At 46.3% G+C, this 70,119-nt stretch overlaps 5 protein-coding genes across 10 annotated transcripts; 1 reads left to right on the top strand and 4 right to left on the bottom strand.

Annotated features, from left to right (window-relative positions):
* Window positions 1-22,948: 22,948 nt before the first annotated feature.
* On the bottom strand, window positions 22,949-24,538 carry LOC100276619 (uncharacterized). Of its 3 annotated transcripts, none has more exons than NM_001150365.2 (6): window positions 24,329-24,498; window positions 24,194-24,238; window positions 23,827-23,974; window positions 23,633-23,688; window positions 23,451-23,522; window positions 22,949-23,342 (listed from the first exon to the last, which is right to left on the bottom strand). In NM_001150365.2, exons 1-6 carry the CDS (start codon window positions 24,422-24,424, stop codon window positions 23,214-23,216), a joined length of 546 nt encoding a protein of 181 aa, NP_001143837.2. In that variant the 5' UTR covers window positions 24,425-24,498; the 3' UTR covers window positions 22,949-23,213. The 3 variants fall into 3 exon arrangements, with proteins under 3 accessions (NP_001143837.2, XP_035823772.1, XP_008681641.1); XM_035967879.1 differs by having other exon boundaries at window positions 22,966-23,342; window positions 23,763-23,974; window positions 24,329-24,538; XM_008683419.3 differs by having other exon boundaries at window positions 22,966-23,342; window positions 23,451-23,688; window positions 23,827-24,238; window positions 24,329-24,462.
* A 423-nt stretch (window positions 24,539-24,961) lies between these two features.
* LOC103627719 (casparian strip membrane protein 3) lies at window positions 24,962-26,198 on the top strand. The gene is made up of 3 exons (XM_008648029.4): window positions 24,962-25,281; window positions 25,422-25,545; window positions 25,710-26,198. The coding sequence occupies exons 1-3, from the start codon at window positions 25,016-25,018 to the stop codon at window positions 25,926-25,928; spliced, it is 609 nt and encodes a 202-aa protein (XP_008646251.1). The 5' UTR covers window positions 24,962-25,015; the 3' UTR covers window positions 25,929-26,198.
* A 15,200-nt stretch (window positions 26,199-41,398) lies between these two features.
* LOC100192846 (uncharacterized) lies at window positions 41,399-43,849 on the bottom strand. Of its 4 annotated transcripts, none has more exons than XM_020553041.3 (5): window positions 43,305-43,828; window positions 42,993-43,180; window positions 42,579-42,662; window positions 41,988-42,155; window positions 41,399-41,829 (listed from the first exon to the last, which is right to left on the bottom strand). In XM_020553041.3, exons 1-5 carry the CDS (start codon window positions 43,426-43,428, stop codon window positions 41,797-41,799), a joined length of 597 nt encoding a protein of 198 aa, XP_020408630.1. In that variant the 5' UTR covers window positions 43,429-43,828; the 3' UTR covers window positions 41,399-41,796. The 4 variants fall into 4 exon arrangements, with proteins under 4 accessions (XP_020408630.1, XP_020408629.1, XP_020408628.1 ...); NM_001157286.2 differs by having other exon boundaries at window positions 41,416-41,806; window positions 43,305-43,633; XM_020553040.3 differs by having other exon boundaries at window positions 42,993-43,849.
* A 1,757-nt stretch (window positions 43,850-45,606) lies between these two features.
* LOC100277433 (uncharacterized) lies at window positions 45,607-46,663 on the bottom strand. Its single transcript, NM_001150994.1, is given in 2 exon segments — window positions 45,607-46,032; window positions 46,109-46,663. Coding segments are annotated over 2 exon segments (612 nt in total). The 5' UTR covers window positions 46,580-46,663; the 3' UTR covers window positions 45,607-45,891.
* A 299-nt stretch (window positions 46,664-46,962) lies between these two features.
* LOC103627717 (probable serine/threonine-protein kinase SIS8) lies at window positions 46,963-65,624 on the bottom strand. Its single transcript, XM_008648027.4, has 14 exons — window positions 64,668-65,624; window positions 59,601-60,035; window positions 59,201-59,304; window positions 56,312-57,687; window positions 56,019-56,059; window positions 55,278-55,346; window positions 54,709-54,809; window positions 53,439-53,517; window positions 53,233-53,331; window positions 53,078-53,146; window positions 48,000-48,049; window positions 47,740-47,916; window positions 47,481-47,618; window positions 46,963-47,383 (listed from the first exon to the last, which is right to left on the bottom strand). Exons 1-13 carry the CDS (start codon window positions 65,361-65,363, stop codon window positions 47,507-47,509), a joined length of 3,408 nt encoding a protein of 1,135 aa, XP_008646249.2. The 5' UTR covers window positions 65,364-65,624; the 3' UTR covers window positions 46,963-47,383; window positions 47,481-47,506.
* Between the last annotated feature and the right edge of the window lie 4,495 nt (window positions 65,625-70,119).

The following is a 70,119-nucleotide window of genomic DNA, read 5'->3' as shown; positions in this document are numbered from 1 at the left end:
TGCAGTATCAACTGATGAATCACACCTTCCCGACATTCCAGCACCTGATTGACAGAGCAATCATGACGGAGAGAAAGCGCAAGGAGATGGAAGATCGTAAGCGCAAGATCAGTGGACCCCAGCCTGGAAGCAGCAGCCGCCCTCGTTTCTCAGGCAATCAACCCCAGCAGTTCAGGCAGAACCAGCGTCCACCTCAGCAGTATCAGCAGTTCCAAAGGCAGTACCCTCAGAACCAGTACCAGAACCGTCAGAGCAACCAGTCAGGAGGTCAGTTTCCGAGGCAGAATCAGCAGGCACCTCGCCTTCCTGCCCCAGCAAATCAGCAGAACAGTCAGGCAGCACCAGCTCAGGTTGGAAACAGAGCATGTTTCCACTGTGGAGAGCAAGGCCACTGGGTGATGCAATGTCCGAAGAAGGCAGCCCAGCAGCAGTCAGGCCCCAATGCCCCAGCAAAGCAGAATGTGCCTCAGCCTGGAGCAGGCAATCGCTCTCAGCCGCGCTATAATCATGGAAGATTGAACCACTTGGAAGCTGAAGCAGTTCAGGAGACCCCCGGCATGATAGTAGGTATGTTCCCAGTCGACTCCCATATTGCAGAAGTGTTATTTGATACTGGAGCAACACATTCTTTCATTACTGCATCATGGGTAGAAGCACATAATCTTCCAATTACTACCATGTCAACCCCCATTCAAATCGATTCAGCCGGTGGTAGAATTCGAACCGATAGCATTTGTTTGAATATAAGTGTGAAAATAAGGGGGATAGCGTTTCCCGCCAACCTTATAGTAATGGGTACTCAGGGAATAGATGTCATCCTAGGGATGAATTGGCTAGATAAGTATCAGGCAGTTATCAGTTGTGATAAAAGGACAATCAAGTTGGTGTCCCCACTAGGAGAGGAAGTGGTGACCGAGTTAGTCCCGCCTGAGCCAAAGAAAGGAAGTTGTTATCAGACAGCTGTTGAAAGCAGTAAAGCAGATCCAATTGAGAGTATCAAGGTTGTGTCTGAGTTCCCGGATGTGTTTCCAAAGGACTTACCGGGTATGCCACCAGAGCGGAAAGTTGAGTTTGCCATAGAGCTTCTTCCTGGAACCGCCCCTATCTTTAAGAGAGCTTACAGAATATCTGGACCAGAGTTGGATGAACTTAAGAAGCAGATTGATGAGCTGTCAGAGAAAGGTTACATCCGGCCAAGCACCTCGCCTTGGGCCGCCCCTGTCCTATTTGTGGAGAAGAAAGATGGCACTAAGAGGATGTGCATCGATTATCGAGCTTTGAATGAGGTCACGATCAAGAACAAGTATCCTTTGCCCAGAATTGAAGATCTGTTCGACCAGTTGAGAGGAGCCAGCGTGTTCTCCAAGATTGATCTGAGGTCAGGTTATCATCAGCTCAGAATCCGACCTTCGGACATTCCGAAGACGGCCTTCATTTCCAAGTATGGTTTGTATGAGTTCACAGTGATGTCTTTTGGTTTGACCAATGCGCCAGCGTTCTTCATGAACTTGATGAATAGTGTATTCATGGATTATCTTGATAAGTTTGTGGTGGTATTCATTGATGACATTCTGATTTATTCTCAAAGCGAAGAAGAGCACGCAGAACATTTGAAGATGGTATTGCAGAGATTGCGAGAGCACCAGTTGTATGCAAAGTTGAGCAAGTGTGAGTTCTGGATCAGTGAAGTCCTGTTCTTGGGTCACATAATCAACAAAGAAGGATTGGCTGTGGACCCGAAGAAAGTGACAGACATTTTGAACTGGAAAGCGCCAACAGATGCTAGAGGAATCAAGAGCTTCATTGGAATGGCCGGATATTATCGGCGATTCATTGAAGGGTTTTCGAAGATTGCGAAACCAATGACAGCGTTGCTAGGCAACAAAGTTGAGTTCAAGTGGACTCAGAAATGCCAAGAGGCCTTGGAAGCGCTGAAAGAGAAGTTGACTACAACGCCTGTCCTAGTCTTGCCTGATGTGCACAAGCCCTTCTCGGTGTATTGTGATGCTTGTTACACGGGTTTGGGATGTGTGTTGATGCAAGAGGGAAGAGTTGTGGCTTACTCGTCCCGACAGCTGAAGGTTCATGAGAAGAATTACCCAATCCATGATCTAGAGTTGGCAGCAGTGGTTCACGCACTGAAGACATGGAGGCACTATCTGTATGGACAGAAATGCGATGTTTACACAGATCACAAGAGTCTGAAGTACATATTCACTCAGTCAGAGTTGAACATGAGGCAACGAAGATGGTTAGAGTTGATTAAAGACTATGAGTTGGAGATCCATTACCATCCAGGCAAAGCAAACGTAGTGGCAGATGCTTTGAGCAGAAAGAGTCAAGTCAATCTGATGGTCGCTCGACCGATGCCTTATGAGTTGGCCAAGGAGTTTGACAGGTTGAGTCTCGGATTTCTGAATAATTCGCGAGGAGTCACAGTCGAGTTGGAACCTACCTTGGAGCGCGAAATCAAAGAAGCGCAGAAGAATGATGAGAAAATCAGTGAGATCCGGCGACTGATTCTAGATGGCAAAGGCAAAGATTTTCGAGAAGATGCAGAAGGCGTGATATGGTTCAAAGACCGCTTGTGTGTTCCCAATGTCCAGTCCATTCGAGAGTTGATTCTTAAGGAAGCTCATGAGACAGCTTATTCGATTCACCCTGGCAGTGAGAAGATGTATCAGGATCTGAAGAAGAAATTCTGGTGGTACGGAATGAAGAGGGAAATCGCAGAGTGTCACACCCGGTTTTTAGAAGGCAAACCGAATGCGAACCATGTACGTGCCAGGATCAGTTATTCACGTACACAGCCGTTACATAATATGGACATCATCACACAGTGCTCAAAATAGTATTAAAAGGGGAAATAATAGTCGATTACATCATACGTCTGAGACGTCCATATAGTTCTTACAATAAATCAAAGTGCGGAAAAGAAACGTAGATAACGCGGCCTTCACAGGCAGCCGACTGGGGGTTGCCGCTAACCCACACCTAGAACTCGTCGTAATCTTGGAACTCCTGGAAGTCTCCTTCCACAGCTTCATCTTCGCCTGAGCAGTGGTTGCAATGCTGACAACCTGGGGGGGGGGTTTGGTGTGTAGAGCAAGGGTGAGTACACATCAACATACTCAGCAAGTATCCTGTTTGGCTGTAGTGGACTAGCTTTATGTGGGGATAAGTCAAGCAGTTGCTTTTAGTTGGTCAGGTTATTACTTACTAGTAGAAAGCCAAGTTTTAGCATTAACCCAAGTTATTAACCCGATGTACCCTTTCCAAACGGAAAGAATACCACTTACCAGCACCATAATCATAACCAGAACCATCAATCTCATAACCACCTGTACCAAAATATCTCTGATCAAGTACCACTAATCACTGGAGCTCCCTTGGCCGCTCATAACCGCGAGCACGGCTGATATATCAGTTTCATAACACTCTGCAGAGGTTGTGCACTTTACCCACAAGCCGTGATTCCCTCTCTGGCCCGGGCTTGCAAGACCCTTATTCACTCCCGAGGTGAATGGCCAGGGATTCACTACGAAGCCTTTACAAAGATTCCCCGGGGCTGTAGCCACCCGTTAGGTTTCCTAAATGCACCGCACTCCTCCCCAAGGGGCGAACCCAAACTTGGCAGAGCGAGCCGCATACACCGAGCCCCATTGACGGCACGACGGCTAAGTGAACTACACCCCGGATCCTCTAATTATTCAGCTAAGGGCACCCCATTCCACCCTCATGGTTGCACTGTTTTCCCGGGCGGTCATCCATAGAACAGGTCCTTACGGAGAGGCACTCGAGAAACCGCTCGAGTCCCCTTGAAAACCACAAGTATAATCATAAAGAAGAACGGGAAAACAGCGTATCATAGATAATCACATCATGTTCATTGATTAGAGTTGAGCAATAGCATCAGACTAAGTAGTAATAATCCGACCCAAATAGGTAAACAAGGACATGGATAACAAAAGCTAGTCAATCCTTAGGTATAAATGTGTAAAGCGGGAGGTGAATTAAAGAATGAATAGGACATAGATAGGTCAAAGGACACTTGCCTCCACCAACCGACTGCTGCTCAGGGGCTTCTCCTGCGAATTCCTCGGGCTCTTCGACCGGATCGTTCTCTATGCGAGCGCAAACATACATACATACATCCACATATTTAATACAAAAGAACAGTACACCATACAAGATAACAAATAAAGCGAATATGCATCAAGTATGACATTCGATAACGCATTTGTTATGGTTAGAAAGAAACGGGAAAGGTCTCGCAGGGGGGGGTTAAATCTTATGCACTAATGACACAATTGGTTTTTAACAAAATAATTCTGTTATACATATTTATATATACTAATGGAAACCTAATCACTTTTAGTTGATCAACATTGCACAGGGTAAACAATTAACTACGTGAATCAATAACATAACGGAATTTTAAATTAAACTTCCTATTTTCCATAGCATGAACAGTGATTAGCCTACTTAAAATACAGTAATTATGATCACAGAAAGTAAATAAAATAAAATAAAAAAAATAAAAAAAACAGAAGGGGGGGGGGGGCGGTTGAACCGGCCCTAGGGCGGTTGAACCGGCCCTAGGCGGGGCGCGCAGGGGGCGGCCGAGCTGGCGAGGGCGGGGCGGCCGAACCGGCGGAGCGCAGGGGCGGCCGAACCGGCGGGGCAGGGGGCGGCGCAGGGGGCGGCCGAGCCGGCCGTGGGGCGGCCGAACCGGCGGGGCAGGGGGGGCGGGGCGGCCGAGCCGGCCACGGCGGCTGGGCTGGGCGGCGGGCGGCCGGACCGGGCGGGCAGGGAGGCGGCCGAACCGGCCATGGGGAAAGGGGAGAGGGGATGGGGGAGGGAGGAGAGGGGGAGGGGGAGCTCACCGGGGAGGGGCGCGACGGCGAGGGGCGGCCGGCGGCAGGGGCGGCCGAGGGCGGCGGTTGGGCAGGGGGCGGCGGCGGCTTAGGGCAGGGGTAGGGGCGGCGGCTTAGGGAGAGGGAGAGAAAATGAGAGAAAATGAGAGGGAGGGAGAAAGAATTGGGGGAAAAAGGGGAGGTGGGGGGGGCGGTTGGGCCTATTGGGCCCAAGGGGGGGGGCGCACAGGGGCCTGGGCCGGCCGGGGTCGGCCCACGGCGCGGGAGAGAGAGGAAAAGAGGAGAGAAAAAGAGAGGGAGGAAGAAAAAGAAAGAAAAGATCTTCTCCACATTTTCAAAATCCGATCTTTCTACATGAATGCATTTGCACTTTCAAAGCAATCAAAAGAAATGCAAGGTTCGGCATGGTGCATCGAGCAACATAAAGCATTTAGGGTTTTTTATACGTACGGGAATTCCAAACCGAATCCCGCTAAACTTTGGAAAAGGTCAAGGTTTAGCGAGGGGAAAAAGAAAAGGAAAAGGTAACGCCCGAATTTTGGCGAGTAAAGAAAAGAAAAAATTCAACTGCAAAAATTCGGGGCGTTACAAACCTATCCCCCTTAAAAGAATCTCGCCCTCGAGATTCAGGGCTGGCTAGCAAAGAGCTCCGGGTACTTGGCCATCAGATCATCTTCACGCTCCCAGGTTGCTTCTTCCTCAGAGTGGTGATTCCATCTGACTTTGCACATTCTGACGGTCTTCCTTCGGGTGACTCTATCTGCAACCTCAAGGATCTGAGCTGGCTTCTCAACGTAGGTCAAGTCCTCCTGGACCTCAAGACCTTCCACTGGCAACTGCTCTTCTGGCACACGCAAACACTTCTTCAATTGAGACACATGAAAGACATTATGCACAGCAGACAAATTCTCTGGCAAACTGAGCTGATAAGCTACTTCTCCTCGTCTTGCAAGAATCTGGTACGGACCAATGTAGCGGGGTGCCAGCTTGCCTTTGACTCCGAATCTTCTGACTCCTCTGATCGGTGACACTTTCAGATAGACAAAGTCTCCGACTTCGAAACTCAGCTCTCTTCTTCTTGTGTCTGCATAGCTTCGCTGCCTTGATTGCGCTATCTTCAGATTCTCTCGGACCATCTTGATGTTCTCTTCGGCTTCAAGCAAAATGTCTGGCCCAAACACTTGCTTCTCTCCAGGCTGATCCCATTGCAACGGAGTTCTACAACTCCTTCCATAGAGCGCCTGAAATGGTGACATCTTCAAACTGGCCTGATAACTGTTGTTATAGGAAAACTCTGCATAAGGCAATCGCTTGTCCCATCCGGACTGATCTTGCAACGCACAGGCTCTCAACATATCTTCAAGAATTTGATTGGTTCTTTCAGTCTGACCATCTGTCTGCGGGTGATAAGCTGAACTGAAATTCAGATGCGTGCCCAAGGCTTCATGCAACTGCTGCCAGAAATGAGAGGTGAACTGCGTTCCTCTGTCTGACACTATCTTCTTTGGCACACCATGAAGACAAACGATCCGAGACATATACAATTCTGCCAACACTGCACTGTTGTAGTTGGTCTTGACAGGTATGAAGTGGGCTGACTTGGTCAAACGGTCCACCAATACCCAAATAGAATCGTAGCCGGCTCGAGTGCGAGGCAATCCGACTATGAAATCCATACCAATTTCATCCCATTTCCACTGAGGGATCTGCAACGGTTGCAACAATCCAGCTGGTCTCTGGTGTTCTGCCTTAATTCTTCGACAACTATCGCACATAGCCACATGCTCTGCGATTTCCCTTTTCATTCCGTACCACCAGAATTTCTTCTTCAGATCCTGATACATCTTCTCACTGCCAGGGTGAATCGAATAGGCTGTCTCATGAGCTTCCTTGAGAATCAACTCCCGAATGGACTGGACATTGGGAACACACAAGCGATCTTTGAACCATACCACACCTTCTGCATCTTCTCGAAAATCTTTGCCTTTGCCTTCTAGAATCAATCGCCGAATCTCACTGATCTTTTCATCATTCTTCTGCGCTTCTTTGATTTCGCGCTCCAAGGTAGGTTCCAATTCAACTGTGACTCCTCGAGAATTGTTCAGAAATCCGAGACTCAACCTGTCAAACTCCTTGGCCAACTCATAAGGCATCGGACGAGCAACCATTAGATTGACTTGACTCTTTCTGCTCAGAGCATCTGCCACTACGTTTGCTTTGCCTGGATGGTAATGAATCTCCAACTCATAGTCTTTGATCAACTCTAACCATCTTCGTTGCCTCATGTTCAACTCTGACTGAGTGAATATGTACTTCAGACTCTTGTGGTCTGTGTAAACATCGCATTTCTGTCCATACAGATAGTGCCTCCATGTCTTCAGTGCGTGAACCACTGCTGCCAACTCTAGATCATGGATTGGGTAGTTCTTCTCATGAACCTTCAGCTGTCGGGACGAGTAAGCCACAACTCTTCCCTCTTGCATCAACACACATCCCAAACCTGTGTAACAAGCATCACAATACACCGAGAAGGGCTTGTGCACATCAGGCAAGACTAGGACAGGCGCTGTTGTCAACTTCTCTTTCAGCGCTTCAAAGGCCTCTTGGCATTTCTGGGTCCACTTGAACTCAACCTTGTTGCCTAGCAACGCTGTCATTGGCTTCGCAATCTTCGAAAACCCTTCAATGAATCGCCGATAATATCCGGCCATTCCAATGAAGCTCTTGATTCCTCTAGCATCTGTTGGCGCTTTCCAGTTTAGAATGTCTGCCACTTTCTTCGGATCCACAGCCAATCCTTCTTTGTTGATTATGTGACCCAAGAACAGGACTTCACTGATCCAGAACTCACACTTGCTCAACTTTGCATACAACTGGTGCTCTCGCAATCTCTGCAATACCATCCTCAAATGGTCTGCATGCTCTTCTTCGCTTTGAGAATAGACCAGAATATCATCAATGAATACCACCACGAACTTATCAAGATAATCCATGAATACACTGTTCATCAAGTTCATGAAGAATGCTGGCGCATTGGTCAAACCAAAAGACATCACTGTGAACTCATATAAACCATACTTGGTAACGAATGCCGTCTTCGGAATGTCCGAAGGTCGGATCCTGAGCTGATGATAACCTGACCTCAGATCAATCTTGGAGAACACACTGGCTCCTCTCAACTGGTCGAACAGATCTTCTATTCTGGGCAAAGGATACTTGTTCTTGATCGTGACTTCATTCAAAGCTCGATAATCAATACACATCCTCTTGGTACCATCTTTCTTCTCCACAAACAAGACAGGGGCGGCCCAAGGCGAGGTGCTTGGCCGGATGTAACCTTTCTCTGACAGCTCATCAATTTGCTTCTTAAGTTCATCCAACTCTGGTCCAGATATTCTGTAAGCTCTCTTGAAGATAGGGGCGGTTCCAGGAAGAAGCTCTATAGCAAATTCAACTTTCCGCTCTGGTGGCATACCCGGTAAATCCTTTGGAAACACATCTGGGAATTCAGACACAACCTTGATACTCTCAATTGGATCTGCTTCACTGCTATCGACAGCCATCTGATAACAACTTCCTTTCTTCGGCTCAGGCGGGACTAACTCGGTCACCACTTCCTCTCCTAGTGGGGACACTAACTTGATTGTCCTTTTATCACAACTGATAACTGCCTGATACTTATCTAGCCAATTCATCCCTAGGATGACATCTATTCCCTGAGTACCCATTACTATAAGGTTGGCGGGAAACGCTATCCCCCTTATTTCCACACTTACATTCAAACAAATGCTATCAGCTCGAATTCTACCACCGGCTGAGTCAATTTGAATGGGGGTTAACATGGTAGTAGTTGGAAGATTATGTGCTTCTACCCATGATGCAGTAATGAAAGAATGTGTTGCTCCAGTATCAAATAACACTTCTGCAATATGGGAATCGACTGGGAACATACCTACTGTCATGCCGGGGGTCTCCTGAACTGCTTCAGCTTCCAAGTGATTCAATCTTCCATGATTATAGCGCGGCTGAGGGCGATTGCCTGCTCCAGGCTGAGGCACATTCTGTTTCGCTGGGGCATTGGGGCCTGACTGCTGCTGGGCTGCCTTCTTCGGACATTGCATCACCCAATGGCCTTGCTCTCCACAGTGGAAACATGCCCTGTTTCCAACCTGAGCTGGTGCTGCCTGACTGTTCTGCTGATTTGCTGGGGCAGGAAGACGAGGTGCTTGCTGATTCTGCTTCTGAAACTGACCTCCTGACTGATTGCTCTGACGGTTCTGGTACTGATGCTGAGGATACTGCCTTTGGAACTGCTGATACTGCTGACGCTGCTGATGCTGCTGAGGTGGACGCTGGTTCTGCCTGAACTGCTGAGGTTGATTGCCTGAGAAACGGGGACGGCTGCTGCTTCCAGGCTGGGGTCCACTGATCTTGCGCTTACGATCTTCCATCTCCTTGCGCTTTCTCTCTGTCATGATTGCTCTGTCAATCAGGTGCTGGAATGTCGGGAAGGTGTGGTTCATCAGCTGATACTGCAGAGGGTCAACCAAGCCTCTCAGGAAACGGTACTGTCGCTTGGCGTCGGTGTTGACATCTTCAGGAGCGTAGCGAGACAATTGCAGAAACCTGTCTCGATACTCACTGACAGACGATGACCCTTGCTTGAGGGCCAGGAACTCCTCCTTCTTCACTGTCATCAGACCTGCAGGCACATGGTACTGACGAAAGCTACCTCTGAATTCTTCCCAGGTGATGGTGTCGGGGTTGGCATGGGTGGCGAGGTAAGACTCCCACCATGACTGGGCTGCTCCTCTCAACAGACGGGGACCATACAAGACTTTCTCCCGGTCATCGCACTGAGCGGTATGCAACTCCCGCTCCACAGTGCGCAGCCAATCTTCAGCATCCATGGGGTCAGAAGAATGAGCGAACGTTGGTGGATGACCTCTCATGAATTCAGCACGCTTATCTCTAGGCATCTGAGGCATCTGAGGCTGGGGTGGTGCTTGCTGCTGCTGCTGCTGCTGCTGCTGAATGGCGGCCAAAGTCTGACCGATAGCTTGAACTGCCTGAGTCTGCATCAGAAACATCTGCTCGATCGACATCGGGGGCGGGGGCGGCAGGTGCTGCTGCTGGGGCACCTCATCCTGCGGAGCGGCTCGCTCCTGCTGAGCACGCCTTCCTCCTCTACGCCTGTTCTCTGACATCTGCAGAACGCAACCACACATCAGAACTGATCTGGCAAAGCTTGCAGCATAAGAAAAGAGTATAGAATTCTCCAACAGCACTGAACAGATGAGCATCTTCACTGATCTCCCACACAGCTTCTCAGATAAAGAGGAAAGGAGAATAATGGGTTTCCCAACTATATAACTAACTTTATTGACATAGTATGTAAGCCAAAATGCAGGGGATACCCACACTCTGGTGACAATCATTACAAAGATCCAAACCAAACATAGTTCATCATGACAAACATAAATGCACAGGATATAGCAAACTACCCTGTCTAACTAAAACTAACTAAGACCGAGACTAACGCTAAGACTGAAGCTTCTATGTATATATTTATTTCGTATTAATTACAAGATCCAACTCTAACGATCTATGGTTCTAGATTTATCTTGGTCTTGCAGGCGGGATTGCCATAAGACTGGTGTCCACGCTGAGGTGAGCGGTACGGGTGCTGAGTCCCAACGGGAGCGGGGGAACCACCGTCCAGATAACGACGTTCCGCGCGCTCAGCCCGCAGCAGGGCGATCTCAGCACGAGCCCTACTCAGCTCATCTAGTGCATGGTCCAGCTCCGTGTTTAGCACGGCGGCTAGGTTGACTGTGCTGCTCAACCTAGGATTGCCCTCACCGACAGGTGAGACAATCACGCCTCCTGTGCTGCCAGATGAACGGCGGGGGTAATACTTCAGGTCAAGACCGTCAGCTGCCCCACCGAAAACCGAGCAGTAGTGCGAAAGCGCACGCCGTGCAGCATCTTGCATGGCTGCCTCAGCTGAGTCCCGCTCAGAGATAGAATAGTGCTCTGAACAGGCCTCTGCACCCTGGAGACTGTCCTCCGGGCAGCGCACCAAGCAAGTTGCCTCCCAGCGGTCCGGGTAGACCCCGCGACTATGCTGGTAGACCACACAGCGATACTCGACGGACCAAGTATGCCGGTCAAATGCCCGACGTAGCAGGGTGTCGAGCGCATCGTGGAAGTGACACCCGCGAGCAGCGTCGCGAGTGATGGGTCGAGCAACCCATCCTTCCGGCTCAGGGTTAGCAGAGAAGCCGGTGTCGTGGCTCGAGCTGTCGTCGCCATCTCCGTCGTCTGGGTCTCCTCCAGCAGCTACTCCAGAAGCTGGGGCGCCCAGTGGTGGTGCAGGGGGCGGCTCCAGAGGAAGCACAGGGGAGCAGCTCCTCACAGACTCTATCTCCTGGTGGAGCGAGAGGGAAGAGCTCCGCTGCTCCTGTCGTCGACGCTCCTGCTCCTCACGCAGGCGGTGGTGTAGTCTCTCCAAGTGGCTGGACTGTCCGGCCACGGGACGGCGAAGCGGACGCTCAGCAAGGCGGGAGGGTAAGAAGGGGATGACTGACTTTCGTGCAGTGTGTCTAAGTCGAGCCATCTACAAAAGACATCGCAAGCAAAAGGGTGAGAACAGAATTAATATGACCAGCAAGTAATGAATCATAAGTAGATGAAGGATTAGAATAAAACATGATTTTCAGCAAGGTATAATATATAGTAGAACATAGGTTTGGTCAGTAGGACCAACTTTTGAAGGGATATCAAAGTCAAGGAAGAGACAGAGGTCTATAATCCTTAGAACGACCATTCTACTCTAGGTTAGCGGTCCTACAGTCAGCACGGCTTTGATACCACTTATGTCACACCCGGTTTTTAGAAGGCAAACCGAATGCGAACCATGTACGTGCCAGGATCAGTTATTCACGTACACAGCCGTTACATAATATGGACATCATCACACAGTGCTCAAAATAGTATTAAAAGGGGAAATAATAGTCGATTACATCATACGTCTGAGACGTCCATATAGTTCTTACAATAAATCAAAGTGCGGAAAAGAAACGTAGATAACGCGGCCTTCACAGGCAGCCGACTCGGGGTTGCCGCTAACCCACACCTAGAACTCGTCGTAATCTTGGAACTCCTGGAAGTCTCCTTCCACAGCTTCATCTTCGCCTGAGCAGTGGTTGCAATGCTGACAACCTGGGGGGGGGTTTGGTGTGTAGAGCAAGGGTGAGTACACATCAACATACTCAGCAAGTATCCTGTTTGGCTGTAGTGGACTAGCTTTATGTGGGGATAAGTCAAGCAGTTGCTTTTAGTTGGTCAGGTTATTACTTACTAGTAGAAAGCCAAGTTTTAGCATTAACCCAAGTTATTAACCCGATGTACCCTTTCCAAACGGAAAGAATACCACTTACCAGCACCATAATCATAACCAGAACCATCAATCTCATAACCACCTGTACCAAAATATCTCTGATCAAGTACCACTAATCACTGGAGCTCCCTTGGCCGCTCATAACCGCGAGCACGGCTGATATATCAGTTTCATAACACTCTGCAGAGGTTGTGCACTTTACCCACAAGCCGTGATTCCCTCTCTGGCCCGGGCTTGCAAGACCCTTATTCACTCCCGAGGTGAATGGCCAGGGATTCACTACGAAGCCTTTACAAAGATTCCCCGGGGCTGTAGCCACCCGTTAGGTTTCCTAAATGCACCGCACTCCTCCCCAAGGGGCGAACCCAAACTTGGCAGAGCGAGCCGCATACACCGAGCCCCATTGACGGCACGACGGCTAAGTGAACTACACCCCGGATCCTCTAATTATTCAGCTAAGGGCACCCCATTCCACCCTCATGGTTGCACTGTTTTCCCGGGCGGTCATCCATAGAACAGGTCCTTACGGAGAGGCACTCGAGAAACCGCTCGAGTCCCCTTGAAAACCACAAGTATAATCATAAAGAAGAACGGGAAAACAGCGTATCATAGATAATCACATCATGTTCATTGATTAGAGTTGAGCAATAGCATCAGACTAAGTAGTAATAATCCGACCCAAATAGGTAAACAAGGACATGGATAACAAAAGCTAGTCAATCCTTAGGTATAAATGTGTAAAGCGGGAGGTGAATTAAAGAATGAATAGGACATAGATAGGTCAAAGGACACTTGCCTCCACCAACCGACTGCTGCTCAGGGGCTTCTCCTGCGAATTCCTCGGGCTCTTCGACCGGATCGTTCTCTATGCGAGCGCAAACATACATACATACATCCACATATTTAATACAAAAGAACAGTACACCATACAAGATAACAAATAAAGCGAATATGCATCAAGTATGACATTCGATAACGCATTTGTTATGGTTAGAAAGAAACGGGAAAGGTCTCGCAGGGGGGGTTAAATCTTATGCACTAATGACACAATTGGTTTTTAACAAAATAATTCTGTTATACATATTTATATATACTAATGGAAACCTAATCACTTTTAGTTGATCAACATTGCACAGGGTAAACAATTAACTACGTGAATCAATAACATAACGGAATTTTAAATTAAACTTCCTATTTTCCATAGCATGAACAGTGATTAGCCTACTTAAAATACAGTAATTATGATCACAGAAAGTAAATAAAATAAAATAAAAAAAATAAAAAAAACAGAAGGGGGGGGGGGGCGGTTGAACCGGCCCTAGGGCGGTTGAACCGGCCCTAGGCGGGGCGCGCAGGGGGCGGCCGAGCTGGCGAGGGCGGGGCGGCCGAACCGGCGGAGCGCAGGGGCGGCCGAACCGGCGGGGCAGGGGGCGGCGCAGGGGGCGGCCGAGCCGGCCGTGGGGCGGCCGAACCGGCGGGGCAGGGGGGGGCGGGGCGGCCGAGCCGGCCACGGCGGCTGGGCTGGGCGGCGGGCGGCCGGACCGGGCGGGCAGGGAGGCGGCCGAACCGGCCATGGGGAAAGGGGAGAGGGGATGGGGGAGGGAGGAGAGGGGGAGGGGGAGCTCACCGGGGAGGGGCGCGACGGCGAGGGGCGGCCGGCGGCAGGGGCGGCCGAGGGCGGCGGTTGGGCAGGGGGCGGCGGCGGCTTAGGGCAGGGGTAGGGGCGGCGGCTTAGGGAGAGGGAGAGAAAATGAGAGAAAATGAGAGGGAGGGAGAAAGAATTGGGGGAAAAAGGGGAGGTGGGGGGGCGGTTGGGCCTATTGGGCCCAAGGGGGGGGGGGCGCACAGGGGCCTGGGCCGGCCGGGGTCGGCCCACGGCGCGGGAGAGAGAGGAAAAGAGGAGAGAAAAAGAGAGGGAGGAAGAAAAAGAAAGAAAAGATCTTCTCCACATTTTCAAAATCCGATCTTTCTACATGAATGCATTTGCACTTTCAAAGCAATCAAAAGAAATGCAAGGTTCGGCATGGTGCATCGAGCAACATAAAGCATTTAGGGTTTTTTATACGTACGGGAATTCCAAACCGAATCCCGCTAAACTTTGGAAAAGGTCAAGGTTTAGCGAGGGGAAAAAGAAAAGGAAAAGGTAACGCCCGAATTTTGGCGAGTAAAGAAAAGAAAAAATTCAACTGCAAAAATTCGGGGCGTTACACAGAGCATGTGGCTAAGTGCGATAGTTGCCGAAGAATTAAGGAAGAACACCAGAGACCTGCTGGATTGTTGCAACCGTTGCAGATCCCTCAGTGGAAATGGGATGAAATTGGTATGGATTTCATAGTCGGATTGCCTCGCACTCGAGCCGGCTACGATTCTATTTGGGTAGTAGTGGACCGTCTGACCAAATCAGCCCACTTCATACCTGTCAAGACCAACTATAGCAGTGCCGTATTGGCAGAGTTGTATATGTCTCGGATCGTTTGTCTCCATGGTGTGCCAAAGAAGATAGTGTCAGACAGAGGAACGCAGTTCACCTCTCATTTCTGGCAGCAGTTGCATGAAGCTTTGGGCACGCATCTGAATTTCAGTTCAGCTTATCACCCGCAGACGGATGGCCAGACCGAAAGGACCAACCAAATTCTTGAAGACATGTTGAGAGCCTGTGCGTTGCAAGATCAGTCCGGATGGGACAAGAGATTGCCTTATGCAGAGTTTTCCTATAACAACAGTTACCAGGCCAGTTTGAAGATGTCACCATTTCAGGCGCTCTATGGAAGGAGTTGTAGAACTCCGCTGCAATGGGATCAGCCTGGAGAGAAGCAAGTGTTTGGGCCGGACATTTTGCTTGAAGCCGAAGAGAACATCAAGATGGTCCGAGAGAATCTGAAGATATCGCAATCGAGGCAGCGAAGCTATGCAGACACAAGAAGAAGAGAGCTGAGTTTCGAAGTCGGAGACTTTGTCTATCTGAAAGTGTCACCGATCAGAGGAGTCAGAAGATTCGGAGTGAAAGGCAAGCTAGCACCCCGCTACATTGGTCCGTATCAGATTCTTGCAAGACGAGGAGAAGTGGCCTATCAGCTCAGTTTGCCCGAGAATTTGTCTGCTGTGCATAATGTCTTTCATGTGTCTCAGTTGAAGAAGTGCTTGCGTGTGCCAGAAGAGCAGTTGCCAGTGGAAGGTCTGGAAGTCCAGGAGGACTTGACCTATGTTGAGAAGCCAGCTCAGATCCTTGAGATTGCAGACAGAGTCACCCGAAGGAAGACCATCAGAATGTGCAAAGTCAGATGGAATCACCACTCTGAGGAAGAAGCAACCTGGGAGCGTGAAGATGATCTAGTGGCTAAATACCCAGAGCTCTTTGCTAGCCAGCCCTGAATCTCGAGGGCGAGATTCTTTTAAGGGGGATAGGTTTGTAACGCCCCGAATTTTGCAGTTGAATTTTTTCTTTTCTTTACTCGCCAAATTCTGGCGTTACCTTTCCTTTTCTTTTTTCCCCTTGCTAAAACCTTGACCTTTTCCAAAGTTCTAGCGGGATTCGGTTTGGATTTCCCGTGTAAGAAAAACCCTAAATACTTTATGTTGTTTGATGCACCATGCCGAACCTTGCATTTCTTTTGATTGCTTTGAAAGTGCAAATGCATTCATGTAGAAAGATCGGATTTCGAAAATGAGGAGAAGATCTTTTCTTTCTTTTTTTTTCTCTCTCTTTCTCTCTCCTCTTTTTCTCTCTCCCGCGCCTTGGGCCGACCCCGGCCGGCCCAGCCCCCCTGGCGCCCCCCTTGGGCCCAATTGGCCCATGCCGCCCCCCCCCATCTCCCTTTTTCCCAAAACCCTCTCCCTCTCCCTCTCATTTTCTCTCATTTTCTCTCATTCTCTCCCTAAGCCGCCGCCGCCCCCTGCCCAACCGCCGCCCTCGGCCGCCCCTGCCGCCGGCCGCCCCTCGCCGTCGCTCCCCTCGCCGGTGAGCCCCCCCTCTCCTCTCTCTCCCTCCCTCCCCTCTCCCCTCCCTCTCCCCTCCCCGTCCGGCCATGGCGCGCCCGCCTGGCCCCTGGCCCCCGGCCGGCCTTGGCCGCGCCCCCGGCCACCCCAACCCCCCCCCCCCCCCGCCTGGCCGCGCCCAGCCGGCCGCTGGCCGCCCTCGGCCGCCCGCCTGGCCGCCCTGGCCGCGCGCTCGCCTGGCCGCTTGGCCGGCTCGGCCGCCTGGCCAGCCCGACCCCCCCCCGCGCGCGCTCGCCTGGCCGCCGGTTCAACCGGGCCGGCTCAGCCGCCCCGGCCGCCCAGCTCGCCGCCCGCGCCCGCGCCCGCGCCCGGTTCAACCGCCCCTAGGGCCGGTTCAACCGCCCCCCCCTCTGTTTTTTTTATTTTTTTTATTTTATTTTATTTACTTTCTGTGATCCTAGTTACTTTATTTTAGGTAGGTTAATCATTGTTCATGTTATTGAAATAGGAAGTTTAATTTAAAATTCCGTTATACTAATTGATTCATGTAGTTAATTGTTTATCTCGCGCAATGTTGATCAACTTAAAGTGATTAGGTTTCCATTAGTGTATATGTAACAGAATTCTTTTGTTAAGAACCAATTGTAATTGATCGTTAGTGCATAAGATTTAACCCCCTGCGAGACCCTTTCCCGTTTCTTTCTAACCATAACAAATGCGATATCGAATGTCATACTTGATGCATACTCACTTTATTTTGTTCCCTTGTATGGTGTACTGTTCTTTTGTATTAAATGTGGATGGATGTATGTATGTATGCAATCGCATAGAGAACGATCCGGTCGAAGAGCCCGAGGAATTCGCAGGAGAAGCCCCTGAGCAGCAGTCGGTTGGTGGAGGCAAGTGTCCCTTGACCTATCTATGTCCTATTCATTATTTAATTTACCTCCCGCTTTACACATTTATGCCTAAGGATTGACTAGCTTTTGTTATCCATGTCCTTGTTTACCTATCTGGGTTGGATTATTACTGTTTAGCTTATGCTATTGCTCAACCTTTAATCAATGAACATGATGAGATTATCTATGATACGCTGTTTTCCCCTCTCTTATGATGATGTGATACTTGTGGTCTTCAAGGGGGCTCGAGCGGTTTCTCGAGTGCCTCTCCGTAAGGACCTGTTCTATGGATGACCGCCCGGGAAAACAGTGCAACCATGAGGGTGGAATGGGGTGCCCTTAGCTGAATAATTAGAGGATCCGGGGTGTAGTTCACTTAGCCGTCGTGCCGTCAATGGGGCTCGGTGTATGCGGCTCGCTCTGCCAAGTTTGGGTTCGCCCCTTGGGGAGGAGTGCGGTGCATTTAGGAAACCTAACGGGTGGCTACAGCCCCGGGGAATCTTTGTAAAGGCTTCGTAGTGAATCCCTGGCCATTCACCTCGGGAGTGAATAAGGGTCTTGCAAGCCCGGGCCAGAGAGGGAATCACGGCTTGTGGGTAAAGTGCACAACCTCTGCAGAGTGTTATGAAACTGATATATCAGCCGTGCTCACGGTTATGAGCGGCCAAGGGAGCTCCAGTGATTAGTGGTACTTGATCAGAGATACTTTGGTACAGGTGGTTATGAGATTGTTGATTCTGGTTATGACTATGATGCTGGTAAGTGGTACTCTTTCCGTTTGGAAAGGAGTACGTTTGGGTTAATAACTTGGGTAATGCTAAAACTTGGCTTTCTCTACTAGTAAGTAATAATCTGACCAACTAAAAGCAACTGCTTGACTTATCCCCACATAAAGCTAGTCCACTACAGCCAAACGGGATACTTGCTGAGTATGTTGATGTGTACTCACCCTTGCTCTACACACCAAACCCCCCCAGGTTGTCAGCATTGCAACCACTGCTCAGGCGAAGATGAAGCTGTGGAAGGAGACTTCCAGGAGTTCCAAGACTACGACGAGTTCTAGGTGTGGGTTAGCGGCAACCCCCAGTCGGCTGCCTGTGAAGGCCGCGGTTATCTACGTTTCTTTTCCGCACTTTGATTTATTGTAAGACCTATATGGACGTCTCAGACGTATGATGTAATCGACTATTTCCCTTATTAATACTATTTTGAGCACTGTGTGATGATGTCCATATTATGTAACTGCTGTGTACGTGAATAACTGATCCTGGCACGTACATGGTTCGCATTCGGTTTGCCTTTTAAAACCGGGTGTGACAGATCATAATAGAGGTTGAGGTGATTAAGAGGATTGGTCAAGCCAAAGTGAATAAGATATGAGGAATCGTGAATTGGCTTGACCATATTACTATCAGTCCATATATGCTTATATGAGAATCAAACTAGAGCTTGATTGATCTTAATAGTTATATCTAGAAGACATTCAAGAAAGGTTCACAATATTGAAGAAATGATTCTCTCAATGGATGCTCAATATGATGTGACTCAAGAATGGCTTGATAGGGTGAAGATAGCAAGGAAAGGGCTTCGAGGAACTAAGCGAAGGTGAAGGCCAAGCGACGGCTTGAAGACCGAGGTACCATGGCTAAGGTGAAGAAGAGAGTACTTGCACTAAGTCGATGAACTAATCAACTATGAAGAGTTACAACATGTTGATGCATCAGTAAGGTGACTTGAAGCCATGATTTGAACTCATATATGGTGAAATGGTACAAGTCACAGAGTTTGCTTTGTGTTTGCTTCAAAAGGTGAGACAAGGATGTTTGTGACCCTTATGAAGCAACACCATGGAGAAATCACACATGAGTCACCAATTACTCAAGGAGTTTACTTAATTATATTTTATTTGACTTGAGTATATGAATCGTCGTACTATCAAGGGGGATCCATAAAGAAGGTTGGTGCTGGTACTAAAGCTCAAAATCCTTGATCTAAAACTTCCATTTTACCCTGGTTTCACTTTGGTTTTCTCAAAACCTGTGCAACAGTTCAAAAACCGGTTCAACCGGACCTAAAACCGGTTCAACCGGTTTCTGCACTGTTCCCCTCTGTCACTGCCAGTCTGCCAGTCAGTCCTGTCAGAAAAAGTCATGTGCAGATTTTTGGAAAACCGGTTGAACCGAATTTTGAATCCGGTTGAACCGAATTTGAGTCCGGTCCAGTCTCCGGCTGAGTCCGCCAGTGAACCGAAAACCGACTGGTGGAATCCGGTTCAACCGGATTTGAAACCGGTTCAACCGAATTTCAGTCAGATTTCCCCAACGGCCACCAGCTTTTGGGAGCACCTTTATATACACCTCCCACACTCTTCTCCACAGTAGAGCACGACTTGGACTCCATTTCTAACCTGAGAAACACCTTCCACTCTCTCTCACACACCTCTTGCATCTCCCATTTCAAATCTTTGGAGAGAAATCTTTGAGTGAGATTGAAGAGCTGCGATTTTGATGCTTCATCTCTAAATCCCTCTTGCTCTTCTTGATTCGAGCTTTGGTACTACATCGAGTTCTTTGTGGATTCATTACTCTTGGAGTTTCTAGCTCCTAGACGACTAGGTGTCTCTTGTGAGTCTCCAAATCTTGTGGAAGACCACAAGAAAGTTTGTATTACCCGCTCGTTTGAGCAAAGATTATTGTGTGGGCTTGGCCTTTGTGGTCGGCAAAGGGAGGATTAGGGTTGAAAGAGACCCGGCTCTTTGTGGGCGCCTCAACGAGGAAGTAGGGCACCTTGGTGGTGTGACCGAACCTCGGGATAAATCTTGTGTCTCTTGTGTTCTTGCTCACTGTGTTTGTTTGTGTTCTTCGTTCTCTCACCATTCCGTGAAAGATTGTTTATATCTTTTTGGTGTGTGGATTTTGAGAAGTGCCCTTCTCAGATCTACTACTTTGAACCCTGTGGATCATTTAGAACATCTCATTTCCAAAGTTAACTGGGTGAATTTCAAGATCAATTCTATTTTACCTAGTTTGCTTTTAGTTTTTGTTGAAAAAGTTTTAACTTGCCTATTCACCCCCCCTCTAGGCAACTTTCAGTAGTAGTACAAGCACAAGCCATCTGTCCACAACAGAAATTTAGGTGATTCCCGTCGGCCAAGTACCACAGGAATTAAGTTATTACCGACGGAAATTATTTATTCCCATCGGTATACTGCTAATTCCCATTAGCATGAGAATGGTGAGGTCAAGCATGAGAATGGTGATGCAATAAAAATATTTTCATGTTGTAGATATCAATGTATTTTTAATAAAGCTAGACCAAATTGGAGAAGTTTGAATTCGGAATAGTTAAATTAGAACAGAATACAATATTTTGGAATGAGGGAGTATAAGTTAAAAACTTTCACACACTAAATTTAGGTTTGGTATCGGTACATTCATTTTTGTCACGAATCACAAAACAACACCATCAAAAGCTAGAATAAAGCTCATTTTCTGTCTTAGCATTTTCATGAGAGCTTGTATACATATTGTTATGTTCTCCATTTATAAAAACAACAACATTCTAACTCTATTGGAAAGTTTGTCGATGTTGAACTAATGTGTAAATTAAGATAGAGTTTAGTAACTTCAGATGAAGCAACGAAACAATAACAACTTAAGTCGATTCTTAGCAACAAGATGACATGCAACCATCACTCAATGGTGGCTCAAAATTTATGGCCTTAATTGTGAAGGCATACATGGTACATCGGGGACACCGCCACTGGCCTCGGTCCTAGTACCTTGTATTAGAAACTCGAGTAGGGCCTCAAAATATGTTATATAAGAAAAATGGATCCTATGGACCATTAAGTTTGAATTTTGATGTTTGATGAATAACATGATCGTTTGGACTAATGTTATTTGCTAGTATATAGGGTATAATTGAAATGAATATAAGGTGGACCTGGACTCAGGTAAAGTGATGGTCTGAATGATCAACATCTCAAGCAAGACATTACAATCCATGGTTAGAACATATAAGACATTCTAAGAAGTGTAAGACACAGATAAGTAGAAGCCCAGATATAAATATACAAATGAAATTGAAGCCACTTAAGTAGAGACAAAAAGATGGATGAATTATAATTATCTCATAATTTTAGATATTCTCAAATTGACATGACTTTGGATTGAAGTTACATGTCTTTTCATTAGCTTCCAAAAAGTCCAAGATCATCAAAGTTAGAGTTCTAAGTGAAAAGTTATACCCAAAATATAAAAGTGCACGATGCTGAAAAAAGACCACACAACATGTCCGATGTGACGCCTAGTACTATTATCCAATGCACCTATCTGATACACATATGACATAACAGTGACTCTGATTCAACCACCGAATATGTCCGATGTCCTTATCTAAAACCGAGGTCTAGTATTCACAAAAAGCAACAGAATGGTCAAATTTCAATGGCCGTATTATTTGAAGTCCATGTGATATCTCGTGCTACCACCAAACATGTCTAGTGCACACGCGGAAGAGTACAACTTTTGGCAACTGTTAGTTTTGGACTTAGTAACTATGAATACCACCCCAACTGGCTATTGAAGTGTGTATGAGCTTAGGAACATACCAAAGGGAGTTGTTGCTCCATTCTAGGGCTCTCCAATTGCATAATGATTAGTGATACACTTGGTGATTAGTGTTGGTGCTTTATAAAGTACTGTAAGTGCAATCAACCTCTTAAGGATTTTGGTGATCAAATGATAAAACAAATAAAGATTGTAATAAGTTTGCTCAAAGTGTGTACTCAGTTATGCTAAATAAGGATTATAGGAGATCATGGCAAATAAAAAAGCATGTGGATAAAAAAAATCTAGGTCAGTGTACTATTCCGGTGTGTCATCTAGGTCCATGCATAACTAACACGGCGTTCCACCCCCAGTCCAATGGGTAATGTGGCCTTGAATAGTACATGGACCTAGATGACACATCCGAAATAGTTAATGGATTTCCTGTGACCTTGAATAGTACATGTACCTAGATGACACACTAATGTGAATTCTTGTGACTTCGATAGTACATGGATCTAGATGGCACACTCGAAATAGTTCATGGACTGTTGATGCACTGCACTTTACTCATATGTGGATCATATGTTATACTCTGTATTAAATTTATATTTTATAGTTATCAAATATGAGTGTGTACCGATGGCACACTCGAAATAGTCCATGGACTGTTGATGCACTGCATTTTACTCATATGTGGACCATACGTTATACTCTACTCTGTATTAAATTTATATTTTATGGTTATTATGAGTGTACCGACACCCGGACATTGGACTAGTACGCTTGAAATGGGTGAGAAATAGAAACTCCAATGTGAGGATTTCTGTTGAAAATTCAGGGCCTTTTGAATCAATGTGGGGCTATAATTAGATGCTCAAAGCACTAAGGCAGCAGTAGGCTGGCTTATTAACCGTTAGCCGGTAGGGGTCCATTCGTCTGACTGCTGGGCACTCGTCAGCGTTGTCCATGTCCTTGGAGATCGAGGATCGGAGCCAGCGGCAGTGCGCAACGCATCAGCTTCCTTGCCTCTCGCTGCATCACCTGCAGCGCGCGGCGAGGCCATACGCCCTTTTCTTCCACGGCCGCCGCTTGTTTCGGCGCACCGCCCTCGGCTGCTTGCGTTTGCGTACGAGTAGCTGCCGGCGAGGCCTGCAGGCTGCAGACGCCTGACAGTGCATATGTAATGTACGCCTCTGAACTATCTGTGCCGAGCGGCGATCGATGCTGTTCAATTACAGTTCTAGTTTGCCATGTACTATACGCAGAGTAGCTTGCCATGTATCCTGTAGAGCCTGTCCTGATTCTGTAAATAACTTTCTTTTATTAATAACATGCAGTATGGGCGGGGGTGCACTGCACTCCCCTCCTGTTTCCCTTGAAAAGAAAACTATACGTATCCTGCTATTGCACTGCAGTAGCGCAGTTGATCAATCGTTTTGGGTTTTGGCCATATACAGACTTGAGCATGGCAGTAAAGAGAAGTCTGAACTTATTTGCTAACGAAGCTCAGATAGAGAGCTGATGAGTAGCCCATTCGCCCGCGTGATCACTTTGTGAGCTGCTCCTCCTTGCTCGCTTCCTCCAGCTCCCTGAGGCCCCCAACCCTCTGCTCAATCTCCTCGAGCAGCTCCTCCCGCAGCAGCTCCTCCCTCGCAGACGCCTCCAGGTCCTCTTGCTGCCAGTGGGCATTACACGAGATGTCAGCGAAGTTGTCTGTGGCCAAGCTACCTGCTTTGGAATGGAGGCACAGACGCTGCGCAAAGGTGCGTGCGTGCTTGCTTACCCTGTCGTAGTACCAGTGCACGGTCCCGTCGCCACCCTGGCTCCTGTACGTCTCGCTGTCGTAGAAGGGATCCTGTTTCGATTTGACCCATGCACGCAAGCAAGCTGTGCCATGAACACTCCAGCAAAACAGTGCAATTACATGGTGCGTGTGTGTGTTATAGTAGTACTGCAAACGCTTGCCTTCATGGACGCGAAGAAGCAGACTCCCCAGACGGTGAACATGGCGTAGAAGGTATCTGCGCGCGATCGATGGAGAGGGAAACGGTCAGCGGTTGCGGTTTCAATTCAGATCAAAGGGCGGAGCACGCACGCGCGCTCATGTGCTGCTGAGACGACGCGACGGTGGCAGTGGCAGTGGCGCGCGGGAGACTCACAGACGCTCTTGAGGGCTGCGTCGCTGAGATGCCAGATGGACTTGGTCACGACGTAGTCCCGCGACATGTCCACGTGCTCCACCATCGTCACCATCAGCGGCACCACGTCCAGCGACGGGAAGGCGCCCACCTTCGCTGAACCGGATCTCTGCAACGCCCACACAAGAACCACAGGTCTGAACTCTGTCCATTCATGTCATGGTCTCATGCATACTATCTATAGGAGCAACGCTAATGTAACACAACTCGATCGGTTAGAACCATAGGCAGTTGCAGCAACGAACACTGTACTCTGTTCATCCATATGGTTTTACATAAACATTTCTTCATTTTTCTCGTTTCAGGATTAAGAGGTGTGATCATGTACCTTAGAACGGCCGGACCTGAGCCCGTGGTCATGGAACTTGCCCAGCTGCACACAAACATCAAGCGTAGATATGAAATCTGAACCAACTGGAAACAGTCCGAACATATATGAGACTTGAAAGAGAACGAACGATACGTGTATTGTCGCAGGGCAGCGGTCGGCTCTCCTCACGGAGTGCAGGGCGGCGGCGGCGGCGAGCTGAGAGTGCGACTTGAGCAGCGGCGAGGCCATGGTCGTCCAGCTGCTCCTCCGATGGCTTTGGTTTGGAGTGAGACTGGGCGGACGGGCATGTTTGGCTCGCTGATAAGGCGGGAGTTTCTTCAGTGGATAAGATGGGTAATGTGTGGCCATGTATTTTCTCCATCTTGGGCAGACGTAAGACACAAAAAGCTTTGGGTTTCTAGCCCAACAGAAAGCTAGCTAATTAGAAGCCCACTGTACCCCTTGAGGCTGAGCCCAAGTGACTATTTGGCCCATGTCGCCATGCCTATTTCAGAAGGCAATCGGAAACTGGAAACGTAGCACGGAGCTGGGACGAGTTGAAGCAGAGGCACGGAGCGTGCCGTCGCAGACGCTGCCGTCCACTGACATAAAGCAAGCTGATGTCGTCAGCTCTGATCTGATGGAGCAAGTGAGAGTTGATGCCAACCAAACTGCATTCCCCGGCCGGCAACACGTACGCGCGCATCACGTGCTCACATCAGAACCACCTAATCCACATGCACACTCCACTGAGCTCTTGTATATATACAATGCAAACACGGGCGAGCAACGTTGTCCTGTCCAACATCCAGAGCAGTAAACCTCATCGAGGCGGCCACGATGGAGGACAGCAAAGCCCCGGTGTCGGAGCACGGCGGGGAGACCTCCAAGGCCGCGGTGCTCGTGGGGGTGGCCGCCGGCAGCGGGGGACGCAGGGGCAGGGCGGCTACCCGCGTTCTGGCCGTGGTCGACCTCATCCTCCGCTCCGTCGCGGTGGTCGCCACCGTCGGCAGCGCCATCGCCATGGGCACCACCAACCAGACGCTGCCCTTCTTCACGCAGTTCCTCCGGTTCAAGGCGCAGTACAGCGATCTCCCGACCCTTACGTACGCGCATCGGCCGACCCTTTCAACCGGCCCACCAACCTAGTAGCTAGTTGATGGTTCTGTTCTGCTTGCTTGCTCACACAGGTGCTCTGAGCCGCGCGCGTTGTTATATTACGTGCATACGTTGTTTCACTTGTCAGGTTCTTCGTGGTGGTGAACTCGATCGTCGCCGCGTACCTGGTGCTGTCCATACCCCTGTCCATCGTGCACATCATGGCGAGCAGCGCGAAGTACAGTAGGCTGGTCTTGGTTTTCTTTGATGCGGTAAGGAGACATGCTACGGCCGGCTCCTCTCTCTCTGCATAACACACGATCAGACCATGCATTCGATCTGTAGCAGGTGTGCATGCATGGTCGATCAGCGCAGCCGATGCAAGTGATTACCATCTGAAGAAAATTTGGCGCTCTCTCTCTCTCTCTTGGCAAAGGCAATGCTGCTGGCGCTGGTGACGGCGGCGGCGTCGGCGGCCGCGGCGATCGTGTACCTGGCGCACAAGGGCAACGCCAGGGCCAACTGGCTCGCCATCTGCCAGCAGTTCGACTCCTTCTGCGAGCGCATCTCCGGCTCCCTCATCGGCTCATTCGCGGCCATGGCTCTGCTCCTTTTGCTCATACTCCTCTCCGCCGCCGCATTGGCGCGGCGTTAGATGGCCACACCTGAGTGGCCAGGCGTACCCTGCTCTGGTCGCGTGCAAGGCGTTGCATTGCATGTGCGTGCGTACTGGTCACCGTAACATGACGTGCTCGTGCAAAGGTGGCTTACAAATAAGGCACTAGTGTCGTGTCTTTGTGCAAAGGTTGCGGTACATCGTGAAAAGACTCACATCTTGTAGTCTTTTTTTTTTGTTTTTCAGTTTGGACCTTATTCTTAAGTTATTATTCATTAATCAAATAATACTAACTTATAGATGACTAAATAGACGGTCCGGTCAGAAACAGCCTGACACGGCCCGGCTAGATAATGAGACATGTTGGACTAGCGTGCGTGCCGTATCTATAGACTAGGCATAGCATGTTAACCATGTGCCCGTTAGCATGCCAAGCCAATGTGAATAAAATGCGAAATAGACAAAAACCAATGTGAATAAAATGCGAAATAGACAAAAATATGAGTGAAGCAAGATTCAAACGGTGGTCGCCTAAGTAAATAGTCAGCTACAATCAGTGCAACTCAAGTTTATTTGTATTATATTAGTATATAGCTCGTGCCAACGCTACGATCTCGTGAAGGAGATGATATGCGAGTGAGAGGGAGGGGTGTCAGGGACGTGGGAGAGAAGGGAGGGAGAGGCTGGGGACGACATAGTCATAGGGGAGAGAGAGGGATGAAGGATGAAAAATTATTCAAATAACATTATTCAAATAATATTATTCATTGGATTTGAGTAAGGGGGAGAGGGTTAACCAACAATCTGAATTGTTGGTTTTGATGATGTGTTCAAAATGGATGCAATTTGTTTGGTGGATTTAGTAGAGGTTATGTGTGTGAAATTAATTTGGTTAAGTGAGTTTTGCAAAGTTTACGACCGATGGACCGATGAATTATATCGGTATAGATAAAGGGTTGATATTATAAATATATAAACTAATGATTTAAAAATAAAAAATATGATCGTGTTGGCCCAGCACTAGTCAAGGAGGTGCCCCGGGCATGGCATCACTCTCATACCGGACCAGCATAGACCCATAATAATCGTGACAAGCCACCATGACTCTCATACCGGACCAGTGGCACCATGCTAGAAGGTCAACTGTTGACATGCGTGGTGCACGCGTGGGGCTAACAAATTTCTGAAGGCTAGAAGGTCAACTGTTGACATGCGTGGTGCACGCGTGGGGCTAACAAATTTCTGAAGGCACCGGCGTGTAGAGGTGTCCGGACGGGCCGAGCTTGCCGGGTGTCACAAAACCCGGCACGGATTTGGCCCCGGCACGAACACGACACATAGTGAATCGGGCCCGTGTCGGTCCGGTCTGGTCGTCGGGCCGTGTCTGGGTCGAAGACGTGGCATGACGGGCTAGACCCAACACGATCCGGTTTTATTTTTTTCTATAAATACATATATTATACTTAAATATCTATATACTATATTAAATCACCAGTTTCAATGATCGCCCCGTGTTATTTTTTTTACAAATAACCCCTCACATATATTTCAAATAACCCGCTGCACGTCCGTCCGTCCGCACAACTAACCTCCGCGTCCCAAAATACACCTCCTCGTATCAATGCGGTATGGACCGCGGTCATCATGACTCCCGCTGATTACTCGTGCGTTACTAAGACGGAGGATCTTGGTGTACTGTCAGCATTTACTATTCACATAATGTATTTCTATCATTATGCTCCTAGGCCCGCATGTCGGGGCTCAGCATCCTTGTATGTGCCTCCCTTAAACTATAAAAGGGAAGGCACACAGCGTTACAGGGGACAGGTTTACACAGACTCAATCACACTCTCAATACTACTTACACACAGTGGAGGTAGGATATTACGCTCTCACGGCCTGAACCACTATAATCCCTCGTGTCCTCGTGTGTTCATCCACCTTCCAACAGACAGGCAAACCGCTTAGGCCCCCTCCTCATCTTAGGATTAGGGCGGGTGCGTTCCGCCACCCGGCCTGTGGATTTCTCCCACCGACACTCCCCAACCTATTACCCCCGCCCACGATCGCAGCCGCGAGCCGACCGATGCTATCCGACGTGGGTACGCGGTGAATCGGTCTTGCTCATGGCCTTTCTTCGTGCGTGCTGCCAAGTAGGACACAGTGGTGCCTTCCGCACTTAGGTTATCTTGGCGATGATGAGTCCAAGTCTGAGATATTGGTCAAACAAGGCCCGTGGCGCGGCAGTAGTCGACACATGCTATGGAGTTGGAGGTGGTGTTGTGTCGCCTCGGCTGGTCGAGGGTTGGGAAGGCACTCGCATTCTCTCGCCCTTCTCGGATCGACGCCTGGTGCGGGTGCCTCTCGGTTTGGAGCTGCTCCAACTGGGCTTCTTTCTTCGCTTGCGTGCTTGATCCCTATTGGGGGTCTTCTTCTCCACCGAAGGTCCTCAAGACAAAGACACCATCGACAAAGTGATCCTGAAGACTTTCTTATTTTTGTCGAAGGTCCTCAAGACGAAGATCTCCTCTGAAAGCAACGATGGCAAGTGTCGAAGCTGTCTTCGACTTAGACCAAACAGAGGAAGAAAAGACTAGCTTGTCCCTATTGATTTATGTTATGATTATGAACAAGTATTAAAGGTTATAAATGTACTTTTACCTGGGCTACGTCTCGTGCCTATAAATAGGTGAACAGTGTCCCCGTACTGTTCACGTGGTTTTGTAATCACTCTCGCATCAGCACATTCGAGCAAGCCGAAGGTATCAATGTAATATAGACTTTGTTAATATTCATGTGTATATTATGAAATATAAATGTGAATGACTTAATGAATTATATTCTTCATCTTTATGACTTATTTGCCCATGAAATAATTAAGGCATGTCCTTTCACGACCTTTGTTCGATGACCATTAAATCTGAGAGGAGGCAATGCTTCGGAGGATGAAAGTCCTTAATACTTAACAATTGTGTTGCCTTGTTCTTGATTCATAGCATTTGAGAACAAGTGACCAACAACAATCCCTATATGTATCTAGCGGTATACTACCTATGTCGCCTCCAGATGTCCAGGTCTTCGTCGTGTTTTTCTCCTGCAACGGATAGGTATGTCTGCCTCTTCCCTTCCCTTCCTGCTCTACGAAACCTTGAAAGTGGGGAGGCGAGGGATGGAGGTCACTAATTTGTTGTCTATGGTACCCGTTTGATGGCTTGACATCGCCTATCTACATGACCTTTTCCTTACCACGGTGTCGACTCGGTATGCTTCTGAGAGCACCTAGAGGGGGGGGGTGAATAGGTGATCCTGTGAAACTTCAAAAACTTATATCCACAAAAACTTGTTAAGTGTTAGCACAATAATCGCCAAGTGGCTAGAGATGAGTCTCAACAAAACACAATACCACAAAAGGTCAACACAGAGAAGACATAGTGGTTTATCCCGTGGTTCGGCCAAGTACAAAACTTGCCTACTCCACGTTGTGGCGTCCCAACGGACGAGAGTTGCACTCAACTCCTCTCAAGTGATCCAATGATCAACTTGAATACCACAGTGTTATGCTTTTCCTTTCAATATCCCGTTTGCGAGGAATCCCCACAACTTGGAGTCTCTCGCCCTTACACTTGAGATTCACAAAGAAATACAGAGTAAGGGAAGGAAGCAACACACACAAATCCACAACAGATATGCGCACACACACGGCCAAGACTCGAGCTCAAAAGACTATCTCAAAGTTCTCAATAGAACGGAGCTCGAATCACTGAGAATGACAAACGAATGCGCAAAGACTGAGTGTGGATGATCAAGAATGCTCTAAGGTTTCTTGGTGTGCTCCTCCATGCGCCTAGGGGCCCCTTTTATAGCCCCAAGGCAGCTAGGAGCCGTTGAGAACAAATCTGGAAGGTCATCCTTGCCTTCTGTCGTCGGGCGCACCGGACAGTCCGGTGCACACCGGACACTGTCCGGTGCCCGATTTCCTTCCTTAATTAGCGAAGCCGGCCGTTGCAGATGCGGGAGCCGTTGGCGCACCGGACATGTCCGATGCACACCGGACAGTCCGGTGCCCCCTTCTAGCCGTTGGCTCGGCCACGTGTCCCACGCAGATCGCGCGGCCGACCGTTGGCCCGGCCGACCGTTGGCTCACCGGACAGTCCGGTGCACACCGGACAGTCCGGTGAATTATAGCCGTACGCCGTCGGCGAATTCCCGAGAGCGGCCACTTCGCTCGAGGCAGCCTGGCGCACCGGACACTGTCCGGTGCACCACCGGACACTGTCCGGTGCACCAGACCGAACAGCCTTTTGGCTGTACACAGCCAACTTTTCTCTGACTTGATTTCTCCTGTTTCAAGCACTTAGACACAATACATTAGTCTTCAAAACAATGTACTAAGGCTTAGAAACATACCTTTACTCTTGATTTTCACTTTGTCCATCCATGGGTATAGATTCACATTTAAGCACTTGTGTTGGCACTCAATCACCAAAATACTTAGAAATGGCCCAAAGGCACATTTCCCTTTCAATCTCCCCCTTTTTGGTGATTTATGCCAACACAACATAAAGCAACTAGAACAAGTGCAATATCACTTCAAATAAAACTCAAATTTATTTTGATTCAATTTTTGGCATATATGGATCATCCTTTGCCACCACTTGGTTTGTTTTTGCAAATCAAACTCAAAATTCTATCTCTAAGTCAAATCCACTTGTAGAGACATAAAGAGAGGTTTTCCAAAGAAAATTGATTCAAGATTCCAAAAACTCCCCCTTTTTCCCATAATCAACACTTCTCCCCACAAGAGGCCAACTTTTGACAAAAGAGACAATGCAAGAGTTTTGACAAACCAAGAGCTCTACTATTTTCAAAATTTCTCAAGTGGTAGCTGATCCATCTATTGCTTTGGCCTTTATTTTCTCCCCCTTTGGCATCAAGCACCAAAACGGGATCAATCTTGGCCCTTTAACCCCATTGCCTCACCAAAATCTTCAAATAAGAACACAAAGGCAATAAGAGTATAAAGATGAACTTGGAAAAGTTACTCTCTTCATCGGAGTGCGGTGGAAGTCTTGCATGGTCCAAGTCCACCTTTTTCCTTTCAACTCACCTTGGAGACTAAAACAACCAAACTCAAGTACATGGTTAGTCTCAAAGGGTCAAGTTGTAGCACAGCTCCCCCTAAATATGTGCATCACTTGCAAACAGGACTTGTGAGGTCCAGGGAGTGTTTGTACAACTTGAGCACCACATTAAGCAACAAAATGCAGAATGAATATGATCAAAGGCATAAACACATGTATGCTACAATTCAATCCAAGTTCCGCGAATCTAAGACATTTAGCTCACTACGCAACCTGCAAAAGGTCTTCTCATCTAGAGGCTTGGTAAAGATATCGGCTAGCTGGTTCTCGGTGCTAACATGAAACACTTCGATATCTCCCTTTTGCTGGTGGTCTCTCAAAAAGTAATGCCGGATGTCTATGTGCTTTGTGCGGCTGTGTTCAACAGGATTTTCCACCATGCGGATAGCACTCTCATTGTCACATAGGAGTGGGACTTTGCTCAGATTGTAGCCAAAGTCCCTGAGGGTTTGCCTCATCCAAAGTAGTTGCGCGCAACACTGTCCTGCGGCAACATACTCGGCCTCAGCGGTGGATAGGGCAACGGAAGTTTGTTTCTTAGAGTTCCATGACACCAGGGACCTTCCTAAGAATTGGCACGTCCCCGATGTACTCTTCCTATCGACCTTGCATCCAGCATAGTCGGTGTCTGAGTATCCAACCAAGTCAAAGGTAGACCCCTTTGGATACCAGAGCCCGAAGCAAGGCGTAGCCACCAAATATCTAAGAATTCGCTTCACCGCCACTAAGTGACACTCCTTAGGATCGGATTGAAATCTAGCACACATGCATACACTAAGCATGATATTCGGTCTACTAGCACATAAATAAAGTAACGACCCTATCATTGACCGGTATGCTTTTTGATCAACGGACTTACCTCCTTTGTTGAGGTCGGTGTGTCCGTCGGTTCCCATCGGAGTCTTTGCAGGCTTGGCATCCTTCATTCCAAACCGCTTTAGCAGATCTTGCGTGTACTTTGTTTGGGAGATGAAGGTGCCGTCCTTGAGTTGCTTCACTTGGAACCCAAGGAAATAGTTCAACTCGCCCATCATTGACATCTCGAATTTCTGCGTCATCGCCCTGCTAAACTCTTCACAAGACTTTTGGTTAGTAGAACCAAATATTATGTCATCGACATAAATCTGGCACACAAACAAATCACCATCACATGTCTTAGTACAAAGAGTTGGATCAGCTTTCCAAACCTTGAAAGAATTAACAATTAGAAAGTCTCTAAGGCATTCATACCATGCTCTTGGGGCTTGCTTAAGTCCATAGAGCGCCTTAGAGAGCTTACACACGTGGTCGGGGTACCGTTCATCCTCGAAGCCAGGGGGTTGCTCCACATACACCTCCTCCTTGATCGGTCCGTTGAGGAAAGCGCTCTTCACATCCATTTGGAACAACCTGAAGGAATGGTGAGCGGCATATGCTAGCAAGATACGAATTGATTCTAGCCTAGCCACAGGAGCAAAAGTCTCCTCAAAGTCCAAACCTGCGACTTGGGCATAACCTTTTGCCACAAGTCTAGCCTTGTTCCTTGTCACCACCCCATGCTCGTCTTGTTTGTTGCGGAACACCCATTTGGTTCCCACAACATTTTGCTTGGGACGAGGCACCAGCGTCCAAACTTCATTTCTCTTGAAATTGTTGAGCTCCTCCTGCATGGCCAACACCCAGTCCGGATCTAGCAAGGCCTCCTCTACCCTGAAAGGCTCAATAGAAGAGACAAAGGAGTAATGCTCACAAAAATTAACTAATCGAGATCGAGTAGTTACTCCCTTGCTAATTGAAAGGGAAATAGGCTTTAAACCTTTTCCCAAATGATTTTGGTGATTGAATGTCCAACACAAACAATTGGATTAATTAGTTTGCTCTAGATTATATGTTCTACAGGTGCCAAAGATTCAACATAAAACCAATAAAAAGAACAAGACAAGAGTCAAAATAAAGGAGCAAAGGGGCAACCGAAGGCACCCCTGGTCTGGCGCACCGGACTGTCCGGTGTGCCACCGGACAGTGAACAGTACCTGTCCGGTGCACCAGGAAACGCAGACTCAAACTCACCACTTTCGGGAAAGTCCAGGGCCGGCGCACTATAATTCACCGGACTGTCCGGTGTACACCGGACAGTGTCCGGTGCTCCAACGGAACGCGGCCTCAGGAACTCGGCAGCCTCGGGATTTCACGAAGACTGCTCCGCTAAAATTCACCGGACTGTCCGGTGTACACCGGACTGTCCGGTGTGCCAGCGGAGCAACGGTCATCTTCGCGCCAACGGTCGACTCTGACGGTAAACAGTGCAGAACAGTACACGCGGCAGAAGTCAGAGCAGAGGATCAGAGAGGCACCGGACTGTCCGGTGTGCACCGGACTGTCCGGTGCCACATGAGGACAAAGCCTCCAACGGTCGACCAGCTCCAATCTCAACGGCTAGGATGACGTGGCTGGTGCACCGGACATGTCCGGTGTGCACCGGACTGTCCGGTGCGCCCATCGCCAGCAGACTTCATCAACGGCTAGTTTTTGGATGGTGGCTATAAATACCACCCCAACAGGCCACTTCAAGGGGTGGGAGTCCAAGCAACATTCCAAGTCATCTAGTTGACATACTCAAGCCCTCCCAACCACATATATTCATTGATCCATCCTATACACAAGATTTAGTCCACTACAACCAACACAAGTGCCACAAAAGAGAGAGCAAGCAATTGAGAGCTACTCAATTGAGTTTAGCCCTAGCGCCTTGTGAGATTCATTGAGAGATAGTGTGTGCTACATGTTTGTGTTCATTTGCGCGTGGAGTTTTTGACTTCCATTCGAACTTCCTCCAAAGTGTTGGAGGCTTGTAAAAGCTAGCAAGAGACACCAAAGATTGTGGTGGTCCTTGTGGGATCGAGAGTGATCCTTGAGAAGAAGAAGAGCTCGCCGATCCTTGTGTGATCGGGAGCGAGGGAAAGGGTTGAAAAAGACCCGTCCTTAAGTGGACTCCTCAACGGGGACTAGGCCTTCGAGGGCCGAACCTCGGTAAAACAAATCACCCGTGTTCATTGTGCTTTTGCTTGTGATTTGTTCGCTTTCCCTTACTCTAAGTTCTCTTGCACTATTCTTTGCTCATATCATTTGGTGTTGCTTCAAGTTAAAATCTCATTTAAGTGAAGCAACACTCCACAAGAAAAGAACTTGAGTTAGTGCTCTTTTTCATCTAAGCTTTCTTGCTTTGTTATCATAGAGTTATTAGTTGTATTGATTTATCACTTCCGCATTATTTGAAAGCTATACTCTTTACTAGCAAGAACTTAGTTTTTATACTTCATAATCGTTCATCTTGTTCTAACCACTAATCAAAGGATCTAGTTGGGGGATAAAGTTTTAATTTTCAGGTTTCGCCTATCCACCCCCCCCTCTAGGCGACTTTCACTAATGTCACCCAGAATTTGGTCGACGGGATGATCCCTTTGAATCATCGCTCGAACTTGGGTTGGAGGTGCCGGTTGTGCTTCTTCCTCCATCACATGATCATCTTGTGCTCCCCCTTGATCACACTCCTCCTCTTGATGAACCTGTTCATCGTTTTGAGTTGGGGGATGCACCATTATTGAGGAAGAGGGTTGATCTCGTTCATCTTGTTCCTGTGGCCGCACTTCTCCAATCGCCATGGTTCGTATAGCGGCCGTCGGACCATCTTCTTCATCTACATCATCACAATCAACAACTTGCTCTCTTGGAGAGCCATTAGTCTCATCAAATACAACGTCGCTAGAGACTTCAACCAAACCCGACAATTTGTTGAAGACTCTATACGCCTTTGTGTTTGAGTCATATCCTAACAAAAACCCTTCTACAGCTTTGGGAGCAAATTTAGAATTTCTACCCTTCTTCACTAGAATGTAGCACCTGCTCCCAAATACACGAAAGTAAGATACATTGGGTTTGTTACCGGTTAGTAGCTCATACGAAGTCTTCTTGAGGAGGCGATGAAGGTAGACCCTGTTGATGGCGTGGCAAGCCGTGTTCACGGCTTCCGACCAAAAGCACTCGGGGGTCTTGAATTCTCCAAGCATAGTCCTCGCCATATCTATGAGCGTCCTGTTCTTCCTCTCTACCACACCATTTTGCTGAGGTGTGTATGGAGCGGAGAACTCGTGCTTGATCCCTTCCTCCTCAAGGAACTCCTCCACTTGAAGGTTCTTGAACTCGGACCCGTTGTCGCTTCTTATCTTCTTCACCTTGAGCTCAAACTCATTTTGAGCTCTCCTGAGGAAGCGCTTGAGGGTACCTTGGGTTTCAGACTTATCCTGCAGAAAGAACACCCAAGTGAAGCGGGAAAAGTCATCAACAATAACTAAACCATACTTACTTCCTCCTATGCTCAGATAGGCGACGGGTCCGAAGAGGTCCATATGTAGCAGCTCCAGAGGTCTTGAAGTGGTCATCACATTCTTGCTGTGATGCGCTCCTCCCACTTGTTTACCTGCCTGACAAGCTGCACAAGGTCTATCTTTTTCGAATTGAACGTTAGTCAAACCTATCACGTGTTCTCCCTTTAGAAGCTTGTGAAGGTTCTTCATCCCTACATGTGCTAAGCAGCGATGCCACAGCCAGCCCATGCTAGTCTTAGCTATTAAGCATGCATCTAGACCGGCCTCTTCTTTTGCAAAATCAACTAAATAAAGTTTGTCGTCTAATACACCCTTAAAAGCTAGTGAACCATCACTTCTTCTAAAGACAGACACATCTACATTTGTAAATAGACAGTTATATCCCATATTGCATAATTGACTAACCGATAGCAAATTATATCCAAGAGACTCTACTAAAAACACATTAGAGATAGAGTGCTCATTAGAAATTGCAATTTTACCTAACCCTTTTACCTTGCCTTGATTCCCATCACCGAATATGATTGAATCTTGGGAATCCTTATTCTTGACGTAGGAGGTGAACATCTTCTTCTCCCCCGTCATATGGTTTGTGCATCCGCTGTCGATAATCCAGCTTGAACCCCCGGATGCATAAACCTGCAAGACAAATTTAGGCTTGGGTCTTAGATACCCAACTCATGTTGGGTCCTACAAGGTTAGTGCAAATATCCTTAGGGACCCAAATGCAAGTTTTGTCTCCCTTGCATTTTGCCCCTAACTTCCTAGCAACTATTTTCCTATCCTTTCTACAAATAGCAAAGGAAGCATTTAAAGCACAATAAATTGTAGAAGGTTCATTCACTACTTTCCTAGGAGCATGAATAATATTCTTTTTAGGCACATGATGAATAGCATTTCTCCTAGACATATTTCTACCATGCATATAGGAAGAACTAGAAGCAAACATGGCATGAGAGTCAAAATCATCATAAGCATTATAATTCCTATAAGCATTTCTAGTTTGTCTCCTATCATGATACATAAAAGCATGGTTCCTTTTAGTACTACTTGCCATAGGGGCCTTCCCTTTCTCCTTGGCGGAGATGGGAGCCTTATGGCTTGTTAAGTTCTTGGCTTCCCTCTTGAAGCCAAGTCCATCCTTAATTGAGGGGTGTCTACCAATCGTGTAGGCATCCCTTGCAAATTTTAGCTTATCAAAATCATTCTTGCTAGTCTTAAGTTGAGCATTAAGACTAGCCAATTCATCATTAAGCTTGGAAATTGAAACTAGGTGTTCACTACACGCATCAACGTCAAAATCTTTACACCTAGTACAAATTACAACATGTTCTACACAAGAATTAGATTTATTTGTCACTTCTAATTTAGCATTTAAATCATTGTTGACACCTTCTAAAGTAGAAATGGTTTTATGACAAGTAGATAATTCACCAGAGAGCATTTCATTCCTTTTAATTTCTAGAGCAAGAGAATTTTGTGCACTAACAAATTTACCATGCTCCTCATATAAAAGATCTTCTTGTTTTTCTAGTAATCTATTCTTGTCATTCAAAGCATCAATCAACTCATTAATCTTATCTATCTTAGATCTATCTAAGCCCTTGAATAAGCATGAATAGTCTATGTCATCATCATCACTAGACTCATTATCACTAGAAGAAGCATAAGTGGAGTCTCGAGTACTCACCTTCTTCTCCCTTGCCATAAGGCATGTGTGACGCTCGTTGGGGAAGAGGGATGACTTGTTGAAGGCGGTGGCGGCGAGTCCTTCATTGTCGGAGTCGGAAGAGGAGCAGTCCGAGTCCCACTCCTTGCCTAGATGCGCCTCGCCCTTTGCCTTCTTATAGTTCTTCTTCTTCTCCCTCTTGTTCCCTTGATCCTGATCACTATCATTGTCGGGACAGTTAGCAATAAAATGACCAAGCTTACCACATTTGAAGCATGAGCGCTTCCCCTTTGTCTTGGTCTTGCTTGGTTGTCCCCTTGCGGCCTTTTAGTGCCGTCTTGAATCTCTTGATGATGAGAGCCATCTCTTCATCATTAAGTCCGACCGCCTCAATTTGTACCACCTTGCTAGGTAGCATTTCCTTGCTTCTTGTTGCCTTGAGAGCAAGAGGTTGAGGCTCATTGATTGGACCGTTTAGAGCGTCGTCGACGTATCTCGCCTCCTTGATCATCATCCGCCCGCTTACGAATTTTCCGAGTACCTCCTCGGGCGTCATCATCGTGTACCTGGGATTCTCACGAATATTGTTTACGAGATGAGGATCAAGAACGGTAAAGGACCTTAGCATTAGGCGGACGACGTCGTGGTCCGTCCATCGCGTGCTTCCGTAGCTCCTTATTTTGTTGATAAGGGTCTTGAGCCGGTTGTAAGTTTGGGTTGGCTCCTCTCCCCTTATCATTGCAAATCGTCCAAGCTCGCCCTCCACCAACTCCATTTTAGTGAGCATGGTGATGTCGTTCCCCTCGTGAGAGATCTTGAGGGTGTCCCATATCTGCTTGGCGTTGTCCAAGCCGCTCACCTTATTGTACTCTTCCCTGCACAAAGATGCTAATAGAACAGTAGTAGCTTGTGCATTTTTATGGATTTGTTCATTTATAAGCATAGGGCTATCTGAGCTATCAAATTTCATTCCATTCTCTACAATCTCCCATATGCTTGGATGGAGAGAGAATAAGTGACTACGCATTTTGTGACTCCAAAATCCGTAGTCTTCCCCATCGAAGTGTGGAGGTTTGCCAAGAGGAATGGAAAGCAAATGCGAATTCGAACTATGTGGAATACGAGAATAATCAAATGAAAAGTTCGAATTGACCGTCTTCCTGTAGTCGTTGTCGTCGTCCTTTTGGGAAGAAGTAGACTCATCGCTATCGTCGTAGTAGACGATCTCCTTGATGCGCCTTGTCTTCTTCTTCTTCTCATCTTTACGCTTGTGGCCCAAGCCCGAGTCAGTAGGCTTGTCATCCTTCGGCTCGTTGACGAAGGACTCCTTCTCCTTGTCGTTGATCACGATTCCCTTCCCCTTAGGATCCATCTCTTCGGGCGATTAGTCCCTTCTTGAAGAGAACGACTCCAATACCAATTGAGAGCACCTAGAGGGGGGGGGTGAATAGGTGATCCTGTGAAACTTCAAAAACTTATAGCCACAAAAACTTGTTAAGTGTTAGCACAATAATCGCCAAGTGGCTAGAGATGAGTCTCAACAAAACACAATACCACAAAAGATCAACACAGAGAAGACACAGTGGTTTATCCCGTGGTTCGGCCAAGTACAAAACTTGCCTACTCCACGTTGTGGCGTCCCAACGGACGAGAGTTGCACTCAACTCCTCTCAAGTGATCCAATGATCAACTTGAATACCACAGTGTTATGCTTTTCCTTTCAATATCCCGTTTGCGAGGAATCCCCACAACTTGGAGTCTCTCGCCCTTACACTTGAGATTCACAAAGAAATACGGAGTAAGGGAGGGAAGCAACACACACAAATCCACAGCAAATATGCGCACACACACGGCCAAGACTCGAGCTCAAAAGACTATCTCAAAGTTCTCAATAGAACGGAGCTCGAATCACTGAGAATGACAAACGAATGCGCAAAGACTGAGTGTGGATGATCAAGAATGCTCTAAGGTTTCTTGGTGTGCTCCTCCATGCGCCTAGGGGCCCCTTTTATAGCCCCAAGGCAGCTAGGAGCCGTTGAGAACAAATCTGGAAGGCCATCCTTGCCTTCTGTCGTCGGGCGCACCGGACAGTCCGGTGCACACCGGACACTGTCCGGTGCCCGATTTCCTTCCTTAATTAGCGAAGCCGACCGTTGCAGATGCGGGAGCCGTTGGCGCACCGGACATGTCCGGTGCACACCGGACAGTCCGGTGCCCCCTTCTAGCCGTTGGCTCGGCCACGTGTCCCACGCAGATCGCGCGGCCGACCGTTGGCCCGGCCGACCGTTGGCTCACCGGACAGTCCGGTGCACACCGGACAGTCCGGTGAATTATAGCCGTACACCGTCGGCGAATTCCCGAGAGCGGCCACTTCGCTCGAGGCAGCCTGGCGCACCGGACACTGTCTGGTGCACCACCGGACACTGTCCGGTGCACCACCGGACAGTCCGGTGCTCCAGACCGAACAGCCTTTTGGCTGTACACAGCCAACTTTTCTCTGACTTGATTTCTCCTGTTTCAAGCACTTAGACACAATACATTAGTCTTCAAAACAATGTACTAAGGCTTAGAAACATACCTTTACTCTTGATTTTCACTTTGTCCATCCATGGGTATAGATTCACATTTAAGCACTTGTGTTGGCACTCAATCACCAAAATACTTAGAAATGGCCCAAAGGCACATTTCCCTTTCAGCTTCTACCGCTTCTATATACCTGTCACCCATCCTTTTATCATTGCAAAAATTATTTTGTTGTTCTTCTATTCTTTTGGATGTTAGTTTTTTGTTGTGCTAAGTACTGAACATAATTTAGGTATGTTAATACTTTATTTATTGTCTGCACATAGTTTGTGTTATTCTGATGATGGCTCATTGATTCTGCAAAATATATTTTAGAATTTGGAGATCCATGCGGGCACTACCATAGGGTGCTCATCCCTTGTGTTCTTGGCGCTTATAAGCATTAGGTCGTTTCTGATACCACATTGACGCAATAGACTCTATTGTGTTTGAGGTTGCTGAATTGGATGAAGCAACAATGATTTGTCACACTAACAGTAAAAGGAAAGGTTATCTATTGGTTTTAAACGTTAGTAATTGCTACGAAGTACCATAACTTGTATGGAGCGCATTCAGTTTTTATTGATGCCTGATTTTAGCAACCACTCTATATTTTGATATATCTTTTTTTATAAGTTTGAGTTCATATGACTTATTTTAGAAACTTGAGCTCACAAAATTTCTCTTATTTGGTCTCTATATGGTGGAATTATGTCATTTTATAATTTATGTTCGTTTAGTCAGTCGTTGTGAACTCTATTTTAATCGCTCCCTTCATTGTTCGTGTTGTACCAAGACATATTGGATGAAGTAAACAACAACATCAGTTAGTCAAATCAAAAAAAAATAGTATACAGAAAGCGGATACAATGAATAAAAAATCTTTAGATCTTTTTGGTGGATAATTTACGTGGATATTGTTGTGAACCGTCGCTACGCACGAACAACCGACTAGTAGAGTATAAAACACAAGAAACATGTGTTTTTTGTTATGTGAGTGTAAATAATTGTTTAAAACTAATAAATATGGTTTAAATTCTCAAATATACATACTTTTAGAATATTTTTATCATTTAAACGTCATATTTTGTTATGGGCCTGTTATGCTCGTTGGATCGTGAACGCCCCGATACGATTATTAACCTAGCGGGCTGTGCCTGGGCCTCGCTTGGGGCCCGTTGGATGGCACGTCACGGCCCGCTAGCTAATCCAGACCGGCCGGCATATGGTCTCAATCCGTGCCGGGCCTAGCCGTGCTCACGGCCCGTTTATTTGGACATCTATACCAGCATGGAGTGGTGTCCGTGTCCCAAATTCTATAATTAACCCCATCAAATTCAAGCAATTGATTCAGGACAGCAGTGGACCAGGGCCGCTGCTCTCTTCTCCATCAAGGATGAATGGATGGTATCATGCCGATGTCCTATCAACAGTGCTCTATCTGGATTGGACACTAACGCCATCGGTTTCAGACCTTCCAAGCAAGCAGATGGGCACTGGAGTATACATACATGGCCATGAGGACCGAAAACAGACCAGTCACCAAACACTCGATGCCAAACACAGGGTCTGCATCTGCAAGAACGAGAGCAGCAATAATATTGCCGGCACGGGCAGAACAGCGCGCGGAATCTGTTCCAGAAATATCGAACACTTGATTCCAAACACAGTGCCTACACTGCAAGAACGAACGAGCGAGGACAGCAAGAATATCGCCGTTGCCGACACGGGTGGAATGGAATCTGTTCCAGAAACTACGCAGAGTGCCAAACAGACATACAGACAGATTCTACAGAAACAGGTAGTACTGCTTCCCAACAGCAGTGTTATTATTTCATTACACGTTGGAACCGGGTGCAAGAAACGAAGTCCGATGCGCACGGCCGTTTACGCTGGCTGGTAGTGGAACAGAACAGGCAGATTCTCTGCTAATTTACACCACAGTACGTATCTTCTCTCTAGTAGCTATATATATATATGAACTTAGTGTAGGAGCAAACATTTCGCATCACCCAGCTATTGCTCCATCTACTCAGGTCGATCACCTATCTGGCTATCTCACACGTCCTGCCTGCAGACGGGGCACGATCCGCGATCCACGAGCCATCTATCCACGCAAGGCTGGTGGAAAGTGTGGGAGCAACTGGGCAGCCTCCTCGCTGTGTCGCCGGCTACGATGTCCTGCAAGACGGACGAAGAGGACGCTGTTAGGTTAGGTTAGGTCAGGTCAGGTCGGCAGTTGATGAGGAGAAGAAACGTCGCATTTAGTAGCGAACAAATCCCGGTATGGGAATCGCTAATTGCAGTTGTCCCCATTGAGGCTGTAATTTTCATTGACAACTACTCCGTGGCAGTATTGTACCTGTAGACAGATAGGGCAGGACAGGATCTGGCCGAACGAGTCCGCGCGCGTCTGGTCAGTGACCACATAGTGTGGTAGTTTCTTCAGCGACTCTTGTGGGAGCCCTTTCGATGAGATGTCCCCGAATATGTCGTATAGGTCATCGTGACCAAAATCCGATATGCTCACCTGCCATGAACAAATGTCTAAAATTTAGTACAAAGCAGAAACACACAGACAACCCGTTAACTGTGGCTATTGTTTTTTTCTTCTTCTCTGCGGCATTACCATTGGATTTCTTTATAACAACAACAACAAAAACAATAATTCAAAAGAACCGTTGACAAGAAAAAAAGAAAAAGGACTACTAAAACACTAGTCTATGGGCGTGTTTGGATCACCGCCGCTGGTAGCACGCCGCGCCACACTTTGTGCGCCGCAGTTATGGCGGCCGAATCGGCCGCCGTATCTTAGGCGGGGTGTGGCGCTCAATGCCAGCGTCCAAACAGGCACTATATCATCATTATGTGGCGAACACAATGGCGAGAATCCATTATCATGTTTTATGTACTTTCCTGCTATCAAAATCATACTCCAGTCAGTGCTACTGACCTGCCAGCGATATGATGCATATCCTGAAGTTGTAAACTGCTCTTGCACAAACCGGGCACGAAGAAGCTGCTCAATGAAATTAGCCTGCACACCAAATTAACTCATATTTATGATATACAGTAGGCCTCAAACGACCAAGCAATAGTAGTGCACACAAGAGAAGCTCTTTTTTTTAATGAAACAAAAGGGAACCTCATGAAGTACTACTAGTAACAGTCACTCTCACACCTACTGACATACTACACGATGACGTTGAAGAGATGGCCTAGTATTTACGCTCACACCTAACGTCCATTCCAACGGCGCCCCCAATCAAGAACCGTAATTTACAAGAATACGCAACCGAAAGCAAACACAGCTGAACAGAGCAAAGACCGGGCATGGAAGAAAAGAAGCTTATATATTACTATATACCATGGACGACGCGCCGTGCGAGCCCAGCCGCAGCCGGTCCGAGCACCAGTAGGCGCGAGAAGCCTCGAGAACCTCGATGGAGAGGACGGCTCCGGCGACCGCCCCCAGCCCAGCTCCCCGCAGAACGCCGCCGCTGTCGGAAGCCCTGCCCGCCACCGCGCCGGTGACCGCCCCCGTCAGAGCTCCAGCTTTACGCGCGCGCGGGGGGGCGCGGCACATGCACCACAAAGCCAACGTCGAGCTCTCAGCCTCAGGACGGCTAAAACGGGGCAAGAGGCGTGAGGAGCATGTGCGACAGTGCAAGTAAAGTACCGAGAGCGAAGAGGCCAGTGAGGGCGCCGGAGACGACGCCGGCCAGCAGCCTCGGGAGGTGCAGGTGCAGCGCCACGCCACGCTCGTCCAGGCCGTCCTCGTCGGGCGCCTCGGCAACCTCCATCGTCGTCGTCGCGGCGAGGACCTCCGCGAAGACGAGGTGGCAAGCAACGCAGCCGTGACAAGCTCCCTCACCACGTACTGGCGTAGCGTTTGCTTTTGGCGCCTTGGTCGGCGTGGCGTGGAAGGGCAGCTGGGGAGCTGTAGGCGAGAGGCTCTCCCGGAGAGGAGGGTGAGGTTGCAAGCAGCAGCAAGCCCTGGTGAGAGAGTGCAAAAGGCTGTGGGTTTCAGCGGACGGACGCCTTGTGAAATCATATTTGTTCGGTCGCTTTCTCTTTTCTGGTTCGCGTGGCTTTTCTGTTTTGTACCTCAAAGGTTGGTGTTTGGTGAGGCTTTTTTTTTCCTTGCACGGAAGAATATGAACATATAGTACTAGTTGATTACTTGATTAGTATTATAGATCATTTATCCATATATTTTCTAACTCGCGCAATGATTGGGTAAAAGAATCTCGCCTTCTTTTTCTTTATTTCTTTCTCCCCGAAAGACCAGCAAACACAGGCTTTATATTGTTTCTCGGAAATACTCAGGTAAGACACTGCCTCGGCAATTCAGCATTGCCATCGTCTATTATCTGCTGCAAATTTTAGCGTTCGTTTGTAGTATCGAGATGGATAGTACTTTCTCAAATTAAATACGTGGCTGACCAATTATAAAAAGTGCCTATTAAGCCTTGTTCGGATATGTCTGGATCTAAGAAAATTGAGGAGGATTAAACACCTTTTAGAGCTGGTTTGGTGACCAGAGAAATAGAGTTGTCAATGAGAGAGAAATTCTCTTTTTATTCAATTTTTGAATAGCAAAGATATTCCTATCCATAGATCTCCACACTTCTCTGGTCATCAAACTAGTCCTATTCATTTTTTACTAGTGAGAAATTTATCTCATCTGATCCCCTTCAATTCAGATGCAACCGAACAAGTCCTTAGATTTTTTTTTACATTGTATAGTTAAGAGAAGAAGGCTCAAAAACCATTTTAAACAAATACTTTAAATTGGAAGTGATTTTAGTTGTTCCGTAGACATCATACACTGAGGAACAGGGTCATCAAACCATCGAGAGTTTGGTCCGACGCCTACACATTGGATCATCAGGCCCTATGACTCAAGGTCATCAGACACCATAGCGCCTCGGTCCAACGCATCCTAGAAACATTCCACCGTGTCGGGCTCATGTGCGTGTTATTTGGCATGATTGATACTACTATTTTCAGGTTGGGACTGGCCTAATTAAGCTCACGACGCGAGCACCGTTCTGGGGAATACGACCAACGACATGCACCAAATCATGAACAGTGCTCTCCTGCTCCTCCCATCCTGGACCTGGAGAAGAAGATAGAGCTATCCATGCGGTGCATTGAATTCCGGCCCAAGAATACACATCCCGAGCTGTCTCTCGATCGGGCTACTACCGTACGTGCCTCCGATCCGCCCCCGCTGGCGCTGCAGACACCGTACCGGCGTGTATCCTAATCGTATCCTCCACAACCATGCTGGTGACTTTGCAAGCATATGCATGGCCTTGATGCGATGTGTTCCTTGGAACGATCGGTGGTTTGTTTAGACTACAGGCCACAACGTACGCAAGAAGAGCAAATTAAGATCCAACAACTACCGGTCACATCAACACGTACGTACTGAACCAGATAGCAAGACATTACTTGTGATGATATCCGTACCCTATTCGTAAAAACAAGAAAATCTCCAAAAACTTGAAGAAAGAAACATCGTACTAGTATCATGCATGCAAGCACCGCATGAAACCGAAAGTTGGCTAGCTTGGCACGAGAGAGGCCAAAACAAGTGTGCGTGACACAAACGTACGACACGGGAAGACACAGCACCGCGCGCCATCAAATAGCCACCCCAGCATGCTTTCCAGCTCAGAACAGAGGATGAGTGTACCTAGTATTAGACAGCATTGCCAATACATACTGTGCTAGCATGGAAGACGATGCAATTAGAGCATGCACTTTCTCAAATAAAGTAGTCGTCGCTACGCGATCGATGGATGAATAATGTCATTTCTAACTGCACTTTTGTTATTGAGTTTAGGATTATTGGGAAATTGGTGTATGTATGTCAGTGAAGAATGCAAGTTCACCAGCTATGAAGAACAGCACCTGTGTAGCATAGCATGTCATGTATATGACGTTTTTTTTAGTTACTGTGAACCTGAAAATCGACAGTAATATTTTGTTCAAAAAAAAACAATGGTCGCAAGTAACCGCGCGAGTATACAGGTTACCATCAGAACAGTACAAAAGGTGAAGAACAAAAACAAGGAAGAAGTAGGCTGTAAAGCGGCGTCACTTGAAATCAAAACTGTGTCCACCATATGCATCCCCCTGCATCTCAGCTTCGCTTATTTACTACAGTACTGCTAGTAGGAGATGCAATGGGGATGATACATTGCATAACGCGTGACTCGAGCACATGTGTATATACGAGACTGCATGCATATAGCTCAATCGTCATAGTCGTGGCGGCGGCGGCGGTCGTTCTTCTCGTAGCGCTTCTTCCTGTCATCGTCATCCGAGTCGTCGTCGTCTTTCTTTTTGTAACGTGGCTTCCTCGCGCCGTCGTCATCAGAGTCATCGTCGTCGTCCTGTAATTTCACCATGTTTAAAACAGCCCAGATTACGAGTTCAAGGCCCATCGGCCATTCGGCAGCCTACGCTCACATTCTTCTTCTTCCGGCCGGAGCTGGGCCTCTCGTCCCCGTACGACGGCTTCGGCTTCCTGTACGCCTGGTGGTCGTCGTCGCCGTCCCCGTGCCCGTACGAGGGCTTCGGCTTTCGGTACGCCTGCTGCTCGTGGTCGTCGTCGTGTCCCCCCTTCCTCCCGTAGCCGTGGGTCTCCTCCTCCTTATGAAGCTGATGAGGCCGCCCCGCCCCCGCGTACCCGCCGCCGCCTCCACCGTACCCTGCAGCTGAGCCGTGGGACTCCTCGGCCCCGGGCCTCCGGCCTCCGTGCTGCTGCGGACGGTCGTACGAGGAGGCGGTGGAGATCGGGTAGCAGGTCTCCTCGGAGGGCGGCAGCGGACGCCCGAAGGTGAGGGCGATGTCGTAGCCGCCGCCGTAGGGGGTGGGGTCGTACTCGTCGAAGTCAGCCACCTCGTCCGCCCTCCCGCCTCCCCAAAAGACGCCCGCCATCGTCGCGCTCTGATGGGCTGCTCACCGTCGGCGTCGGCTAATCCGTGCGGAGTGGTGTTTGTGCGTCGTCGGGTGATCGGTCCTGGCATCAGCGATGGGGGGCCGATCTCGGGTTAACTAGCGCGTGGTGTCCATGCATGGCATGGAAACGGCGTACGTGCGTGCGATGTTTGCGGAGTTTTCGTGGCTGGGAACTGGTTAGATGGAATGGAAGCGGGAACGCCCAGCGCGCTCGGGATCCACTGTTCACGACGGATGGTGAGAGGCGAAGTGGACACGCGTCAGCTGTGAGGTGAGTCCAAACTCGCAACACAAGCAGGGCAACCTTTCCCTCTCTTTTCAGGTTGGCAGGTTCACGTATTTGTAAGGTCAACGGTAACAGATAACGTAAACCATATTTGTTTATGTGTAATGTAATCATATATCACCCTAGAAACTGATATAGTCCTATTCAAACTTGTTACCGCTGGTAATCAAACATGAATCATTACCGTTGTCATTTACATTACGTTTCGTGAACCAATCGCCACCTTACACATAATAATACCCACCATTCGGTGAGGCAACAAAAGAAAAAAAAAGGGACGGTATGAACAAAAGCCCCGGTCTGCCACCCATACGAGTTCCTGGTTCAATCGTTCCACAGTGCCAAAACATTACTGTTCTGCACAATTCTTTGCATAGATCACAGCCCTCCTCCGTCTTCTTTCACGGGTATACCAGCACTGATCTTCGAATGTGGATCAATGGCAAGCGGCCTTAAGCTTACCATGGCTTTGCCAATCCGAAATGTTGCACCTCTAGCTGGATAGAGTAGCAAACATACCAACATCACATCTTTTTTCATCTTTGAACACATGCTTGCTGTTAATGTACAGAAATAATCCTACAAGTTACGGACGTTGGGCGGTTGTCAACCTCCTTGTCTCACTCATCTGTTTGTTGCACTCTCTTAGGGGCTAGATTGCTGGTCAAGTTCTTCAACAGTGGTTTTAGTGCAGCCATGATATCTGCAAATGATGGCCGCAACTTTGGATCCCTGAGGCATATAGCAAAGTGAATTTAGCAAATAAAAAAAAATCCATGTGGGTTAGGAAGATGCAATGCACCATAAACGGTGAAATATTTTTTATTGCACCAAGAAAGTTAAGAATACTAACGTATGCCAGCATTGCACTATTATCTCTGCTACAGCAGGATCGATGTTATCTGGGATTTCAAGGCGACGATTCTGAAACCCAACTGCACCAACCACTTGCATGGCATTCATACCTTCCCAAGGCTGTAGTAGTGTACAAAGTTCCCATAATATGACTCCGTAGCTAAAAACATCGCATCTGCCAGCCCATGCAAGATTTCAGCATGCACAAAATAATCATCTGTGATAAGGTTATTTTTAACCGAGTCTTTAACCACTTACTTTTCATCCGATCGTTCATTCCGAAGTACTTCTGGTGCCATCCACTCCGCCTGCACATCAACCAAACTATTCAGTAGAAGTGGCGAAAAGTAGCATTTGCAGCAACCAGTGTGACAGATAAAGATCATATGAACGGATTAGCACAAGCCAACCTGAAAACACAGCCCTATTTCACACTGGTTAATCTAATAATCTTATCACCAGTCACACTAGTTTCTAAACAGCTAAATGTTTATCTTTAATCATCCCAGGTTTGGCAAGATGATCAGCCGTCGAGCACTGATTATTGATGGGCAACCAAACGAATAATCAGCACTTAAGTGGAGCCCAACCTTTCCAAATTATTTCCATGAGGAAAATTTGATAGTCCGCAAGAAAAAAAACTTGGTAGGCCAACTTGCTGCTGTAGGAACCAGAAGAGGACAGTTTCCATCGGTGTTGATCTGGGACATCTACTAAGGCTGTCTCCAGCGAGCATGGATATGGACGTCCAAAACACTGTTTTACATTGTAGATTGCATTGTTTAAAGAGTGAAGTTTGAAATAGAGAGTGATATAGGGAGTGAGATAGGGAGGTTGCTAGAGATACCCTAAGTCCCTAATTTGATGGTGCTATAAATGGCCAAACGGGCCGTACGGCACGACACTGTCACTATTAGACATGACACTATTAAGCACTATTATTAATCGTGTCGTGCCGTCACTAGTGTCTAACCATCGGCCTAGGCACTACACTATAGTGCCTAATCGTGTCGTGCCGGTACTATACGACACTAACACCTAAGACTAACTCCAACAAGGACCTCTAAAGGGTCTTGTACCCTAAATTTAGAGGATGAGGTCGTCCTCTACTCCATCCAGCAACGTCCTCTAAACGGTCCTCTAAATTTAGAGGACGCTGTTGGATCCTCTATATATAGAATTTCTCTAAACGGTTCTCTATCCATTTAAATACTTTAAACAACCGGTTTACCAAGACTAAAATATGTACAATACATTTGAGAGTATGACAAATACGTATGTACAAAAATTAAAAATGTCTCTAATATAGGTATTTATGTGTATAGAGGATGTGATTTAGAGGATGTTGTTGGAGAGGAAGGAGATATAGAGGATGTAATTTTTTAGAGTAGACTGTAAAGTACGGATATAGAGGATGGATATAGATGACGTTGCTGGAGACAGTCTAATAGTGCTCGTGCCAGCCAAAGCACTATTTCACTTTAAGAGCTCAGAAAATATAGATCTTTAAGATTATATCTATATATATAATTTTAAAACTTGAAGATTTATACCATTATAAAGTGAATTTATTATGTTTAAAATCATAACAAATCACAATTCACAATCACATCTATAGACCACTGGTTGGTCTAAGCCATGCCTAATCGTGCTGACCACTAGCCAGCCCATCGTGTCGGGGTGACGGCCGAAGCACGGCACTAGACTCGTGTCGTGCCGGCACTGGCACTATATGAATCGTGCTCGTGCCGTGCCGAAGCACTACGGGTCGTGTCATGCTTAGTATCGGCCCACTTGGGCATCTATAGATGGTACTCAGCCAATAATTGCACTGTAAGGACCCCCACTTAGGCTATCTCTAGCAGCTCTCCTATATCATTCTCTATCACACCTCCTATTTCAAACTTCACTCTGTAAACATTGCTATCTACAATGCAAAATAGTGTTTTGCACGACCATATACATGATCTGTTGGACACAGTCTTACATCAACCACCCAACCCTAATTATTTAGGGCCTGAGCCACCGTCCTTCTCTTGACACTTCTACTAGAGATCAAGTTGAATAAATTAGGTGCTAATTCAGCGAGCCTCTTATGTTGACATTTCAGTCCCAGTCCAATTTATGGAGCTTATTGTTGTTGACGTACAAAAATAAGTCGATTGAACCTTCTCCCATATTGTGATATCCTGGCCCGTGTGGATTGTGTGATATCTTAGTCCAAGGCTTAATAGAATTTGATAGAATACTCATAACAGTAAGGTACATTTTCTTTTTCGGAATCATATCTCGAAAGATCATATAGGTTAAGTGTGCAGTGTGCTTGGATTAGAGCAATTTTGGGATGGGTGACCGATCGAGAAGTTTTCCCGGGTGAACATGAGTGAGGACAAAGTAAACACAAAAGACTATATAGGCTACCAAGAGTAAGTATCATCGGTCCGGGAGTGGACGGGGTGTTATAGAGCCGAGCCTCGCGGTTTCACCGGTTTGTGGGCTAGGGATTCGGCCATATGGCCCATGTGACGCAGGGGCGGATTCGTAGGGGGCTGTCGGGGCTGCAGCCCCGCCCGGCCACCGTGTGTTAAAGGTAGTAGTAGATCTCTAGACTAACTCAAATGTCCCACTCTGTAAGCCACCACACATCAGTCATGTCCGCATCTAACATGATAATCTATTTTTTAGTTGTTTTTACGGGGATGTCACATAAAATACCATGTTGACGACTCAGTTGTTAGTGACTAGTTATTTAGTTTCATCCGTAAAGACAACAAAAGATTAAATGTCCTTATCCAACACACGAGCAATATGCCAATGGCCTCGTCCTAGTATGCGTCCTAACCATAGTTATCTGATGTCCGGCATCTGCGCTATCCGTTAGTCATTGACACGTAGTTGTCTGACTGGTGGTTGCCCTCCATCTACTCCATGGCACGACTATGGTCAACAGACACCCATGCCCAGGTTCTAGATCGGCAGGCAACAATAGCTAATTGGACAGGTTGCCCACCACAAGGTACCAGTCATCTGTCTTCATACCACTAGCGTCACGATTGGCTGGCTTAGTAGCCCCTCCTTTGATCCATTTCTGTCTTGGGGTTCACCGACGAGGACGTCGGTCTCCTAAGGAGTATGAATTATGATATCCTAGCCTAATATTTAATAGGATTGATAGAATACTTATACAAACAAAGTGCACCTTTTTTGGAAGCATATCTCAAAAGAACCTCACAACAAGTCTGAGATGGTGACCGACGGGAAGTTTTCTCGGGTGCACATGAGTGAGGACAAAGTGCGCACAAAAGACTTGTGTTGGTCTGTAGGGATGATCTATGATACTAGAGGGCTGACAGGAGTAAGTACCGCTGGTCTGGGAGTGGACATGGTATTACACATATACACCACATATAAGTTTATGATAACTTCAATGCACCTTTTTGATTCATTCTTCCAGGTCCCTACTTAACTGCTTGCTGATGAATGTAATGCACTTGCCACCCATCTTAACCCTAGCAATGATTCATGTGCTGTGCTCAAGCAGTCAAGTCCAGATGGACTTATATCTAGGATCAGAGGAAGCAAATCCTATAACAATATGATGCCTTTGTAGACCAGGTGGCAACCTTAAATCTAGCTTATTCTTTATCCGTAGGTAACAACTCAAACTAAAAAAATGTATGCTTCCCTAAAAGCCCTTCACATAGCGCTGCTGCTACCCTTTGTGTAATTGTGTGTATTGTGTAGCCCATAGTCCATAAAAGCTTGTAGAGGCCTTCAAGTGGGGTTTACCGTAATTTAGGCCTATCTTAAAAAACTGACCTGCGTGGGTAAGACCGCCCTCACGGCATTACAATTAAAAAGAAGACCTTCTCACGCAGGTCGAGAAAAACTCTGAACTCGTGTCTCACCCATACACAGTGGTACTGTAGTCCATGTGAGAACGACCGCGACCAAGTCCGGACCTTACACCTGTCTTTGGCGTGGGACATATGAGGAGATTTTTTTAACCCCGGCCTAAAATTCGCTCCCACGGTTGTCGAACCCAAGACCTGAGGAGTGCTAATCAGACAATCTAACCAACTAAGCTAGAGGCCTATCTTATAAACAAATGTTGTTCTTACGGCAATCAGTGCAATAAACCAACTTAAAGGATGATGGTCAGACCACCTAGGGTAAGGAGACCCAATGGGAAACCAGATTAAAGAAGAGAGTGGTATTTTGCTTGTTGAGTAGCATTATTCAAACACACAGTGTATTCCATAAATAATATTTTTTTCCTTCGCTTGATTACCAAAAGGATTATTTGTATATTTGAGATTTGACGGCTATAGCATCTTCACAAGAAATTGAAAGAAACACACGATCCTAGGGATAATTTTAATATATTACAGTAAGGATGTACTTCAGACCTTTGCCATTCATCTAAACCCTGTAACTATCATCAAAACTCTTCCTTTTTATACTAGGGAAGACCTAGTGCTGGAGGCTCACACATGAGTGGAGTCTGGGGAAAGGATAAATCGAGGCAAGCCTTCTTCCGCAAATGCAAATAGACTGCTTTGAACCCACGACCTGGTGTTTGGTGATTCAGTGAGACAGCTCTCACCCCTGCACTAGACCTGCCTTTCTCACTCTTCCTTTTGTACTACAATAACAACAAAGTCTTTTGTCCCAAGCAACTTAGGATAGACTAGAGTTAAAACCCAACATAAAGCCACAAATTAAGGTTCAGGACTTCAGGCACATGGATAGTTGTTTTCTATTCATTCCTATTAAAGGCTAAAACTTTGGATATATTCCATCTAGAATGGCTAGGTTCAACGTTAGCTTGTTAAACCTATCACAACCCTCCTCCTTCAGCGGGGCTCAGGACCTGCTATGTTGAGACAACATAGGCTGAGTTCTTTCCTTTGTACTAGGGCAATTAAAATTATACCTTCAAAATTCCATTTCTTTTCCATATTCAAGGAGCACCATAGAGTAAGTTTATTAATACCTGATGCAATTGTATTAATATTAACTACACATCAGAAAAGTGTATTCCCGGCAGGTAAACTCTAAATATATAAGAGCTCAGCAAAAAAACTTAGAACAAATGGAAACAATTTTAATTTACATGGTTACAGGACTCAACATTGGAACAAAATATAATCAAGTGAGGCAAATGCAAGTGCCTGTACACTCTCCCAAAAACAAAAAGTTAGACACACTTCAAGCAATTTGGATACACCTGCTGTTAAACCACAAATGCTTTAGGATTACGCAAAATACTTTTTGGGAGAGTGCAGGAGCATTTAAAAAAAAACTTATACTATTGCCAAGTTATGCAAGCTTACTGTTCCAGCTGTTGATCTTGATGACAGGAAGGTATTGTTCTTCATTCTTGACAAACCAAAATCGCAAACCTAATAACAAAAGATCATGTAGCAACTAGTGATGCACAGTGCACGAAATGCAAAATGTCACTGTTATAAAGGAATTCGTATGTTACCTTCACAACCCAATTCTTGTCCACCAGTAGATTCGGGGATTTCAGATCTCTATGAACTATAACTGGTGAACAATTATGCAGATAATTCATACCACGAGCCTAGATAATAGAAACAAAGTTTACTGATAATATCTCACATATACTTCTCTATATATACATCGGCATCTAGCAATAGAGATATTCAAAATTTTCATTAATAATAATACCACATCAAGTGCCATTCTTAAGCGCTTCCTTTCATCTAACTGGTTGTTGGGTCGGTGAATCAAACGAAACAAACTGCCTCTGCAATACCAATAACAACAGTACAAGTAACATTCAGTAAATAACACACATTTTTAGCAAGTGCTGGAAGCTGCAGCTACATCTACATGCTGTTCACGGAGAGTTGAATGAGGTATTCAAATGGGTAAGTGTCAACTAAAATTAAAGAGAAAGGGCCTCTAGCTAAGTTCGTTAGGTGGTCTCAGTAGCATTGCTTAGGTCATAAGTTCAAATCCCCATGGGAGCCAATTTCACGCCGGGATTAAAAAAATCCTCTCATCTATCCCACGCCAAAGCACAGGTCGGTCGTTCTCGTATGGGCTATGGTGCCACTGTGTATGGGTGGGGCAGGGGTTCGGGAGTTTTCTCAATCTATGTGAGAAGATCTTCTTCTCAATACAATGCTCAGGTTTGTCTTACCCCGACAGGCCGAGTTTTTTTTAACTAAGATTAAAAGAGTATGTGGATCCTACATAGCTAAATGCATGGCATGTATGTGTCGAATAATACTGTTTATATCATTGCCCCAAGCATACCTTTTCATATTTCTTAAATCAATGAACATCGCGTGTGGTAAACTCGATAATATGTCACTTCCTACTAACTTAATGCACAATTTTACATAGCAGACCGTGCATATGGTCGTGTAAAACACTTTTGCACTATTTTACATTGCAGACAACATTGTTCACAATAGGAGGTGAGGTGGGATAGGAAAGACTGCTGGAGATAGCCTAAAAGAGATCTTCATATATTCATGCAACTTAGTCATTCCTAGTTATTCAAGAAAAAATGTGCAACATGGAAGATATTAAACAAAACTTTGTGCGGGGAACACATTGCATTCTAAATCATAAGGTAAATTATGTGGTGGCCATTGTGTTAGATGCTAGTGTTAGAGTGGACGCACTAACCAGTTCAACCTAAAAGATTAAGCTATTAGGAGAAGGTAGGCAATCCACATACCCTCCAACACCCCCACTCACATGTAGCCAGAGAGAAAGGCGCAAATGTAAAAATAAAGGAATGGAGGCACAAATAAAGCCTCTGGTAGGATTCGAACTCGAGACCTATGGCTCTGATACCACATTAGAGTGGACGCACTAGCCAGTTCAACCCAAAAGATTAAGCTACTAGGAGGAGGTAGGCAATCCACTTATACACTTCAACAGCTAGTACATAAAGTAAGTAATCTAAATCAAGGAATCCCACCTTGGAAGAAATTCAGTGACAATAGAAAGATTAGGCACACGAGTGATGGCACCCATGAAGAGAACAACATTAGGATGGCGCAACCTCTTCATTATTCGCACCTAGACATGAAGTAATGCATTATCAGGTGGTGTGAGAACAACTTCGAAAGAACTCAAATTCTCTAATCCCTAATAAATGGAGTAAAGTTTTTCAAACTATGAAATGATTGTTGGGGATGCTGGCATAATCACTAAAACCTTGATGATACATAAACAGTTGGAATTTGCATGTTAATTAAGAAACAGTAGTCAAAATGAAGCGTCAGAAAAGATTGTGTATTTCACACCGTTTATCTATCATCTACTAGACAAAGTTCTCCTGTGTGTTCACAAAAATGTAGCACTACTTTTCTAACAAAATTTACAGTAATTTTCAAGTTTTGAAGAATAATACAAATAATGCACAGAGGCGTGTGCTCTCAGAAAGTACAGAAAAGCACAAACACAAATACACAATTAACAAAAGCAATTTCTGTATTTCAGCCCATTTATGTCAGTGGATGGCTTGCCATAGAGAGAGGAATATACCTCAGCTCTAAACTCTTCCAGAGCATCACTTGAAATATCCTGTTGCAAAAACTTCTTGACAGCAACTTCCTATAGACAAACAAATTTGTGATTCTGTAAACAACTTGATAGTTTGTAGCAGTGAAAAAGCAAAAGGTAAAAAAATACAGTGACAATAACAAGTGAAATAGCTAGAACTTCAGAAGACAGAATGCAACAACGGATGGATCATTGCTTTTTTCGAAAAGAAAAAAAAAGAACTACTGACGCCAAAAATGTTTTAAAACCTGTTAGTTCAAATGATACTAAGACCTGTCACTAAGATATATGAAATTATGAAGTCACCTAAAGTTGTAGGGAAAACATAAAGCAGCAGAAAGAAAATGTAGGTGCAGTTCAAGTCTATAAATAAAATATACTCTTTTTTGTTACAAGATTAACTGTTTCATGGTATAAATGGAGAAAATCCACCAATACTATGAAGTTATTCATTGGTTCATTGCCTTTTATTAACTGCTTTTTCCTCATTACTAGATGTCAGTAAAGATTGGCAAGAAAAGAGGTATTATATTTCAGTGTTGGCACAGATAACGTTGTGATATCTAAATTAACATTTCTTCACTCGCAAAAAAAAAAACATTGCACATCCTTATATCAGTACATCAAAAGGGTTGACTTTACTTCAATATTTTTTCCATAGCACATTTAGAATTTGTCGACTCAAAATCGAAAGATAAGGAATTTGTTGACTGAAAAACTTACTGTTCCATGCCATTCTCCTCTATAAACTTCTCCAAACGATCCTGGAACAAAACAGGTTGAATTGATTTTTTTCGTAAACGCGCAAGAGAATTGTGCATCAATATATTAAGAAGAATATAGGAAAGGTCCAAAATAGACTACAAGTCAAAGAAAAAGATGAGATTGAATTTTAAAAACATGAAATATGTTTTCTAAAGAAAAAAGATCAAAGAATTCATTTCCCCCAGTCAATGAAATAGTAGTATGATTAGGAAAACATTTTCATAAATAATCAAATAATAAGTCAACTTTACCAAGGCCAATCCGTTCACCAATAGAAATTTCTTCCCATTGGATCTCAAACTCTGCAACATTGTCCAAAGCAAGATCAGATTTCACATCCTCTGTCCCACTTGATTTATTTGATTTATCAGAGGTTCGTTCGGCTTCCTGAGGAACTTCTTGGTCCAGACAATTATCTTGGCCATGATCAGTTTCAACATGGTGTTTGTCCCAAAGGTCACCTCCAGCTTTCTCAACTGATTTATTTCCTTGAGAAGTACTTGGTACGCTAAACAGCTGATTGCCAGGATCCGAGTGCTCATATTGCTTGCTAACAGCAGCAGTTGTGGCAACAACTGCAGCTGCAGTGACAGTGGCTGCAGCAGCAACAGGCACGTCAAAGTTTACGTCATTGGTAGATAAAGCGGCTGCAGCAACCATAGAGGATGCCACCACTGCAGCAGTTGCAACAGCAGCAGCTGTGACAGGCAATTGCTTTGTAAGTTGGGATGAAGCTTCCTGAGGAGGTGCAGAAGGTTCGTACTGAGAAACAAACGGAGATGCTATATCTCTGATATCATGTGGGTGGTAAATGCCCAAACCCTCAACAGGCTTAAGTGACTCCAGAGGTGCTCGGTGAGGAGCCACTTTTGGTTGGAGTTCATGTCCAGGATGATGAGGCAACAATGGATCATGACCACGATCTGTGTATTCCCTTGACCCAAGCTCATTCATCCTCCTTTTCATTTCATCCTTGCTTTGAAACAGGGTGGTGTCATACACGATGAGGTCCTTTGGTTCTTCCATTGAATCTTCTGAAAACAGGTCAGGTGGTGCCATAACACCATTTTCAAGTAAAACCTCATGGATTTTCTGAACTAATTGTGGATTTTCCTTGGCAGCATTAATCATGTACTCTGAAATGTCCTTCACTTTCATTCTCCGGACAGCTGGAGCGCTGCCCATATCTGGTGTAGAGGGTGAAGATGATGAAGAATCAACGGCCGCAGTATATTTTTCTTTGTTTTTTCCAACAATAATGTAATCTGGATTTGTAGATTCTTTACTGACAGGCCTATTTTCACTTGTGAATGTGCTAACTGATAGTTTATCGAATGAATTTGAGGACATATTTTGTTGATTGCTTGTCAGATTAGTTGTAGGTCCATCAGTATCAGAAGGACCAACATTGCTTGAAGTGGATCTTCGGTCAAGTAACTCATACTCAAAAGAACCATACGCTGAGCTCGATACACCGCTAAGAGAAGATCCCAACAGATTGGTATTATCATCTTGGCCAAAGTGTTGATTATCAGAGACGAAATTCCTGTCTAATTCTGTGGACAAAACAGAAACATCTGAAGGAATAAGTGTACCAGGATCAGACACAAGATCAACAATAAATTCCCTGCAAAACATGCAAGTATAGGTGGTTATTATATTTAATTTACAATTCATTTCTTAGTGACAGCATTAGAATGAAACAAGTTTGATGTCTACACAGAACAAAAGTGTGCCGTGTTGTCCAATTCCAATAAGGACAGGCGGGACAAGACCAAATGGAACAAGGCACTGCCCTAGGTGCAAGACCAGCACCTAGGACTGTCTGTGTCCCCTTCTAGTGCCATCCCCTCTCTCCTCTACTGTTCCATCCTTGCTGCAGTGTCTAAAAGAGCTGTCAAGTCTAGAACAGTTCTCAAGGCCATCAATGAGGGAAGTGGGGTTGCTGATACAACTGTGCTCTGTCGGTTGGGGTTTTAGTGGAGTTTCTAGAAGTATGGAACCTATTATTGGAAGTGGAGCTGCATGAGCAAATTGAAGATAGGCATGTTTTTATGCTAGCTGCCAATGGACAGTACGAGGCACTCTTCATTGGGTCTGTCCACTTTGAGTCTGCTAACCAAATTTGCAAATCTGGGCTCCGGCTAAGGGCGTGTTTGAAAGCAAAGTATTTCAAAACCATGGTTTTGGAATACTACGGTTTTAAGATGTCATGTCACAACCGTAGTATTTTTTACAGCACTCTTAGCAATATGTGTTTGGAGACAAAGTATCTCAAACCATGGTATTTAGTATACATGTGCAAGGCTAGTCATAGACAAAAACTTTGGGTTGGAGTGGAGTTTCAAATACTTCAAACATACCATGGTATCTACAAAACAATGGTATTCAAAACAGAGTTTTTTACAATGTAGCCAAACACTCTTGAAAAAATACTATGGTATTCTCCAATATCATGGTTTTACCTCAAAACTCCAAAAATACTTTGCTTCCAAACACCCCAAAGTGTAAATTCTTCATTTGGCTTTCTGTCTTTATAAGTGTTGGACAACTGACCAATTAAGCAAAAGGGGGCTGGTTCATCCCATTAGATGTCCACTTTGTGATCAACAACAAGAAACGATTGATCACCTGCTGGTTAGTTGTGTCTTTGCCAGAGAATTTTGGTTCCATATCCTCAGTAAAGTCAATCTTCAGAGCATGTCTCCACAGCCTCAAAATCGGAGGTTTATTGTATGGTGGGAGTGGGTTTCTAAGCAGGTTTCTGGGATTGCGCAGAAGGGGATCAACTCCTTGCTAATCCTTGGAGCTTGGACGTTGTGGAAGCATAGTAATAGATGTGCCTTTGACAGTTTTCCTCCATATATGGGTGCTGCTATCTCCCGGTTTAATCAGGAGCTAAAGATGTGGACTTTGGCTGGAGCTGGGGATCTCTCCCTCCTTACTGCTCTCCAGCCTCCAGCCGTAGTTAGCTGCATTCGCTATGATGTTGGATGTTTTTATGTATTGTCGTTTTTGGCCGCCATAAGCTGGTTGGCCATAGACTTTTGTATTGGTCTAATTTGGACCTAAAACTTCTTAATATATATGTTGTGTAGCTCTCTATGCTTTCGAGAAAAAATATGCAAAGGGTGCAATACCTTCCGTCTTTAAATTTCACAATGTTCAAAGCTCCATCATCTGATCCAGTGTATCGCTTTCCTTTCAGGAGACGGCAAGGTACATCAAGGCCATCAGCCAAAACCTACATCCAAGCATGATGAGAATTAACTGTTAGCATACTTCTGATTGTCATTTCAACAGACGTCATTGACAGTTGTTGTATCATGTGTTCAGGGAGTTTATAGAACAGCATGAAAATCTGGTATGTAGAGAACTACATATTCAATTTGAAATTTAGGACAACATGCAACACATTACAGAATATGATTCTCAATGTTCATTGTTGACAAACTCTGATGGTAATAAAGTTCACAGCTGGTGCAAGAATTACAAGATCGGAGGTTAGCTCAGCCTAAACATGTCTATAAAGTTACTAACCTTAAACAGCAGTGCACGATGACGAGCTAGACCAATTTTTAGCTGGCCAAGTGGCACAATTACACTTCCAATATCACTTCTTAAGTAGCTAAGCATATTCTGGTATTTCGCTGACATGCGCTCAGGATCAAACACTCCACCCATGTGTCTAGCAACTAGATTTGCAAGTCCCTTAACCAAAGCATTGCCCACAGATTCTGAAGTTCTCGAATGAAGTTCATGATTCATGATTAAGGCCTCCTGCTGAAGTTTCATAAGCTCAGGGTCTTCACCTCTGTGGACCAACACAGCTTCCCAATCGACTTTATGTGAAAATGGCTGGACTCGTAGCTCAGCAAAAGAGGGCATAGTAACTGCTGCTGGCCCATTTCCAACATAAAACAGATCATAAAATCCATCCAATATTTTGTCGTCATAGCCAAGGGCATTGAAATTCTGTCAATGATGAACAAACAAATACATCATATCATGAGGCACCAGACATGTCAGATATACGATGAGTCAAAAATTAAGTAGGGGACATGAGTCGGTTTCACAAAACATCAGTGCCACCCAGAATATCAGATCACTATAATCCAGATGAAGATTGATCAGTCATCATAGGTGAAAGAATCCCTGTAGCCACTGATAGAATAATGGGTATGCTGTAGCACACTCGAAGCCACGGCAAACTCATGCAATCAGACCTTATGTACAAGCGTACAAGCGAGGCTCTTGATCCGTTAGATCATGATCTAACCGTAGACATGATCGTGGTTTGTTAGGGGGTTTTCTATAAATCTACACGAGCCGGTGGTGGAAGGGTTTAATTATTTAAGTGTTAAATGTGATACATGGTTGGATCATAATCTAACGAACCAGAAACCTCGCTTGCACATAAGACCTAATTGCATATTAGTTGTTGCCCGAAGCTACATATGCAATGACTAATGAGCGTGATCCTGTAGTGTTTAAGTGTACGCCAAAATTGGAAAGATAGGTGGACGCTTATGAAGTGGGAACTACATGAAAGAATCCATGCAGCTGAAATCAAGGTTATTAAAACCTCACCCGTTTTGAAGCCCTCCCTGTGCTTCACGGGTACGGCGCTCCGACTATGGTGACACGTGTAAAGGTCCGGATGCGAACTCATCCTCAAACTGAGCTTTGAGATATCGCCGTGTCCGGCTCCCATAACCCCACGCCGTGTCCAGCTCCCATCCCTCCCACATCGTCCCTGTCTCCTCACCTCGCGCTCGTCGCTCATGCTCGACTCGCTCCACCAGCCCGCCTCGCCGTGGGGGACGGCCTTCCACCACCGCCCCCTTCGCCGCCGACCACGCGCTTAGAGACGTCTAGGTCGTCGGTGTTGGCGACCTGCTCCTCTGTGACACCTGTGGCTCCGGCGACCTGCTCCCCTACGACCGCAGCCACCACACCTTCTGCCTCCCCCTAATCGCCACCGAGGTGCCCATCCAGTCGCCTCCCCATCCGGCCACGTCACCATGTTGTCAACAGTCGCGTGCCTAGCAGCTCGACGCCTCCTCAGCCTTACCTCTGCATCTGCATCGAAAGCCATCAGCCTCTCGCTTGCTTCGTTTCTAGTCGAGCCTCTTCTCTGCCCAACTCATACCCCAACCATGCCCCCAAACTCGATTCCAGGATTAGCAGCTTTCGACGCTCTAAACATGGTCCACCACAGTTCCGTCTCTAGACTCCTTGTTGTTCCCAGGCACAAGAGTCTATGCAAGCTTTCTGATGTGCCCTTTTTAATGGCACATACAAACCTATACTTATTTGTTTACATATGCTTTGCATACTGAGGATGTGGATGATCCACATGTAATTAGCTTTTGTTATCGAGTATCTAAACTAGGGTGAAGTTGAACATGCTGTACGCCTGTACCTCTTTTTCTTCATGATAAATTGTAAATTTATTTGCCATACATCTTTGTAGTTTTTTTATTTTTTTAGCATCAATATGAATTTACGATGGTTTGTTGTTTTGTGTTCACTTATACAGGTGGAACAGTTGCACCAGATTTTTAAGCTTTGTGGACCACCATCAGAGGAGTTTTGGCCTAATTTCAAGTTATCCCAAGATAGATCATTGTAAGCCTTGAAGTTGAAGCAAAGTATTGTCTTAAACTTTAGGGTCATGAGGATGGCCAACTTCTGTAATGGGTAGCCTCCTAATTATCTAAGGTGAATTGTGAGGACCAAGGCCTCATTATGATTCGTAAATAAAAAAATAGGTGTGCACCCTATTTCTGCTTGCAATTAGCATTTTGATATAGCTGCATGTTTCCAATACCCAAGTTTTATGTTGTGACCTTTCATTGTTATTGATTCGTTGGGTTATTTGTTTTGTAAAATTTGGGACCACGTTCTGTTTGTTGTGTTTACCTCTTAGACACCTAACAATGTGTTTTACCAGCTTTGCAACTTTCTCACCATTCTTGAATTTATTCTGAAACATTATATTTTGATGACAGATTTACAACAAGTGAAAGACAGTGGATTGAAGCACATGTTGAGAATGCTAAACAGCAGGTTATAGTGTTATACTCTATATTGAAAGCACAACTGTCATCTGACGAGGCTCATACATATACGGGTATCCATTCTCTTAGGTATATGTTATGCTATGTTTATTGATCCTGACTCATCAGTTTTCCTGCTTTGCACCATATAAATAGGTTATATACTTATATGCATAACTGCAAATAAATTCCTAGAGCAGAAACAAAGATTTATTTAGTTATCTTATAAGCTCTCATGTATCTGTGGCATTTGCCTTCAGGGAAGTTGTTGGAGAGCATAATGAATTAATGATACAAACCAAACCTCCTTGAAGTTCCTTAAAGAAGGCAGTGTGCAGTCCTCTCCAAATGAAGTTTTATCAAGTGATGTTGGTCCTCTTCTCAAAATGATGTGTCATTTATATTAGTTTACTCCTGGCTTGCTGCACACTAAATTTTCATGTGTGTTACAGCTTCATTCCTCACAATGCTTTATTGTGTTCAATGCAATAAGGATATCGGTCATCCTTTGAATTTCTGAAGTATTAGTTTTTAGGTGTAAAAACTTTGTGCTGCAGATTATCAGACCTATTGATTTTGTGTAGATTAGGAAGGACGCAGGTAGTAAAACGATACTAATTTAGTGTGCTAATTAGATTAAGGAACCCAAAATTCCAATCCAACACCCTAATTTCGCTTTTCTAAATTCATTTTTATTGTTGAATATGTTTGCTTGTACCAATTCTAGGAACGGTCATGGTTGGGCACAGGAGAACCAGAACAGTCCCTTTGGAAGAAAAAGAGAGAACCAGAACAACATTTATGAAGCATGACAAGTTGTCTGATTCTAATTATTGGAGATTTTGTAGTTTTCATTTATCGAAGCCTCAATCGACTGGCACACCGGCAATCAAGGCCATTGAAATGTCTTTCTGTATTACAAAAGTTGATAAGAAGGCCAGCAGGCAACCAAGAAGGGGTGACTGAGCAGCCAGCGATTCAAAGTACGGCTTCTACTCTTTGAGAAACCCCATGTGCTTTATTTCTTTTTCTCTGCACAAGCTTGCCCTTGCGTCCTATTTTTCTATTGCTTCCACTATAGCGTTTATTATTGCTTGCATTTTAGCTATTTGTAGCATATTGTGATCATGTGTGGGAGAGAAATTTGACACATAATTTTTACAGCCTTTGTGACAGGTGCTATTTAGAATGGTGGACCCATATTGTCCGGTTGTTTCCTCATAGAGGATAAATATTTGCATTAGACTAACGTATAAATAGGACGACATGGGTTTTTTCAATACAAAAAATATATGTTGTATTGTTCTTTGCAAACGTTGTAATCATCAAACTATATTGGTGCATTTATGCTCATTTCCGTTGCCTTCAAATAATCAGGTCCCTTCTGTGAAAGTCGTAAATGTGCCCAAACACAGGAAGCAGCTTGACCGTGGGCAAGAAGTTAAAATGTCAAAGTTTCAGGTTTGTAATCTACACACATGTGCTGCTTTCATTGAAAATCGTGCTCCTTATAACATATCTATATTTTGCAATTTTTTCATAATGGAAACAAAGTCTGGCCTTGGCCTCAAACGAGGTTACAGCCAAATATCTATATTTTGCATGAAGTGAAGACTTATGCTCTGAGAGCGCTACTGATTATTTTGCTATCCATAATCGTTGTTGTTGGTCTGTACCTGTTGTGGAAAGGTATATTCTGGCTTTTTGACTAGATGAACAAAATGGAAGAGCAGATGGCGAGACAAAGGCATCCGAGGGGTGCAATGTTGTAAAAAAAGATAAAGGAGTTACTTTGAGCCTAATAATCGGTATTGACATATGGATTAATTAATAGTCGTTAGGGATTCTGTTCTACAGTATCATAAACATGTCGCCGTTTTCTTTCTCGCTTTTCTCACTATAAATTAGCATTTGTATGCATAATGTATAGTTGTATTTTCATTTTGCTACTCTGATAACTGTATACATTTCTTGTGCAGAACTGCAAAAGCTTGATATCCAGCAAAGCCTGGCAGATGGAGAGTGATCGTGCTTTTAACTTCTTCCCTAACACAGATAGGTCCCTGTTCCTGCTTCTTTGACTAAAATGTACCAAGTCATATTTGACTTGAAAGTATCACAACATCTTGCTGCAACAATTATCATTATACATTTCTCCAAGTTGTGTTGCAAGAATAAAAATTAGCTTCAGCTTTAAAATTACTATGCTTGTCTTAGTTGTCAGCTGTTTTGTGTCTACATACTTGAATTTTTAATGGTATAATTGAGCATTCTTTTGCGTTGTACTCTGAATTTTTTAAAAGAGCTTTGCTATTGGTTTATACCGAACCAGTCTATTTTTTAGTGTGCACTGTCTACTTTGAATCACACTAAATGAAGTTTGTTAATGTATTTGACTAATGGAGGTAGGGCGCAGCGAAGGGCGCCTCCTTTTTCTAGTTTTGTCTAAAGTCGAAAAACAAATGCGTTGAATTGAAAATAGGTCATGCAATGTGATTGGAAGATGAAACTGAACATGCTAAGTAGTGCTGAATTAGAAACTGACCCGGTATCGGACCGCGAGGACCTCCGCAGGGGATCTCTGTGGAGGGCAGAAGCCCAGACTAAGCTGCTTGGCGACCTCCATCTCCATCTCCTCCGGATTGTCCCGCGCGCTCATCTCTAGCACCAGCTGAATCTGGTACGCCTCCAGGTCGTCTTCCTCCTTCTCCCTCTCCCGCTTCCTCTCCTCCGCTTCTGACGACTCTCTTATCACCCTCTCCTCCACCTCGTCCTGTTCTTGAGACCGCCTCCGCTCCTGCTCCATCTCCTCCTCCCGCGACCGCCTCAGCTCCCTCAACGTCTCTTCCTCTTGCGACCGCCTCCGCTCCCTCAACGTCACTTCCTCTTGCGACCGCCTCCGCTCCCTCTCCTCCTGCTGGGACCGCCGCCTCTCGACTCCCCCGGACTGCCTCGCTTTCCTATCCTGTGCCCCAACCCCGAGCGACGACGCCGACGACGACGAAGTCGGCACCTCCGCTTCGACAGGAATCGGCGGCGGAGGCCTGGTAGGCACCGAATCGAGCCAACTGGATACCGCCGAGGTCTGATGCCTTTGATCGTGGTGCGGTTGATGATGATGAACCCCACCAACACCGCCACCGGTACCGGTACCGCCTTTGCGAGAGGGCGGGGGCGGGGGCGTTGAGGCTCCGTCGCTCGAGCCCTCGCCGATATGGAGCTTCCTGAGGAAGTTCTTCATGCCGCCGCCGCCGAAACCGAGTCGCCGTCGCAGCTATCTCCTCGGCTGCTACTAGTGGCGTTGGTGGTGGGTGGGTGGATCCGACATGGCCACTGAGACGCTGAGGCGGAGGAGGGTCTCTGAATAGCCCTCGCCGACACTGGTGCAGCTGTTTGGACTGCTGCAGCTGCAATCTATAGAGAGAAAAATACTGTAGAAGCCGCAGCCGCAGCCGGATTGCAGCCGCAGCAAACCGCAGCGAACAAGCTGTGACTCGTCCCCGAGTGGCCGAAACCGCATTAGTTTAGTCGTTATCGCTAATCGCAAGCGACTAGTAACCTACTCATGCCGGCTTAGCTCGCGCCTCGTCCGTCCCCGTCGCCGTCCCCGCGGCGATGACTCGACCAGGGGAGGGAGGATTAGGCGAAGAGAATTCGAGGGTTTTACCCGAAAGGGAACGAATTGGGGGCGGCTTGCGGTTAATTACCAAATGAAGCTTAGTTTAGCTGCCAAATTACGTCTGCTACAGTGTGTGTAATTAATTAGAAAAGGCGTGCGCATGTCTTGTAGACCACAGGATAGGCATGGACCATGCGTTCCCGTTGGTCACAGATTTCCGGGTTTAGCGTTTCCGTAAGAGTGACATGTGGGGACACAGAATTAGGGACCCGCATGTCATGAGGGCTAGAGTATTTTTGCGCCGGATGGTGATATGACCGTTCTGCTTGCCTAACAGAAAGTGATTAGCAGAAAGAACGAAAGAAAGCGCCCTTCCACACACCCCACCGCCTCTAGCTTGCGTGGACGCGGATCACGGTCAGTCGGTCACCTTGTTCACCCACGTCAGCCTAATATCCCATGACACTGGGCCCGAACGGCCGAACCACACGGCAAGTGGTGGCGGCGGCCGTCAGACGACGGGACGAGGAACGTCCGATACTCGGTTGAGCACCACTCCGCGGGCGGCGGGCCCCACGCACCATTGAGACTTGCACACTACCGCGTGGACCCCATTTGGTAACTTTATGCTGCTCCCACTCACACGCTGATCTGGCGGGCCACTTGCCATGCACTGCTAGTAGTAGTGGACAGTGTGCATTTATCATAGTCCCATCGGCCCATCCCTTCTCACACGCCAGAGCCACCAAGTCCACCCCGTAGTAACTGTCATGTGGGACACAAAAACTATGCGGCGCTTGGACCCCACTCCCCATGTGAAAACATATCCTTCGCCAGCGGACCGTGCAATACGGCGGCAGATAGGCTAGTTGGCGGGGCCCACAACGTGGGCACTTCAACTTGTGGGTTGGGCTAGAGATGACAATGGGACCGATTCTTAGAATTTGTGTTCGGTGGTGAATCCTAGCATGGATCACTTCAAATGATGAATCGCCGTGATTCAAAGAGAAGGATGTGAGACGATGGGGTATACTGGTTCAAGGTTGCGTTCTAGTCCAGTTTAGTGCTGATCATAGTATTGTCTGAAAACAGTGTTACAGCTTGTGCGTGTGTCTAGGGGTGGGCATTTTAAAACCAAAACCCGGTCTATTCGGGTGTTCGGGTTCGGTTCCTATATGTGCTATATTTTGGGGTATGAGTTCGGGTTCGGTTCCTAATCTTTAAAGCCCGAATAGACCGAATAATCTGAAATATAAAAAAGCTCTTAATATATGATGATATTATTATATGATTTATGAATTTATTAGCTAAAAAATATGATATCATCTTAACGATAGTATATATATCTCAGCATGCTATTTTTATAGTCACTTGTTGTAATAATAGTACTTTCAATTAAATATTAATTGTATATATTTTAACAAAAGATAATAGTCTCTCTACTATTTGAGTCTATTCGGTGCACCGAATAGACTGAATTGAAATTGTGGGTCTATTCGGGTTTGGTTCCTAAAATTATTTTGAAAATTTCGGTTCTCATTTTTCATAACCCGAAATTTCAAAAACCCGAATAGACCGAACCGAATTACACTAATAGACGGAATGCCCAGCCCTACGCGTGTCTCAAGAAGAAAGGGAGGTCTGCCCTTTTATAGTTCAAGGGCGGGGCCTTACATAGGAGGCTTGGTTCCTACTAGTAAGAGCACGATTTGTTGCCCCGGGTTGAGGTAGTGTTCTCGACGTCGTCTGTATGGACGTGTGTAGTCGTACTCCCGGTATGGCGTGTCAACCTTCCTATCCGCCATACAAATCCATGTAGCGATTCCACCGCTGATGTCTTCGTAGTAGCGCGCGGCTGTGGGTCAGCCTCATGATGCGATCGTGTGTGGTGCGGCTTCGCCTATCGTCGTAAGCCCCACGTCACCAGCCCGCATACATAGGCATACGCTCGACATGGCGCGTTGTCCCGTCTTTCCTAATCTATGGGTCGTTGTTGGGACTCTGGGGCTGAGGTCCCCCCACACGACTGAGATTGGTTGTCTCCACATGTCAGTGGAGATACGCCTAAGACCTTTTGTGGGGACGTATGGTCATGTTGACGGTGACCTCCTAGTGTCCCTCTGGAATGTCGCACGTATATCTAGACGTGGGTTGGTGATGACGCATCTTGTCATAGTCGTCGCGGTCAATAGCGTCAGGTTTGGTCCACCGCCTCACAGGTTGGTCGGTTTGGAGTTGGTTGAAAGGGAGATAGGCTTACACCTTTTCCTATATGAATTTTGGTGGTTGAATTGCCCAACACAAATAATTGGACTAACTAGTTTGCTCTAGATTATAAGTTTTACAGGTGCCAAAGGTTCACAATAAACCAATAAAAAGACCAAGAAAGGGTTCAAACAAAGAGAGCAAAAGACAACCGAAGTGTGCCCTGGTCTGGCGCACCGGACTGTCCGGTGTACCACCAGACAGTGTCCGGTGCACCACCGAACAGTGTCCGGTGCACCAGGGAATTCCAGTCTGAACTTGCCACCTTCGAGAATTCTGGGAGCCGCTCCGCTATAATTCACCGGACTGTCCGGTGTAGCACCAGACTATCTGGTGTGCCAGCAGAGTAACGGCTACACAGCGCCAATGGTCGTCTGCAACGAGCAGTTAATGCGCTACAGTGCGTGCAGAAGTCAGAGCAGAGCCAGAAGACGCACCGGACAGTGAACAGTGACTGTCTGGTGCACCACCGGACTGTCCGGTGGACCAGCTGTCAGAAGCTCCAACGGTCAGAACCCAACGGCCGGGTGACGTGGCTGGCGCACCGGACAGTGTCCGATGGCGCACCGGACTGTCCGGTGCGTCATGCGACAGCAGCTTCCACCAACGGCTCCTTTGGTGGTTAGGGCTATAAATATCCCCAACCACCCACCATTCATGGCATCCAAGTTTTCAGGCTTCGCACCTCATACAAGAGCTATAGCATTCAATACAAGACACAAACAAGAGATCAAATCCTCCACCAAGTCCAAAGATCATTCCAATCAATTAGTGACTAGTGAGAGAGACAATTGTGTTCTTTTGAGCTCTTGCGCTTGGATTGCTTTTCTTCTTCCTTCTATTCTTGTGTTCAATTTACTTGTAATCAAAACAAGAGACACCAAGTTGTGGTGGTCCTTGTAGTGGACTTAGTGTCCCATTTGATTGAAGAGAAAGGCTCACTCGGTCTAGGTGACCGTTTGAGAGAGGGAAAGGGTTGAAAGAGACCCGGTCTTTGTGACCACCTCAACGAGGAGTAGGTTTGCAAGAACCGAACCTCGGTAAAACAAATCACTGTGTTCATCCGCTTTATTTCTTTGTTGATTTGTTTTCCCTCTCTTTCGGACTCGTTTATATTTCTAACGCTAACCCCGGCTTGTAGTGTGTGCTTAAGTTTATAAATTTTAGATTTGCCTATTCACCCCCTCTAGGCGACTTTCAATTGGTATCAGAGCCGGTACTTCATTAGAGCCTAACCGCTCAAAGTGATGTCGGGAGATCACACCAAGAAGGAGATGGTGACCGGCGAGAAGCCTGCCACAAGCCACGGGAAGGCTCCATCAAAGGAGTCCGGCAACAAAAAGAAGGAGGGATCCCCTTCACGCATTAGGACGCACGAGAGTGGCGAGAAGAAGAAGAAAATGAAGAAAGTGGTCTACTACGAGACCGACTCTTCATCGCCCTCTACATCGGGATTCGACGCCGCATCCGTCACTTCTAAGCGCCAAGAGCGCAAGAAGTATAGTAAGATCCCCCACGTTACCCTCGCATTCCTAGACATACTCCATTCCTTTTGGTCCCATTAGGCGAACCACCGACGTTTGACGGTGAAGATTATTCTAGGTGGAGTGATATGATGAGATATCACCTAACCTCACTCCACAAAAGCATATGGGATGTTGTTGAGTTTGGAGTACAGGTACCATCCGTAGGGGATGAAGATTATGATGAGGACGAGGTGGCCCAAATCGAGCACTTCAACTCTCAAGCAACTACTATACTCCTCACCTCTCTAAGTAGAGAGGAGTATAATAAGGTGCAAGGGTTGAAAAGCGCTAAAAAGATTTGGAACGTACTCAAGACCGCGCACGAAGGAGATGAGGTGACCAAAATCACCAAGCGGGAAACGACCGAGGGCGAGCTCGGTCGCTTTATGCTCAACCAAGGAGAAGACCCGCAAGCCATGTACAACCGGCTAAAAACCTTGGTGAACCAAGTGTGCAACCTTGGGAGCTCCAAGTGGGATGACCATGAAATGGTCAAGGTTATTCTAAGATCACTTGTATTTCTTAACCCTACTCAAGTACAATTAATTCGTGGTGATCCTAGATATAAGCTAATGTCTCCCGAGGAA

Source organism: Zea mays, chromosome 5, assembly GCF_902167145.1.
Source record: "Zea mays cultivar B73 chromosome 5, Zm-B73-REFERENCE-NAM-5.0, whole genome shotgun sequence".
Taxonomy (NCBI): domain Eukaryota; kingdom Viridiplantae; phylum Streptophyta; class Magnoliopsida; order Poales; family Poaceae; genus Zea; species Zea mays.
This window is presented reverse-complemented; position numbering and strand designations above follow the sequence as displayed.

What these genes read in the sequence shown, in the direction of transcription:
- LOC100276619 (XM_008683419.3), bottom strand. Translation starts at nt 24,017, where the DNA reads ATGGACAGAGTTCAGACCTGTGGTTCTTGTGTGGGCGTTGCAGAGATC. An exon ending in CGCAGCCCTCAAGAGCGTCT is followed by an intron (nt 23,689 to 23,826) that starts GTGAGTCTCCCG and finishes GATCGCGCGCAG; the next exon opens with ATACCTTCTACGCCATGTTC. An exon ending in TGCACTGGTACTACGACAGG is followed by an intron (nt 23,343 to 23,450) that starts GTAAGCAAGCAC and finishes GCCCACTGGCAG; the next exon opens with CAAGAGGACCTGGAGGCGTC.
- LOC103627719 (XM_008648029.4), top strand. Translation starts at nt 25,016, where the DNA reads ATGGAGGACAGCAAAGCCCCGGTGTCGGAGCACGGCGGGGAGACCTCC. An exon ending in AGCGATCTCCCGACCCTTAC is followed by an intron (nt 25,282 to 25,421) that starts GTACGCGCATCG and finishes TTCACTTGTCAG; the next exon opens with GTTCTTCGTGGTGGTGAACT. An exon ending in TCTTGGTTTTCTTTGATGCG is followed by an intron (nt 25,546 to 25,709) that starts GTAAGGAGACAT and finishes CTCTTGGCAAAG; the next exon opens with GCAATGCTGCTGGCGCTGGT.
- LOC100192846 (XM_020553039.3), bottom strand. Translation starts at nt 43,679, where the DNA reads ATGATTTCACAAGGCGTCCGTCCGCTGAAACCCACAGCCTTTTGCACT. An exon ending in CGCACGGCGCGTCGTCCATG is followed by an intron (nt 42,663 to 42,992) that starts GTATATAGTAAT and finishes TTTGGTGTGCAG; the next exon opens with GCTAATTTCATTGAGCAGCT. An exon ending in ATGCATCATATCGCTGGCAG is followed by an intron (nt 42,156 to 42,578) that starts GTCAGTAGCACT and finishes TGTTCATGGCAG; the next exon opens with GTGAGCATATCGGATTTTGG.
- LOC103627717 (XM_008648027.4), bottom strand. Translation starts at nt 65,363, where the DNA reads ATGAAGAACTTCCTCAGGAAGCTCCATATCGGCGAGGGCTCGAGCGAC. An exon ending in TGGTGAACGGATTGGCCTTG is followed by an intron (nt 56,060 to 56,311) that starts GTAAAGTTGACT and finishes GTTTTGTTCCAG; the next exon opens with GATCGTTTGGAGAAGTTTAT. An exon ending in TAAGAATGGCACTTGATGTG is followed by an intron (nt 53,332 to 53,438) that starts GTATTATTATTA and finishes TCTATTATCTAG; the next exon opens with GCTCGTGGTATGAATTATCT.